Here is a 70159-nt window from a genome sequence, read left to right as displayed (position 1 = left end):
TGACATTCTGCATGTGGTCCAGAAATGTCCCCTTTTGCTGCCCTCACTTCCATGTCTTCAGCCTCCTCTGTCTTTCACCAGCACAAAATTCACTGTGAAATTAAATAAAGCTGGAAGCCACTTGAATTTGTAATGTGTTAATGTAACCCACACACCTCCTGGTGTGGTGTTCTGTCCCATCTAGTGGCACTGAGACCATGTAGAGAGAGCTTAATGAGCCTGCTCTAGAGCCTTCAGGCTTTTAGTTCATGCAGTAGAGGCTCATGCATTTAGCTCCAGAGGTCCCATGTTCAATCCTGCACCCCTCCTCGGCATTAACACTACTCAAAACCTCAGCCTAACCAACGAGTTTGATTTTCTTCCGTTTTCTTTGTCACCTCCTAGAGTTTGGAAGTCAGCATCAGCAAAGCCGCTGAATACTTAGCCCAAAAGTACCAGTCTCTAACCAGACCGTACACTGTGGCTCTTGCATCCTATGCCTTAGCCATGGTGGGGACACTGGACACTGAGAAGACGCTCATGAGAGCTTCGACAGGTAAATGAGTGCGTCTTATCAAGTACTGGAAAGATGTGGCCAAGTCAGGATGGGGTTCAGGGAAGAGAAGCAAAGGAGGTTGAAGAGGGATTAATTTATGAGGAATGAATAATGGGCATAGATTTGTTCCTTTTAGCCAGATTTGAGATTGATCAGACTGGGTATAAATCCAGAGTAACTCTCCTGGGTTGAGTGGAGTTACTCCAGATTTACACCAATGTGTCTGAGATCTGGATGTGGCAGAGATGTATGGTATTACTTGACCTCAGGAGGAATCTGAGAGCTCTGTACGTATATCTAAAAGATGTAAACCCCAAAGAGAAAAAGAGAGAAAACGGTGGCTCAAGAGGATGTAACTGGATGAAACTGAGCAAAGGATATAGAATAATATTACCCGCAAAGAAAATGGAGTTTGCCCCATTGTTTGGGATAGTTAAAACAGGGCAGGACAAAGCTGCTGTCTAGATATAACAATGTTGTGTTGAAAGGTGCCAGGTGGGTCTTTGATCCCCAAACAGTCACAGACCTTGGCCATGTCTACAATGCAGGGACTAGAGCGGCAAAGCTATGGTGCTGCAGCTATCCCGATATCACCCCCTATTGTAGACGCAGACTGCACCGATGGAAGGGGTTTTCCATCTCTGTAGGAACTGCACCACCATGATCAACGGTAGCTAGATCAACTGAAGCATTTTTCCATTGACTTAGCTGTGTCTGCACTAGGCGTTAGTTTGACATAGCTATAGCAAGTGTGTGTGTGTGCAGATGTTTCACATGCCCTGAGTATCACAGCTATCACAATCTAAGTTTTAAGTGTAGACCAGGCCCTTGTTCAAATTAATGGGTGTGCCAGGCACTCTTTCAGACTCAGTGGAAGGAGCAATCAAGACTCTTTCTGTAGTAGACACAGCTAAAAACAATGCAGGGACTGCCCAAGGCACACAGCAGGTCAAGAGCTCAGGCATGTGGGCTGAGGGGTTTCCCTGATGGCAAACACAGAGGCTAGTATGTTGGTTTTGCACCCTGTGCGTTAGAGGCAGAAACCAGCTGAAAGCCTGGAGAAGTGTTATGAAACAAGCAGAGAGACATTGCTTGTTGGGCCTAGAACTCACTTCAGAGGCAGAGTTGGGGATTTCTCAGCAAGGAAGTTGCCTGCTGTTGGTTTCTCTCAAGCTCAGGGAAAACGGGGCTTTCTGTGCATTTTCATAAGCAATCAGGTTTACACCAGAGAACGTACCAGAGGCCTATCACCAATTCCTCATCCTAATTGAAACAATCCTCCCAAGACCCCAAATATTGGGTAGCTGCTCACCCCTAAAAGGGGCAACAATCAGTTCGACTTACTGATCCTCCATGCGGAAAGTTGGGGAAGGAGTCAGGCGATGGTATGGTCCAGTCAGATCTGCTCAGAATGAGTGGATCTCCTTGAGGAGAGTCCTTTAGCTCACCTTCTTTGCTGCTGCCTAGAGGGAAATCGCTGGGAAGAGCCAAATGCCCACACCTTCAACATTGAGGGCACCTCGTACGCCTTGCTGAAAATGAAGAAGTATGAATTGACTGGTCCCATAGTCAGATGGCTGAGAGAGCAGAACTACTATGGAGGAGAATATGGATCTACCCAAGTGAGTATGATCCTTATAGTCCCGGGTATCCTTCCAAGACCGTGTTTTGTGGGCAGGTCTCCCATCGGAAGGAATGGGATCCGATCACTTGAGTCATTGTAGAAAGCCCTGGGGAATGCCCAGTAGAGAACAGTCCTGCATTGCCTGGGAGATGGGCAACGTGACCTATCAGGTCTTTGCCATTGTTAACCTAAGGCAGAGACCAGCACAGGGGCATGACTGAATCGTCTCACTAAAGGCTCCATCCCGCCAAGGTGATGGGTGTGAGCACATGCTTCTCTTTAAGATAATGAATTGTCCTGGGGAGTGAATGAGCCTTCTCTTCCCATGGGCAGAAACACACATGCATCTGGACTCATTCTAGCATTTGTTGTTTTTTGGCCATTGGTCTGGAGAGAGGGTACCAGGTGTGCAGGACCAACGGTCTGAGTCCAAATGACAAAGCCATGGTAGATCATGACTAATCTGAATCAATTGGGCTTTATCCACCTCTAAGTAAAACTGTAAGCTTATGTATTTTAGATTCTTTTTTTAAAACTGTGCTTACATGAAGCACTGGAGAGGATAAAAGCCCTACTGCTAGTGACAGCTAAATAAAGATGGAGTGTCCTCAGATATCCCTCCCTTCCTGGAATACGGGGCCACCAGGAACTATAGGGTCTGTCTGTGTCCAGCAGCCTCAGTAGAGAGGCCCCTTTACATTCCTTGCTACTGAGTCTTGTCTTTTCTCTACCTAAAATGATGCTACAAGCTTGGTTGGGAGTGGTCTGTATTTCTGAGTCACAGGCCATGTGTTCTATCCCTAACATTGTTCTTTGTGTGGCATAGATGTCTCTATATAAGTAACCTACACACCTCCTGGGTATGGTGCTATGTTCCCTGTAGTGGCACCGAGACCACTTAGAGAGAGAGATTAATGTGTCTGCTACAGACTTAGCTAAGGGCCACATGGCTTTTAGCTCATGCAGGAGAGGCTCATGCATTTAGCAAGAGGTCCTGCATTTGAGTCCCAGACAAGCCCCCACTTGTAATACCGATAGACCTCAGTTGTCGGTGGGTGGGATCGAACTCATTAAACTCTCTAAGTGGTCTCAGTGCCACTAGAGGGGACAGAGCACCACACCCTGTGGAGGTGTGTGGGTTACATATACATAGAAGGAGCCACTTGCTGTGCTCTGTCCAGCTGACAATTGGCCCCTGTTAATAGCTAGGCGCGAAGGGAAGCTAATTAACCATGCACAATATATTTATTGACCATGGGCTCTAGTCCTGGCTTGGCCACTGGCTTCCTGGGTGACCCTGGGAAAGTTACTTCCCTGCCCTGTGCCTCCGTTTCCCCATCTGCAACATGGGAATAAAGATCTTGTACTGCTTTGTAAAGTGCTTGGAGATCTACTGATGAAACACATTACAGAGGAACCAGGTAATATTATTATATAACCCTTTGCCTGCGTGACACCCAGTGGACCCTTGGTGTTTTCTTTCATTGTATTTTTGGTTCCTCTTCCTTAAGAGTCAGTTTAAAAGCTGTCAGATGTTCAGTGCAATAGGACAATAAGGTGTAACTCTCTTGTCTTTTTCCTGGTGTTCTAGGCGACCATCATGGTGTTCCAGGCTCTTGCGCAGTACCAGATAGACATCCCCCTACACAAGGAGCTGAATTTGATTGTTTCTATTTTCCTGTCACATCATTCTAGGCCTATAAAGTACAGAATCTCAAATGAGGATGCTCTAGTGGCCAGAACAGCAGAGGTATCGTGCTTCTCTATGTGATTAGTACAGATCACTGATTATAGAGAAAGAAGATTTGACTAGAACCTCCCATCCAAACCGTTTTGGGAAAGGGAGGGGCATTCATATTCCCGGCATCAGATCCAAATGCATCCACACTTTTGACTCAGATTTTTAAGACCAGAAGGGACCATTATGATCATCTCGTCTGACCTTCGGCATGACACAGGCCAGAGAACCTCACCTACTAATTTCGGCATCAAGCCCGTAACTTCTAGCTGACCTGTGAGATGTCTCTTAGGTAGATATCCAGTCTTGACTTAAAGACTTGAAGTGATGGAGAATCCACCACATCCTGTCAGGCCCTAGGCAGTCAGGCCTGGTGGTTGGAGCCGGCTGGAGCGTCGGGACTGGGCCAAGGGCAATGCTGAAATCAGGGTCTGGGGACAGGCCGTGGGTCAGAATCCACAGACAAGCCAAATCAGGATTGAAGTCAGAGTTCGGATGCAGGCCAATGGTCAAAGTCAGGTTGGAATCAGTCCGAGGGCCTGGGGGGGCAGGAGGCGGATGCAGGCTGGAGCGGGACTGGAGCAAGGTCAGAGCAGGGCACAGAGGAAGCTGAAGTGGGCTGGAACAAGGCTCAGGCATGGCTGGGGCAGGAACAGGAACTGGATCAAGGGCAGGCCAGAAGCCTGGGGAGTCTGTAACACTGCAAGGCCGGAGGAAGGTCCCTGGCCGTCTAGTGCTGTTGTGCAGAGTCACTCTCAGCTCTGATGGGGACAGTGAAATACTTGTGCCTGGGGGTCATCTGGCCTGAGCCCTGACCAGGGATAGTCACTGCAGGCTCCGTTGCAGGAGTGAGTCACCGCAGCTGGGTGAGCAGCCCTGGGCTGGGTGGGGTTTGCCTCACACATCCTGAGGTAAATTGTTCCAGGGTCAGTGGCCTGGAGTGTGTGGTTTTGAGCTGAATCCAGAAGTAGGAGGGGTTTGGGTTGCTGTTTAGGTTTGGCTCTGGAGAAGCAATACGTCTGAAGATCAAAGAGCTACTGCCTCGGAAGTAACCTTTTTTCTCCTTCATGCTATTGTCTCTGCAGAGTCCCCCCAGCCCCTCCGGGTGAGTGACTGTCAATCTCACCAGCTTCATTTTCTTCATTAGCTTCATTTGCCCTGTCTTTTAAATTAATAATAATAATAAAAATGAAGTACAAAAGAAAATTAACCCTGGATTAATTTTACAGCTCAAATGGAATGAAGACTTCACTGTGAAGGCAGAAGGAACTGGACAAGCAACAGTACCAGTAACGATAATTTATAACGCAGCGAAAGGAAGATGAATCTCAGTGTAAGAAGTTTGACCTGAGGGTATCGGTTGAAGAAGCCCAGGGTGGTAAGTAACCACCTGTCTTTTCTCTTCTGAAGCTTGCTGTCAATCCTCAGATCATGGACAGCAGTGGATTTACACCAACCAACCACCATCTCTGCAATCACATTCTTAACTTTGGAAAGTATTTTTGTGAAGCTTCTACAAACTCTCCCAGTTCCCAAGTCCTAAAAATTATACCCATAGGGCAGGCACTAAATAATATTTCCAGCTGCTACATGTTCTAAGTTGCAACCAATGCAGGGTCCTTCTAGATGCGGGAGCAGATGCTGCCTTCTCTCATCCTGGCACTTGTTAGCAGCATAGTTGGAGCATCGGATGTGGATGGGAACACAGGCCAGCTACTCTGGGTATTGTCTCCCTCTAAATCAGAGATGAGCCCATGCCAGGAAGTCTGGTTACAGACCCAAACTTCCAGGGCACACATTTCCAGACAGCATGGGTGTGAAATCAGCATGGGACAGAGGTCAGGATCTTCAGCACCCAAAACACAAGCCTCTGTGGCTTGGTCTAAAGGAGCAACTTCCTTTACCTGGGAGTAGCTGATTGTTATAATTGCTAGGGCTCGCCAGTAGCGGGAGATATGCTGGTCTAATGCGTGGTCATATGATAGAGGGATCCAGGATTTTGGCACTGCTTTTACAGAAACAGGAGCCAGCTGTAAATTGTTCTTAACTTTCCCAGCTGCCCAAATTCACACCCACGAGTTCTCATTGTTTCAGTCTCCTCTTTCTGCTAACCCTAGACCGAAGGCAGCACATGAGCTGATATTCAGTGGCACTCACACCACCCACCTCCTGGCCACTGGTCCAGGGGCTCTGCATTTTAATTTAATTTTAATTGAAGCATCTTAAACATTTTAAAAACCTTATTTACTTTACATACAATAGTTTAGTTATATGTTACAGAAAGAGACCTTCTGAAAACGTTAAAATGTATGACTGGCACGCCAAACCTTAAATTAGAGACAATAAATGAATACTTGGCCCACCACTTCTGAAAGGTTGCTAACCCCTGCCCTAGACTGTATTTCATTTGTGCCACTCAGCTGGGAGAGGCTTTTTAGTTTGCGTGCCAGGGATGGGAAGAATTTTTTATGGATTGCTGGAGGGGAGGGGAGGTTTATTGAGGGATTTTTCACATCTACTCTAGGACCTGTTTGATTACTAAGCCATATTAGTACACCTAAAAAACAAAAGAGGGTTTATCTGGCATGAAATTTACACTGAGATATTAATTTCTTTTGTCTTCTGCAATGTTTCCAGTTAAGAAGCCGGATGGAGCGATGCTCAGTCTATATATTAAAATCTGCATCAGGTGAGAACAATGCCCTTTAATGATAGATGATAAATAGATGGACCGATGCAGGGGGTAGCTGGAGAATCCTGGGCTATGATTTTTTTCTATGGAATGGGCAAAAAAGTTATAATTAAGCAACAGGAGCTGGTGGAGCGATCGCAAAAATCAATGTTCAAGTGATGAATTCTGATCAAAAGGGTATTTTCTCTTCTCCTCGTTAGGTTCCTCGGTGTGGTTGATGCCACAATGTCTATCATCGATGTCTCCATGCTCACTGGCTTCTCACCAGACATGGAGGATCTTAAGAGAGTACGTCAGTGTAATCTGAGAACAGGGAACGTAATAAACAATGCAGTGGCTCGACTGGGGCTTTCAGATAAGAAAATCCAATGCAGCAGATGAATAGTCAGACTCCAGAGTTAAACCTGGAGGGAGACCAGACAGCTCTAAGGATTGGTAACAGCTTTAGGAAACCACAACCAGTTGTCTCCAGGTCGGGGATGGCAGTTTTGGGGCATTCATAGAGGAGATTCCAGGGGATGAATAAGCCATGAGCGCAATGTCCAAATTCACAGAAACAAACAGGGCCCTGGGCAAATTTTGCAGGTTGCGCAGGCTACTTTGAAAATCTGGCCATACAAGTTCAGGTCAGTTCAATCCTGCTTTATTGGATAGCAAATTGAGAGGCTGCTGTCATTTGACTGTGCATGCCAGAGCAGACTGCATTTGATACAGTCTCTTGTACAGTGGGGCCACAGTTTAAAAAAAAATGATTTCCCTTTTGATCCTCTGACCTACATAGTGCAGTTATTTGGGCCTGAAGAACTGTGGATACAAAAAAAAAAAGAGGCTGCACAAAAAAAATCCAGGTCCTGAAGGATTCATTGCAGTGAATTGCTGCCCGGGTATAAAATGAAGGTGAAGTTTAGCAAACAAACCCAGGGATGTTTCCAGCATTGGTGCTGGTGAACAGGGGCCGCTAACAGAGGAGTTTTGAGAGGGAGTTTGGAAAGGGAGTGATGTACAGTCGCCATTCTTGTTGGGCAAAAGTCAACATGGTTTCTGTAAAGGGAAATCTTGTTTTACTAATCTATTAGAGTTCTTTGAAGGGTCAACAAACATGTTGACAAGGGAGATCCAGTGGACATAGTGTACTTAGATTTCCACAAAGCCTTTGACAAGGTCCCTCGCCAAAGGCTCTTACATAAATAAGTTGTCATGGGATTAGATGGAAGATCCTTTCATGGATTGAGAACTGGTTAAAAAAACAGGGAACAAAGGGTAGGAATTAATGGTATATTTTCAGAATAGAGAGGAGTAACTGGTGGTGTTCCTCCAGGGTCAGTCCTAGGACCAATCCTATTCAACTTATTCATAAATGATCTGGAGAAAGGGGTAAAAAGTGAAGTGGCAAAGTTTGCAGATGATACTAAACTGCTCAAGATAGTTAAGACCAAAGCAGACTGTGAAGAACTTTAAAAGGATCTCACAAAACTAAGTGATTGGGCAACAAATTGGCAAATGAAATGTAATGTGGATAAATGTAAAGTAACGCACATTGGAAAAAATAACCCCAACTATACATACAATATGATCGGGGCTAATTTAGCTATAACTAATCAGGAAAGATCTTGCAGTCATCATGGATAGTTCTCTGAAGACGTCCACACTGTGCAGCGGCAGTCAAAAAGCAAACAGGATGTTAGGAATCATTAAAAGTGAGATCCAGAATAAGATGGAGAATATCTTATTGCCCTTATATAAATCCATGGTATGCCCACATCTTGAATACTGTGTACAGATGTGGTCTCCTCATCTCAAAAGAAGATATACTGGCATTGAAAAAGGTTCAGAGAAGGGCAACTAAAATGATTAGGGTTTGGAACGGGTCCCCTATGAGGAGAGATTAAAGAGGCTAGGCCTTTTCAGCTTGGAAAAGGGGAGTCTAAGGGGGGGATATGATAGAGGTATAGAAAATCATGAGTGGTGTGGAGAAAGTGAATAAGAAAAAGTTATTTACTTGTTCCCATAATATAAGAACTAGGGGCCACCAAATGAAGTTAATGGACAGCAGGTTTAAAACAAATAAAAGGAAGTTCTTCTTCATGCAGCGCACAGTCAATCTGTGGAACTCCTTGCCTGAGAAGGTTGTGAACGCTAGGACTATAAGAGGGTTTAAAAGAGAACTGAGGCCAAGGGCTCTGGCTGGGGGTGCCAGATCTGGGGTGGGACCACAAATGAACCCTGCAGTGTGCAGGAGGAGGTTCCAGGCTGGGGCATTAGGTTGGGGTGGAGGTAGATGGCTAGGGCTCTGGCTGGGGATGTGGGCTCTAGGGTGGGGCCAGGGATGAGGATTTTGGGGTGCAGGAGGGAGTTCTGGGCTGGGGCTACGGGTTGACATTCAGGAGGGGGTAAGGGGTGCGGGTTCTGTTAGGGAGTTAGGCTGTGTGAGGGGGTTCTGACCTGGGGCAGGAGCTTGGGATGCAGGAGGGGGGTCATGGTGCAGGCTCCAGCCAGGCAGCACTTATCTCAGGTGGCTCCTAGAAGTGGTGACATGTCCCTCCGGCTCCTAGGCAGAGGGAGCAGGGGGCTCTGTGTGCTGCTCACGCCCGCAGGCACGGCCCATGCAGCTCCCATTGGCTGCAGTTCCTGGCCAATGGGAGCTGCGGAGCTGTCACTCGGGGCGGGATCAGTGCGCAGAGCCCCTGTGGCCACTCCTGCGCCTAGGAGTTGGACCTACTGGCCGCTTCCGGGACCTGTGCAGAGCCAGGACAGGCAGGGAGCCTGCCTTAGCTGCGCTGTGCTGCTGACTGGAGTTGTCAGGGTCCCTTTTCAACCAGGTGTTCCGCTCAAAAACCAATCTCCTGGCAACCCTAGGTGTGGAGTAAGTAGCAGGCTAGTAACTTCCATGATACAATCTGCATGGGAGACGTGATCACAAGCATGAGCTGCAGGACTTTCATAGAGACGCTGCCTTACCCACAATGCCTCTTGCTTTTTCTTATTCACATTTAGCTTTCCCAAGGGGTCAACAGATACATTTCCAAGTTTGAAATCAACAAAGCCCCATCCGACAGAAGCAACCTCATAATCTATGTGGACAAGGTAAAGACTCAACAAGCGGCTTCTCTGATCTTGTGTTAATTTCATGGGCTCCTGCTGAGCCAAACTGCACTCCCAGATATACCCTGGCATCCCCACAGACGTCAGCAGGTTGACAAACTGCAACCCACGGCCAAATTTGATTCACTGGTCCAGATTCAGTCTTTCCACTAGGAGTAACTGAATGGGCCAGATCCTCAGCTGGTGTATGTGGATGTAGGTCCATTGACTTTAATGGGAAATGCAATATCTGATATTAAGGTTGAATTTGCTTCTCTGTGCCATTCACTTCTTCTTTCCTTGTTCCTTTCACTTCTCTAGTTCTTCTTTCCCCCACCTGCCTCACTTTTCTTTCCCCAACATCTCCCTTTCTTTTATTCTTTTCATTCTCTCTTCCATCCAGCCACCCTTCAACCTAAGCAATCCTATTATTTCCCCCGCACCCAGGTTTCTCACAGAGAGGAGGAATGCCTGCAGTTTAAAGCTCACCAGTTTTTCGAAGTGGGGCTCATTCAGCCGGCATCCGTCACAGTCTACGACTATTACAGCATAGGTAACAGATCGCAGCTCTCCTCACCATTCAAGGCACCTGGCTTCAAATTCTGCTCTGGGTCACATTGGTATCATTACCTCTTGCAGTCTTTTGCTGCAGTACTTAGGTATTATTGCCCCGTGTAACAGAGGGGATGCACTGGAAATAGAACCCAGGTGTCCTGAATCCCAGTCTTCTGCTCTACACAAGCTCACTCTCCCTTCAACTTTTCCAGATTACTGTGCCCCTTTCAGGAGTCTGATTTGTCGTGCATCCCCCAAGTTTACCTCACTTAAAAACGACTTGCTTACAAAATCAGACATAAAAATACAAAAGTGTCCCAGCCACACTAGTACTGGCAAATTGCCGACTTCCTCATTTTTTAACATGTAAGTATAAAATAAATCAATTAGAATATAAATATTGGACTTATATTTCAGTGCGAGCCATGAGCCTGTTTTCACTCATGAGTCATGTCATTCAGTGGCTGGAGCGGCAGCTGCTGGCCAGGTTCCCAGCTCTCAAGGCAGCACCCCGCCAGCAGCAGGGCAGGAGTTAAGGTGGCATGACCTGCTGCTGGTAGGAGCGCTGCCTTCAGAGCTGGGAGGCCAGAGAGCAGGGGTTGCTGGCTGGGGGGTTCATATTTTTGGCGGCGAATGAGGACTATTTTTTTCAATCCTGCTCCCATCCCGACCCACAATATCTACTCCCACCTGCTCCTGCATTGTTTGTTGAATTTTTATCCCACTATTATAGCAATGGGCCCTGCGGGATCCCAGTCCCACTGCAGGGCTCTAGAATCTTTTGTAAAACTAGGCAAATATCTACATAAGTTAACATAGCCCATGGGTATCCCTAAGGTATGTGTCCCCCTGGTTGAGAACTACTGGATTAGAACACAGGGGGTTTAGACTCAGACTTTAAGGCCAGACGGGACCATCCTGATCATCTAGTCTGGTTTACTGCCCACCTCCCAGTTCCTCCTGTTCCAACATTACTCCATGCTGGAAATATATGGTCACACTCATCACCTTAACACACCCAAGCAAAGGTAGACAAAATAATAAGGGGAACCTCTGACTACAGGCAATAATTATCCTACTTGCCCTCTCCTCCTGTTTTACCTCCAGAGGTGAATTTGCTGCTAGCATGATTAAGAGAGTGTCTCCAACAAGCACCAGCCCGTCATTTCAAGCTGATGGTTTCCTATAGCTAAGAAAGTCGTTCCCACAGACTGCTGCTCCCTTCCCCAGGGTCACCCAGTGGGGCTTCTGCTTGAGTAAGGGCTTCAGGGTTGTCTCCTAGGTGCTGTAAACTGTAGCCGTTGTTCTACGGGAGGGGGAATGATCCATGTCTCTGATCTTTCTCTAGATGACCGGTGCACCAAATTCTACCACCCGTCTAACCAGAGCGGGCTCTTCAATATGATCTGTCACAGGGGCATCTGCCGGTGTGCAGAAGGTAAGGAGAGTCCTGTCTCTGCTTACATCTCGGGTGAAGGCTCCCCTGTCAGCGTTACCAGCAAACATGCAGTCCCAGCCCCAGCCACCAATCAGGGCCTTCTTTCCCTGTGGTGTCTGGGTGATTTTCACGTGCGATACAGGCTCATGGCAGCTGGAGACAGGATGGTCCCTGGGTCTGTCCCCCAGCCTGGAACTCTGACTCTTGGCTGGCTGTGTCCCTGCTACACACCACCACATACAGCAATAGGGGAATGAGGGTTGGGATGAGGGTACCCTCAGTGGGAATATGAGAGGGATGCACCCCCACATGAACTCATGCACGCCTGGGGAGCAGAGGCAAAAGAAGATCCAGAAGGGACTGCAGGGCCTGGGATTGGGCCAGGGAACGGAACCTAGAGGGGCTGGAATGGGCCTTCGAGGAGGTAGTAACCCCCAGAACCCACCCCTCACCCCCACAGAGGTCTCAATATCTTCCTTCACTCCCTCTCCGGTCCCTCCTCCCCTGCAGTCACAGAGGGTTTCCACCCTCCCTGACTACCTGCCCTCACCTGGGTTCCCTCCCTTCTCCAATGGCAACCCCACCCACCAATCACAGGAGAGCTGGCAGCAGGACGTGGAAGCAGAATTTCTCTAACCAGCTGGGTCACCAGGAGGGAGCGGGTATATGTAAGCGGGGGAATGGTCCCGCTATTGTGGGGAACTTTCCTGGCTTCTGTGTACCCCGGTGAAGTGGGCTAGCAAAAGGATCTGAGTCCTTGCTCCCACTTCCTTTACCCAGAGGCCTCCCTGCCCTTGAGGACTCTCCTGTTTGGCAGAGTTCTCGTAGCCCCAACAAGACTGGGCCCAGGATTCCTGGGGGGCTCAACCCCCAACCCTGCTGTGGCCACCTAGGACAGGGGCTAAGGTGTCCCCACTCCGGGGTACCCTCTCTGCACTGGGCACCTCCCTGACCCACTGATTATTCCATACAATTTAAAGCAAATACAAGTTGTTTACTTAACAATCAATTTAAAGAAAAGAATAAGAATAAATGGGAACGGTTACAGGGAAACACATCACCCTGCTCTGTGGCAGGGAACATTACAAACAATGTCTCTGGACATTAAAGCACTTTGCAGTCTGTTCCTTGTAGGCCCCAGGCCTCCTTCTCAGGCCCTGGCTGTGCTGCAGGGATGCTGTGGGTGGGACACTTGAAATGGTGGTGACCACACACCTCCGGGCTTTGGGTGGTGGGATCCTTCTTTCCAGTGCCAGCCCCCCGGCAGGTTAAGGTCCCCCTCCCAACCTGGCCTGCATGGACCCTTGGCTGGAGTGTCTTTCTGCGCTGGGCCCTTTTACCAAGGTTCCCCCCCTTGGCTGGCCCCAGTTGCTCACCACACTCTGGCTCTCTGGCTGCAGCTCTGCTCCCAGCACAGGATCTGCTCTCCCTGGGCTGTGCCTCTGGCTCTCTGGCTGCAGCTCTGCTCCCAGCACAGGATCTGCTCTCTCTGGGCTGTGCCTCTGGCTCTCTGGCTGCAGCTCTGCTCCCAGCACAGGATCTGCTCTCCCTGGGATGTGCCTCTGGCTCTCTGGCTGCAGCTCCGCTCCCAGCACAGGATCTGCTCTCTCTGGGCTGTGCCTCTGTTCTCCAGCTCAGCTTGGGCCCCTGCTTCCTCCTTAGCTCGGCCCCACTCTGTCTGACTCCGGCACATTCCTGCTCACACACGGAGGACGGGACCCACACTGGCCTTCTGTCTCCCTGATTAGCCGGCCTGCCCTGTCAATCAGGCTGACCTGAAGCATTGGCCTCTTGCCATTGTTCCTGGGGACTGTCAGTCTCAGGGTCCTGATTTGCCATCAAACCCTCCCCTTTTAGTGCTGGGAGCTAGCAGCCAAAACACCCCCACTGAATGTTAGTAAGGGGGCAACAGTCCCCTTACATTCCCCCCTGCTAAAATTCTGCCACAGCCACAATAGTTACACCGGTACATCCGGGCCCCATAAAAACAACATATATCCACATCATATTATATTAAAAACCCATTAACAATTACGAAAAGAACATTTAACATAGTTAACACTCCACATCTACTTCTTAATACTATACATAACAATATTCATCAACACACTACATAGAACCAATAACATAAGTATCTCTAAGTCTAACAGGAAGTACACCTTTATTAGCCGCTGGGACCTCCTTAAAACTGGTGGTTCGTTACCCATATTTTCTGTTTCCCTATCCTCAGGTAATACTGGGTCAGTTTGAGGATCTGGCCATTCTCGTTAGGGTTTGGGTTTGCCCCACTCTGTCCCCCTCTGTATTCGGTTTGTGGGACTAGAACCATTTCCCACCTGGTTTCAGCCTCTTCAGAGTGTACTGATCTCGCCTCCTATGGTCCCTGTCTGGACTAAGAGTGCAATGTTTCAACTGGTCCCTGTGTATTACTCTCTCAGGACCTCCTCGTTCAGGCCGGATGGTGTAAACTGGTAGCTCGGGATTGGTGTGAGCAACTACAATGTGGGGCTTTGACTCCCACTTGTCCTGTATTTTATTACGCCCCCGGTGTCTATGGTTACGAACTAGTACACGGTCACCGGGCCTGATGAGAGCCCCACTGGACTTGCGATCATAAGTCCTTTTCCTACTTTGGGCAGTGTCTTTAGTTGTATTGAGAGCAACTTCACAGGCTATCTTCAGCCTGTCATGGTGACCTTTGACCCAGTCATCCAAATTGGTCACCACATCCTCCTCAGGGCCCTCTCTGTCCAGAATATCCAATGGCAACCTGGGATCCCTCCCAAACATGAGATAAAAAGGAGCGTAACCTGTTGACGAATGGACATGGCTGTTATAGGCCAACACCAGCTCAGGAGATGTTCCTGCCAGGCTTGCTTCTTTTCCGGCGGGAGTGTTCTTAGCATATCGTGCAGTGTCCGGTTAAATCTCTCGCACTGAGCGTTTCCTTGCGGGTGATAGGGTGTTGTTCGGCTTTTGGCTATGCCATACAGTTTACACAATTCAGCTATCACTTCTGATTCAAAATTCCTCCTGATCCGAGTGTAACCGTGCGGACAACCATAGTACACAAACCAATGTTTTATGAGGGCATCAGCCGTTGTCCGCGCTGTCTGGTTTCTAGTTGGAACTGCAACAGTGAATCGGGTGAACATGTCCGTGAGAACCAGTATGTTCTCATACCCCTCTGAAGATCTCTCTAGCCGTGTGTAATCCATTGCTAGGACCTCCATTGGGGCAGTCACATTAGTACAGGTCAAAGGGGCTCGGTTGGGAGGAAACACATCTTTGGCTAAGGCACACCGTTTACACTGACGGATCCATGCTTGCGTCGCTACCCATTGTGGGCCAGTAATAGTTTCTCCTCATCACCTCCAGAGTGCTCCTGTCTCCGAAATGTCCCCATGATCATGCCTGGCTTCATAAACTTGACGGGCGGAGCGACACAGGCACCACTAACTGCCACACTTCCTCACCATCTCGGGATGGTATGTTACCCGGAACAGCACTCCACGGTGTAATCTAAGTCGTTCCCACTGTCTGGCTAGCTTCTTAGACTGGGGGTATCTGGCCCAAATCTCCGATCTGGCCTCCTTTGGCTCATGACTGCCACTAAGACAGGTCCAACATCACCTTCGCGTTGCAGAGTCTGAATCTCCTCCCATGAGTACCCCGAGATTATTGCGCTCTCCCCTTTTACCTGATTTTGTACTGCATCCTCTACCGTCACTTCATCCTCGGGCTTTGGATTCTCGAGCCACAAACACGTACGCACAACATCTGCAGGGATGACTAGGAAGTCTTTCTCTAGATCCTCACCCTCTTCTGATTCCTCCTCCAGAGGCAATCTAGACAGGGTGTCAGCATTGATGTTCTGCCTTCCAGGTTTATACTGTACTTCAAAAGTGAACTCAGCGAGTTGGGCCACCCAGCGGTGCTCAATTGCACCTAAATTAGCCGTTGCCAGGTATCGGAGTGGATTGTGGTCTGAGATTACCGTGAATTTAGAGTACACTAAATAATCCTTAAATTTTTCAGTGATAGCCCACTTCAAGGCCAACAGTTCTAGTTTAAAAGCACTGTAGTTTTTGTCATTTCTTTCTGACCTCCTCAGCCCTCGGCTTGCATATGCGATTACACGCTCGGCCCCCTCTTGCTTCTGGCTGAGCACCGCACCTAGGCCGTGCAGGCTTCCATCAGTTGTCACTATAAATGGCAGGCTAAAGTCAGGATATGCAAGTACAGGTGGTGACATAAGCTGATGTCTTAATTTGTCAAAAGCTGTCTGACAGGCATCATCCCACACAAAACATTGGTCCTTTCCCTTCCTTTGGGTGGGTTGGCCCACTAGTCCATATAGCGGTGCAGCAACGTGTGCAAACTTTGGAACGAATCGTCTGTAATAGCTCATGAAACCTAGAGCCTGCCGCACTTGCTTGGCATTCTTGGGGACCGGCCAATTTTCCAGTGCCCTGGTCTTCTCCTCATCTACCTGGATTCCCTCCTTTGAAATCACATGGCCCAAGAATTTGACTTTTTCACGTAGGAGGCAGCACTTGCTTGGCTTCAGCTTTAATCCGTGTTCCTTCAATCGTGTGAAAACCAAGTCCAATTTTTCCATATGACTCTCAAAATCCTTGGAAAACACAATAATATCATCCAGGTATATCAGCAAAGTGTCTAAGATATAGTCTCCCAAAACCCCCTCCATTAGTCTCTGGAACGTAGCAGGTGCATTACACAAGCCGAATGGCATACGTGTCCATTCAAACAGCCCAAAGGGAGTCGTCACTGCTGTCTTTTCCTGGTCTTGTTCTTCCACTGCAACCTGGAAATAACCAGACGTTAAATCGAGGGTTGAAAACACTCTTGCACTCCTTAATGCATCCAGTGACTCTTCCACCCTGGGTAGTGGGTAGGCATCTTTGTGTGTTACCTCATTCAGTTTCCTGTAGTCACAGCAAAATCGCACCCCACCATCCTTTTTTATTACAATCACTGCAGGTGATGCCCACAGACGGTGGCTTTCTTTAAGGACACCTTGAGTCACTAGGTCCAGGATGTGTTTTTTTACCTCCTGGAACACTCGTGGTGAAATCCGCCGGTGTCTCTGTTTTATCGGGACAGCATCTCCAGTGGCTATTTGGTGTGTCACTGTGGTGGTGTAACCGAAGTCCCGCTCGTCCCTGGAAAAGACCTCTTGATGTTTCTCCAGTAGCGCCCGCAAACAGCCAACCTGTGTAGGGGTTAGCTGTTGGAGGTCCACTTGGACTGGGATGGGTAGCTCTCCATCGGGTGCCACTTGCGATGTGATAACCTGTGTGCCTTTTTTTACTTTTGTCACCCGCAGCTCATCCCCATTTTCTTCCAAGGCCACCCCCACTGGGGGCACCACTCCTTCAGGTCGGTGTATCTCTGCCACTCTGGTTCGGGGGCACAACTTTATGGCCTTCTTACTTGAGTTTAACAGCCTGACTGGCACTTTTCCTTTGCTGGCATTAGCCAGTACATTTGCAACCAGGAGCCCATTAGGGAGACTGGCCCCAGGTGTTGGCTCGACAAGCACTCTGTATCCGTCAAAGTCGCTTGGCACCCGGCAGCGTCCATCAATAATCTTCTCACTCCAGGGAGGTATAACCACCTTCTGTCTCCCTGCCACCCTAACATAGCCAATTTGTCCCGTTGGCCCGGGAAACGTTCATGTCTCTCCACTTGGGCTAGTACTCGCTTCAGTGTAGCGTCCTTCCTGGGCTGCCCGTGACGGTTCATCTCCTGGGTTCCTTCTCCTATCAACAGTAATTCTTTCAGCTCTCTTATAATATTCATCCCAAGAATTCCTGGTACTCTGTTCTCCATTAAAGTCTTTTCTGAAGCTGTGTCCTTTAGAATAAAGATGCATTTCCCAGGGATTGTTCGACCCATGTACCCTACATCAGCTTCAAGGCACCCCACCACAGGGATGGCAAGTCCATTAGCTGCCGTTAGCTGTACAAATCGGGTATTATGCATGGTCAGATCTCTCTCTTTTAAGTGGTTTCGGAAATATGATTCAGAAATAGTGGTGACTTCTGAGCCAGTGTCTATCAAACAGCGGGTTCTCACCCCTGCTATGGTTATTTCCACTGTCAAGCAGTCCCTGAAAGCTCGGCCACAGAAGTCGTTGAATATACTAACATCATCAGGGTCCTTTTCCTCACTGCTGCCACGCTGCCCTTTTTCTAGGGACAGCCGTAGAAACCCTTCAGTCCCCACTCGGCCTTCTGACGGTGGGCTGCTTGCTCCCCGTGCCTCTTGAATTTCAGGTGCCTGGGACTCCAGTCTCCTCATTGTACATTCTCGACTAGTATGTCCTGGCCTTTCGCAAGTGTAGCAAACGTATCTGCCCAGCTCGTCCTTCAGTGGAGATCTTCTTCGGGGTCCTGGGGCCCTTGGATGTCTTGGCATATTGGTGGGGTTTTTCCCTTTCATCACCTCAGTCATTACTTTCAGCATCTCCCCCTGTTGGACCGCCAGTTTTTGGACAGCTTCACTTAAGCTTTCCAATGTTAGCTGTGTTTGGGGCAGGGCTTTTTCCCCAGCAGCTGCATTCACTAGGCCCCCACTTCGTGTACAGGGGTTACTCTTGGCTGTCTCTGCCACAGGAACTTCCTCTTCTTCTGACCACATAATGGCAGCCTGCATGAGTTCATAGAACTTCTTACTGGGCTCTTCCTTAAACCTCCTTTTCATTTCACGTCGGAGGAGTCATCACGAAGCCCCAACACCAGCTGCTCTTTCAGAACTGTATCTGGGTCTGGAACTCGTTGAGGGTCTCGCCGCTCCACTTTGCTCATTCTCTCCTGGAGGTCATATGCATATGCCCGGATAGTTTCACCAGGCTCCTGCTTTCTCTCAAAGAACTCCTTTAGTCGGGTTCCAATAGGCACCTTGTCTCCATACACTTCTAGGAGGAGTTCAAATACCTTTTCCACATCTTTCTTGTCTGCCACTGCCATGAACTTTACTGTGGCCTTGGCCTGGCCCTTGAGATGTTCCTCTATGAAGTCTACATGGTCTTCTACAGGTACTCTTAGCACACATGAGCTGCCTTCACAGACTTGACCCACTCTTCTACCGTAATGTCTCCTGGTCTTGTCGGGAAGCCACCAAACTCTGTGACCTTCCGCTCCGTGGGACATAAATAGTAGGGGTTTCTTAGCTTCTGCTGCCTGTTGGTCTATCACTGCCTTAGCCAGTGATAAGGCTCTCTCTGTTCAGTTCTAGCTTGTTGTAATGCCTCCGCTTGGTCTGATAATCTGCGCTGAAGTTCAGCAAACTGGGTCCGTAGTTCTTCAATTCCAGCCATGGTAGAGTGCTCAACCAGGCCTGGACAGTGCTACTAGAACTCAAGCAGTAAACCAATGGGGTGGACCCTGTGGATAGGATCCTGTTCGTGACGCCAATTATGTAAGCGGGGGAATGGTCCCGCTATTGTGGGGAACTTTCCTGGCTTCTGTGTACCCGGTGAAGTGGGCTAGCAAAGGATCTGAGTCCTTGCTCCCACTTCCTTTACCCAGAGGCCTCCTGCCCTTGAGGACTCTCCTGTTTGGCAGAGTTCTCGTAGCCCCAACAAGACTGGGCCCAGGATTCCTGGGGGCTCAACCCCAACCCTGCTGTGGCCACCTAGGACAGGGGCTAAGGTGTCCCCACTCCGTGTACCCTCTCTGCACTGGGCACCTCCCTGACCCACTGATTATTCCATACAATTTAAAGCAAATACAAGTTGTTTACTTAACAATCAATTTAAAGAAAAGAATAAGAATAAATGGGAACGGTTACAGGGAAACACATCACCCTGCTCTGTGGCAGGAACATTACAAACAATGTCTCTGGACATCAAAGCACTTTGCAGTCTGTTCCTTGTAGGCCCCAGGCCTCCTTCTCAGGCCCTGGCTGTGCTGCAGGGATGCTGTGGGTGGGACACTTGAAATGGTGGTGACCACACACCTCCGGGCTTTGGGTGGTGGGATCCTTCTTTCCAGTGCCAGCCCCCCGGCAGGTTAAGGTCCCCCTCCCAACCTGGCCTGCATGGACCCTTGGCTGGAGTGTCTTTCTGCGCTGGGCCCTTTTACCAAGGTTCCCCCCCTTGGCTGGCCCCAGTTGCTCACCACACTCTGGCTCTCTGGCTGCAGCTCTGCTCCCAGCACAGGATCTGCTCTCCCTGGGCTGTGCCTCTGGCTCTCTGGCTGCAGCTCTGCTCCCAGCACAGGATCTGCTCTCTCTGGGCTGTGCCTCTGGCTCTCTGGCTGCAGCTCTGCTCCCAGCACAGGATCTGCTCTCCCTGGGATGTGCCTCTGGCTCTCTGGCTGCAGCTCCGCTCCCAGCACAGGATCTGCTCTCTCTGGGCTGTGCCTCTGTTCTCCAGCTCAGCTTGGGCCCCTGCTTCCTCCTTAGCTCGGCCCCACTCTGTCTGACTCCGGCACATTCCTGCTCACACACGGAGGACGGGACCCACACTGGCCTTCTGTCTCCCTGATTAGCCGGCCTGCCCTGTCAATCAGGCTGACCTGAAGCATTGGCCTCTTGCCATTGTTCCTGGGGACTGTCAGTCTCAGGGTCCTGATTTGCCATCAAACCCTCCCCTTTTAGTGCTGGGAGCTAGCAGCCAAAACACCCCCACTGAATGTTAGTAAGGGGGCAACAGTCCCCTTACATATAGGAAACATCAGTTCCTCCTCTCTGGCCATCAGGGCCTTGGGGGCTGGACCAAGCCAGCTGATCCATGGAGTCCAGTTTGGGGGGGGGGGCATGGTGACACAAAGTCAGGCACTTCTTTACAATATCTGGGTTCTCTCATTCCAGGATGCCCACAGCTGGCACCCCTCAGCCCCCCACTGTCAGTTTCAGCCCAGAGGCCAAATATTGAATGAGCCATGGAGGCTCCACTCCCCGCTGACTCTTAGGAAGGGATCCTCTAGAAGAGGGTAGAGACCCATTGGTGGGGACGTTGTTCAGTGGGGAACTTGCTGTAGCCCTGCTGTCTGCCGGGCATACAGAGAGGCGCTCAGTCTCCGGATCTGTCCTTCCCATCACCTTTGATTCCCCATCTGGAGCTCCACTAAGTCCAGTGACCAGGCTCCTCCTGGCACTGACCCAGGCAGAGATCCATCAGTGCAGAGAGGGAAGTTAGCTGGGATTGCCAGGCCTGTTTATGGTCCTTGGTTATTTCATACACCCAGGCAGAGTTCCTCTGGGCAACATCTACCGATTCCTTTGCAGAGCTGTCTGAGTCTGTCTGCTCAGGATCATTTGGATCCTGCAACCTACCCCTCCATCCCTTGTTTTCTTCTTTTACTGTGTCCCATAACATAGGCGCTGACTTTTATTTTTCCTGGTGGCTGCTCCACCCTGACTCCACCCCTTCCCCTGAGACCCCACCCTCGCTCTGCCACTTCCTGTGCCCGATCTGCCCCCTCCCCCGATGCCCCCACCACCTGCTCTCCGCCAAATGCCTCCTGCCAGCCGCCAAACAGCTGTGGCTGGTAGGTGCTGAGCACCCCCTATTTTTTTCCCCATGGGTGCTTGAGCCCTGGAGCACCCATGGTATCAGCACCTATGTCCTATAATGTGACGGGTGGTTGGCTTCATGGCCACTCCCTTGTCAGAGGAGGTGAGCCTGTCACTGTGCGGGTTAGCGCGGCTCACCCAGGATTCAAATAGGTGGGCACCTATGGGTCACTAATAACCGAGCTGAAACTAGGGTCTCCCTTGGTGATTCTCTACCCATCTTCCTTCCCCATAGAAAGCTGCTTCATGCAGCAGAAGACAGAGGGTCCAATCACCCAGAACAGACGAATGGAGGAAGCCTGCAAACCTGGAGTGGATTATGGTAAATCTGTGATTTGGATCTGCTGAGTCTTTTTCCATGAGGAGAGCACAGAGACAGGGTTCAGAATTCGATTTGGATTGTAAAGTTTGCCTTTGAGGCTGAATCGGGGTAAGGTCTGGATCTGCTGGGACAGAAACCTGATGAGATTTTGGGGCCATAAGTGCCCAGAAATGAACAATATCAGATGACTGTTTAAGATTCAATCTAACCCTAAGAATTTATCTGCCCCCCTGTAACAGTGCACAACTCACCCCTGTGGCACCTCCTGCTGGTTCTCTCAGGGAATTAGTGTTTCCAGCCTCCGGAGCACCCTCTGCAGGCTGGTGTCCCACCTGCTGCTTGGCCCAAGTCCCTCCTAGACCCCAGTGCCCTTTTCAGGCCAGGGTGCTGCCTCCTTGCAATACCCCCACAATCTCAGGGTCTCCCCACCCAGGGGAACCCACAACCCTCTAGCCCCACCTTGCTTCAGTCCTGGGTTACTGCCAGTCACCATCTAGCCCCCACTCACTGGGGCAGACTGCAGTGCAAAAGCCACTCATCATAGGCAAGGGGGGTTTGGACCTGCTGCCCCTACAACCCCAGTACCTAATTCGCCTTCCACTAGGCCACAGCCTGGGGGATTTCCAGGCAGAGCTCCCAGCTCCTTGGCCTTCCCCAGTGCTGCTCCAGTCTAGGTACCTTCTCTCAGCTCTCTACAGCCAGATCCCTCCCTCTCAAAGCTAGAGAGAGTCTGTCTTGGTTTCTGGCCCCCAGCCCTCTTATAAGGGCCAGCTGGGCCCTTATTAAGCCAGCCACAGCTGTGGCTCCTTTCCAATCAGCAGGAGTGGGGTAACTATCCTGCTATGCCCCATTCACGAGTGGCAGGTTTGTAGAAATTTTGGTGGTGTCCACAACCCACCTCCCAAACTCTGCCCCTCACCTGCCTATGGCTATGGGAGAGAGTTTGGGTGGGGAGGAGGTCTGGGGTGCAGGCCCTGGGCTGGGGATTAGGGTGCAAGAGGGGTGCAGGCTCTGGGAGGAGTTTGGGTGCTGGGTGCAGGCTCTGGGCTGGGACAGGGGGTGGGTGTGCAGGAGGGGATGAGGGGTGTAGGCTCTGGGATGGAGTTTGGGTGCAGGGTCTGGACTGGGGTGGGGTGTAGGGTCTGGGAGGGAGTTTGGGGTTGGAGGGGGTGCAGAGGGAGGAGTTTGGGGGCAGGGGAGATGTGCGTGAAGGGGGAGGGGTTCATGCTCTGGGAGGAGTTTGGGGATAGGAGGAGGGAGTTTGGGGTAGGGAGGTGTGTGTGTGAAGGGGAGGGGTGCATGCAGGGGTGAGGGCTGTGGGGCTGAGGATGAAGGTTTGGGGTGTGTGAGGGGCTCAGGGCTAGGGCAGAGGTTGGGGTGTGGGGTGCGGGCTCTGCCTGGGACTGAGAGGTTCATGATGCAGGAGGGCTCAGGGCTGGGGCAGAGGATTGGGGATGAGGGCTGGGGTTGCGGGGTTTGGCGTGTTGATGAGGCTCAGGGCTAGGGCGGAAGGGCAGCCTGCCCTGCCAATAGTGGATGGGGGGCACTCGGACCCTGTGGCAGCAGTTGATGCCAGGAGCCGGCAGAGCAGACTCAGTGAGAGCTGCAGGCTCTGGGGCCCAGGGGAGGTGAGCAGGGGCAGCAAGTGGGGGCCAGGGGAAACCGGGGGAGAGCCCCGGCCCCAAACATTGGTGGAGCCGAGCCCCCGGGCCCTGAATATTGCTGGAGCCCAGGCACCATGAGTGTATATAACTCCCCGCCCCTGCCCCCTTTTCCCTAGTATCTGAGCACTTCACAATCTTTAACACGTTTATTCTCACAACCTCCTGTGAGGCAGGGCAGTGCTATTATCCCCACGGTACAAAAGGGGAAACTGAGACATGGAGTGACTAAGTGACTTGCCCAAGGTCATGCAGCAAGTCTGTGGTGGAGCAGGGAAATGAACCCCGGTCTCCAGTTATTGCCCTCACCACGGCACCAGCTTTCTCACAGCCAGTTTGGGGAGTCAGTTACACAGTGAATTCTCTACAGAAAAATACTGCAGACCTTCAACTGGTGTTTTGTATGTCTTCCTTTTTTTTAAGTGTATAAAACCAGGCTTGTTAGAATTCAACAAGTGGATAGTTCTGACTACTACATCATGGAAATTGTGGAACTCATTAAGGCAGGTAAGAGCTCCCCTTCTACAATCAGGGTGCAATTTCTCTGAATGGCCTTTGGGATAAAGGCCGGCATAAGAGCTATTTCTCTTAGCCAGAGGAAGTGCTAAAGCCCCAAGGCTAATCTAGTCTCATGCTCCAGGGCATTAATTTATCGCCACAAGGGGACAAGAAAGAATTTGCTCAACCCACCTAGGCAGCCATGCCATGAAGAGGCAGACAAAATAACAGGGGGAACCTCTCCCTGTGGTCAGCCTGGCACAATTGGCCAGTCTCATTATGGGCTTTTTCAAGCTTCCTCTGAAGCAGTTGGCATTGGCCACTGGGGGAGTCAAGATCCCAGACTTGGTGGCCCTTTGGCCCAAGCTGCTATAGGGGAGGTGGAGTCTCTCTTCCTCAGTGCTGACTTTTATAAATCAATATAAAGGCAAAGGAAGCAGGGATCTAACTGAGCTCAAAGCGGCTTCACTCACTGGGAGCTGATTTGACTGTTCTAATTATTTGAATTACCTGAGATTAGGGGCCCCTTGTGCTAAGCACTGGACATATCCAGATACAACCCCTGCCTTGACGAGGTTACAATCTAAATCGACACTGGGTGGCTTTATTAGCCCCGTTTCACAGGTGGGGAATTGAGTCCCAGGGAGATCGAGTGACTTGTGCAAGGTCACACCAGGAGTCTGTTGCAGAAACATGAGCTGAGGCCTGAACTCTTCAGGCCCAACCCGGTGCCACAACCACAAGACGGTCCTTCCTGTCTCTAATGACTGCTGGAGCTTCAGTGATTGGTTATCGTTGCAGTCACTCTGGGGCTGAATTTGTACTGAAACCTCAAGAGAACACCTAGGAGTCTCCTCTTCTCTGTTCCTTTCATCTTCATCTGTCTCCACCCCGTACTATCTCCTCCTCACTCTGCTCTTATGTGTGACATCTTTTTTCACCCCCGCCCTAGGGACTGATGAAGATCCACAAGGAAAAACCCGCCCATTCATCAGCCACATAAAATGCAGGGAGTCTCTGAGGCTGGAGCGTAACAAAGACTACTTGATCTGGGGACTCAGCACCGACTTGTGGCCCAGGGAAGCTGAGTAAGTAGCCTCCTGTGGTTACCCTGCGTTAGTCACTTTCAAGAACACACGCCCTTAACTAATTACCCTATCTATTTTAGGTACCTATCAGGCCCCCATTACTGTACTTTCTGAGAGCCTCACAATATCAAATGGTTTTTATTCTCACTACGGGAGGCAGGGCAGCGTTATTACCCTCATTTAACGGATTGGTAAACTGAGGCACAGACAGCCTACGGTCCAGGTCCTCAATGGTATTGAGGCTCCTAACTCCCACTGACTGGCCTTAGGTGACATCTTCAAAGTACCAAAAGGAAGTTTCTGGAGTTGCAGAGAATTGAATCCAGATTCGCCTCGTAGTCTAACCATGGACCACCATTCCTCACAGGGGCCACCCAACTATTTCACCAGCACAAATCACTTTGTCAGTGCAATTTCATGGTCCTGCATCCAGCCACAGTTGTTCCGAAATCACTTCGGTTTCAACTGGGTGGAACTATAATTAATTAGAGTAAAAACAACACCTAAAAATGAGCTTTACCAAAAAGATGCAGCTCACAGAGGCTAAAAGTTCCATCCTCATGCTGTATCTGGAGCATTGCATGCTGGGATCTGTAGTCTCTCTGGACCTATGAGACGGGAGGCAACCCACTGTTTCTCTGCAAGTCAGATGTGGCTCTTAGGCACAGGTGGAGTGTGTGCTGCCTGTTTGGGGAGGCTAGACCCCAGCCCTGCCTGTCTCCCTTTCCCACCAGAGCCCCGAGCCCACCACCGTGGCTGCCAGCTCCCCGGCCCCAGTTCTGGGCTGCTCCAGCTGGCCAACCTGAGCCCCCCCAGCCCTGAAGCATTGGGTGCTGCAGCCCCAGTGCCCTCAGCCCCGGAGCACCAGGTATGTATAGTGTGTACCTTCTAAAAATGAAACCTACATCTATCTCTGAGTTGTGAAGAATATGTATTAAGGTTATAACAACCAACAAGAATACAGTGTTATGTAGAAAACCATGATTAAATTGAGTCTGGCTCCTGGCATGACACTATCCTGCCCAGACTCTGGCAAGTTCAGCCCTTAAAGGCCTGTTTCCCCATACATAGGGTGACCAGACATCCCATTTTTAAAGGGACAGGCCTGTATTTAAGCCCTCCTGCGGGTGTCCTGACTTTTTCTTTAAACTGGGCAAATTGTCACATATTTTGTGGTAATATGGTAAAGTGAAAATATGTGTTTTACAGGTCGAGGGCTGCAAACCAATCCCCCTGTTCCAGTGCTGGAATGATTGTAGCTAACATAACCCTCCTGAATCGTTGAGTTCTGACAAATATGTTCAGTTTCCTGAGATCAAGGATGGGTCTCCATCCTCCAGGTTTCTTCTGCGTTAGAAAATAATGGGAATAGAAACCCTTCCCTCTCTGACATACTGGCTCTACCGCTCCCAGTTGTAGGACATGTTCCACTTCCTGTCTCAGGAAGGGCTCCTGAGAGGGGTCCCTGAAGAGGGATGGGGGGTAGATGGGATGGAGAGAAACTGGATAGTGTAGCCAGTCCTGATGATTTCCAGAACCCATCTGTCAGAACTGATAGTTTGCCAGATTGGATAGAACAGCATCAGGCGGTTGGTGAAGAGATGGTTGGTGGGATCTATTGTTGGCAGCAATAGTTGGGGGAGATTTGACAAGCCCTCGACCAAACCTTCAAATCTGCTGTTTGGATGTTGATCGTTGAGACATGGTGGAATGGGAGTTTGGGCCGCGTCTGGTCAGCGTCTGTCTATGTCGCTGCTTAGCATATTGTCTCAGTTGCTTTGTGTATGGGATTTGTCTGGGTCACTCTGATGTATAATACTTGCCTTATTTGCATTTTGCTGTAGGTGTATAAATGCCAAGAGATCTGAGAGTGGCTCTCAAGTCTTTCAACAAGTGGAGTGACGCATTAGTCTTGTCGGCGAACAGTTTTAGACTCTCGAATGGAAGGTCCTCTACCGTGGCTTGGACTTCCTTGGGGAATCCTGAGAGGTGAAGCCAGGAGGCCTGGTGCATTATTATGGCGGTAGTGATGGTCCTTGCCGCTGTGTCAGCAGAGTCCAAAGATGTCTGGAGGGCTGTCCTAGCCAAGAGGTGACCCTCAGAGATGAGCGATGTAAACTGTTCTCTTTTGTCCTCTGGTATTCAGTCGAAAACGTCAGAAAATTTGGAATAGTTTATGTAGTCGTACTTCGCCATGGGGGCTTCATAACTGGCGATGCAGCAGTGAAGTGTTGCTGATGAGCAGGCCTTGTGGCCAAGTAAGTCTAGTCTTTTCCATTCCTTATCAGAAGAGCTGGTTCTGGATACGTGTTGTTTGCCCTTTTTGTTAACTGCATCAACTACCAGTGAATTTGGCTGAGGGTGTGTGAATAGAAATTCCATCCCTTTTGGAGGGATGTAGCATTTTTTGTCCGCCGCTTTAGATGTGGGCGGAATGGTAGCTCGGGTCAGCCATATGTTCTTGGCAGGTTCCGTGAGTGCTGAGTTAATCGGAAGGACAATCTCGGAGCAGGTGGACATGTGGGGTTTGTCCAAGAGAGAGACTTCCTCCCAGGTGATCTGGAGCATGTCAGCAATTTGTTTGAAGAGATCCTGGAAGTTCCTGAGATCTTCCCCAGCAGTGGGTAGAGGGGGCATAACATTCTTCTCTGGCGAGGAGTTACAGGTAGCAGGAGCTGCCTCCTGATCTAAGATTTCTTCTGCCTCCTCAGAATTCTGTTTGGCAGGGGCGTCTGGTGGCACTGTGCATTTTGGTGGAGATGTGTACCTGTGTACCTGTGCACCTGTGTACCTCCATGGTGCCAGTTCTGGTGTTAGAGCAGAACTGTGTATAAGCTGCCTGTGGGTGCCAGAATGACCGCTGAGGTGGGAAGGGAATAGGTGGGGAGGTGACCAGACCACCCTTGAAATTCAGACCCTAGAGGAGGTGTGGACGCTCCTGATGTGCAGACCAAACACTGCCTTGCATCAGTGAAGAGTGCTGGGAGAAAAAGCCTCCCTTCCTCATCTTCATCCTCCTCATGAGAGGAAGGAGGAGCGGCTGTAGCTGGAGGAGTGAATGGAAGTGAAAGTGCTGAAACAGTGTCCCTACCGAGGAGAGGTGAGCAAGGAACTGTGGATGCTGGGGTGCCAGGAGGAGGTTTTCTGCCCACTCTCCTTAGCACCTGCCTGCTTAGGGTCTGCGGCTTTGGCGTTACCGCCAGTAAGTTGGGAACGTTTCCACTTGGGCGTGGTCTTGGCAGAGGCAGTGTTAGCTCTCCTCTTCCCACGTCCTCTAGGGGACAGGTTCCTTCCCTTCAGGGGCGGGGTGGGGAGGAGGTCTGTAGGAAGCTGCCTGTGGCCACAGGGCAGCAGCAGAAGTTTGCCAGCCCAGGTGTGAAGTGCCACTGAGGGCGTCTCCATGAGGATGAGCTTCAGTTGAGGGGTCTGGGCTTTCCTAGTCCAGGCCTCAAGAGATTTTGGCACATGAGTTTTGCCGCAAGCCCCAACCACTGGCCAAATTGTGCGCGTCCCTCAGAAAGTGGAATGGCCTCGCAGCGTTTAATGCCAGATGCCCCCGGCATTCTGAGGAAAACAAATGAACCAGCAAATACTGAACTGTGCCTGTATTTGCATCTTAAAGGTAGGCACATCTGGGCTGCCTGTCCACACCCCCACCCACTACTTACCACGGCGTGGTGCAGCCACTTACAGGTAGGAGGTGGTGACGGCTGTTTTCCCCTCTCCCTGCCCCGGTTGGGAGGACAAGCTTGCAAGCTCTGAGTCCGGGAAAGAAACTGAGCAGTGCGTCCCACTGGGTAGACAGAAAAATTAACCTAAATAATCTGTTGTCTATTGCCCCAGCCTGTTCCAAACACATTACACAAGGCCAATTTCACTCTCTTCCTGGAAGTTGGCTTTATTAGCAAACCAATAACCAGATACCAGGCTTCCCAGGGCAGTTTCCGTTTCCCAGGGTTGGCTGTTTCTCAGGTTCCCCGGTAGGATCGCTGTGTCCCAGGTCGCGCCAATAATGGGCTCTGTGGATGCTGAGTCCCTGTGAAACTCAGGCCTTCATAGCTCACACTGGGCACCCCCAAAATCAGAGGCATTCAGAATTAAAGGCTGCTTTTGCTATTTTGGTTCTGAGCATCTTGGCTAATGTCACATAGCAAGCCCATGACAGGAAGAGAACCAGGTGTCCTGCCCCCTCCCCTTCTTCTCTAACCATACTCCCCTAGCGAGGAGTAGAATCCAGAGCCCCAACCACTCAATCTACTCTCCAGCAGCTCTGCCTTGCCATTTTCTGAGCTGCGGGACAGAGAGTTCCTGCTGCCCTGACCTCTCGGGGCAGACCGGCCGCAGGAGCACATGCCAGCATGCAGCGGTCACACACAATGAAGCAACGAAGGACAGCACCGCAAAGACACATTAGTGCCCTAGCTGTTCTGCCATCCCACCCGCCTCCACCTGGCCATACCATCAGGTCACTAACGTGAGGAGGATTGAAATTGGAAAGGAGGTGCTGGGAACCACCACCCCATGCACGGGGCTTGGGCCTTCCCCCACGCAGAATCCAGCATGGGCTGGTTGTGCGCCAGGAAATCACCCCCCTGCGCAGTGAGGGGCAGATGCTGGGTCTCCCCCTCTGCTGGAGGGGAATGGTCGGCCTCCACCGCAGCTGCTCTGAGGGAAGTGTGTGCACAAGGCTTGTGTTGTGCAAACCTTGCCCGTGTAAACACACTCAGAGTCAACCTATGATCCTGCTCTTGTAAAATGCAGCCAATTAACACCACAGTGACCATGGGTGTAAAGCTGTGGCCTCCTTTTAAGGGTCTACTATTGCCCAAGATCTAAGTCAAGCTGAGCCAGTGTTCGGGTGATGATGTGCTAATTTCTGAGCTCCTTGATGCCTGCACAGTGTTTGTCATGGCTTCGCCACACATAATGTTGTTCTGTTATTGATCTTAATTTGTTCTGTGGCATTTAATAGTTTATGGTGTTACTTGTCACATGCATGAACACTCTTCCTATCACTGGTCCATCTGTAGTGGACCTATATGTGGATGCCTTGCCCTGATGTTAACAGCTGCAATGAACAAGCGTTATTACAATTACCCGTGCTCCTACACAATGCTGCATTCTTGAAAGGCCGAAGTTTATGGAGCCAGGTGTAGACACTGAGGGGTGCATAACATCTGCACAGAGACAGGCAAATTCTCTGTGCTGACCATGCCCTTAGTGGCCTCCTGTTTATGTACTAAAAATGGAGTAGGCCTCGACTGTGTGCCACTGTATACCTTCCATCTTGTACAAGTCCCCAGTTTACACAATGGTATGGAACAGGGGCTTAGTCACATCAGACCCTGAATCAGGGAGAAAGTTCCCTAAATATGTAGCATTCTATTAGTTACATGCTGGTACCTGGTTCAAAGGGGATTTGTTTGCTTGCTTTATTATCCTCTTGTCTGTTTATTGTGCTGTTACTATGTCTTAATTAATGACAGTTAAGGACTATTTTGTTCTATGTCTGTACAGGTCCTAGCGCAATGGGATCCTGGTCTGTGACTGGGACTATGAGGCAGTGCTGCAATACAAATAATCACATGCCAATCTACAGAAATACTTTTGTACCGTAGCCATTCCCACTGGCTTAAGAGATTAGTCACTGAAAATGGAAGTATGTGAACTTGACATCTGCAGTTTAACTCAGTCCCTTCATCTCCTGCAGTGAGTGTGCTTTCTGCTCAATACACGCTCAATGGTCCACATAATAGGGTTATGAAGATGGGTCTATGGGAGGGTTTGACTTCCTCTACCATGGGCTGCTATTGCAGGAAGGAGGTTTGCTGGGAAGAGATGGGGTCCATCTGACCAAGAAGGAGAAGAACATCTTCATGTGCCGACTCACCAACCTTATGAGAAGAGCTTAAAACTAAGTTCAGAGGGGGCGGGTGAAAAAAGCCACCAGGTAAAAAAAGGTGACCTTAATAGAGGACTAGATGTTTGGGGAAAAGCAGATGTGGAAAATTGTAGTAGCATTATAGGAGTAACAAAAGGGAAATCCATGGGGGTATCTGCTTAACATCTTAGATGTCTATACACAAATGGAAGGAGTAATAATAAAGAGGACTAAACAGTAAAATCTGGGAGTTTTAGTACATAAGTCATAATTGAGCTTAACTGGCATCACAGATACTTGATAGGCTAAATCTCAGGACTAGAATATTGGTATAGAGGGCTATAGCTTGGTCAGGAAGGACAGGCAGGAAAAAAAAAGAGAGGACGTCTTGCATTGTACACTTGTTCTGAGGTCCAGAAGGAGGTGAGAAGCAGACCAGTTGAAAGTCTCTGAGTAAAGATAAAAGAAGGAAAAAACAGGGGGGATGTCCTGGTAGGGTTCTATTACAGACCACCCAATCAGGAAGAGGAGGGAGATGAAGCGTTTCTAGAACAAAAACCAGAAATATTCAAAACACAAATCCTGATGATAATAATGGGGGATTTTACCTACCTAGATAGCTGTTAAAAAAGAAATATGGCAAAAAACAAAATTATCCAGTAAATTCCTGGAATGTACTGGGGACAATGCTTTGTTTCAGAAAATGGAGGTAGTAACCTGAAGGACAACCATTTTAGACTTTATTTTGACCAACAGGGAGGAGCTGGTTGTGAATGTGAAGGTGGAAGGTGATTTGGGTGAAAGTGATTACGAATGATAGATTTCATGATTCTAAGGAAAGGAAGGAGTGAGAATGACAGAAGGAGGATTACAAAAAGCACATTTCAATATACTCAGAGAATTGGTAGGTAGCCACCCATAAGGAAAATATCTAAGGCATAAAGGAGTTCAGGAAAGCTGGCAGTTTCTCATGGAGACAATATTAAAGGCACAACTGCCAATACAAAGGAAAGATAGGAAGAATAGTAAGTTTTTTAATGACCTGAAAATCAAAAAGAAATCCTACAAAATGTGAAACGGAAGAATTACTAAGGAGGAGTACAAAAGAATAGCAGATACGTGTAAGGATAAAATCAGAAAGGGTAAGGCACAAAAACAGTTATACATAGCAAAGGACAAATGTAATTGGAATTATTTTCCATATGGTTTACTGCAAAGAGTGTCATCACTCTGAATGCTTTAAAGGCAACATAACTTCCAAAATCAAGAGTTGGCTCTACATATGACACCACACTGTATCAAACACAATAAAAATTAATGTAGTTGATTTGTCTGGCAGGACATGGAAATTAAGTATAAATTTCAATTCATTGTAAAAGAATATAAAATCAATATTTGTAATACAGTTCAATAAGGTTTCATCAGGCTTTTGATCAACCAAATTAAAAGCAGAGGAAACCAACCAACCACACTCAAGGGTCACTGTGCATTCTCCAAGGCAGTTTCTTCTCTTTCTTTGTTTGGTGCTTTTATTTATATAAATTCAACCAGGAGCAGATTTTCAGGTAAAACCAATACTGGAAAGTGTGGTAAACTGAGAGAGGACCAAACCAAAATTCAAAGTGATGTTGAGAGAATGAGAAATTCTACACTGGAGCAAATGTAGCCATCTATTGAACTGCTTACATGTATGGGTCCAGATATTGAAATGTATTTAGGTTCCTAAAAGCTACTGATTTCAGTGTGAGTTAGGAGCCTAAATACCTTTGAGGATCTTGTCCATGTAATTACAGCACATACCTGGTCAGCAGCAGATTGTGAGGTATGCTACAGTCACACTGATGTCATAATAGTGCTTGCATAATCTGAACTGGCTATCCTGGCCATGACAGACTGAGAGGCCAACTGCCTACCAGGACAGGAGCTCTTTGGAGAAAGGACTGGAGGAAGTGGTGAAAAAAGACTAAAACATGAATAATCTTGTGAGTGAACAGGAGGTAACTGAGAGAGGTAAGGGTCAGCATTGTATTTTCTAGATCCAGTCTATTCACACACACATTCAGAAAGCCTAGGCATACAGATAGATTAGTTGTAATGTTCTCCATTTGTATGACCAGAACCTCAGCTGCTGTAAACCAGTGTTGCTCTGTTGTCTTCCTTGTAGCTGTGTTGATTTACACCAGTTGAGGACTTGGCCTACAGCCTCTGGACCTGGAAACTTTCCTGAGAATCTGAGTTTCTATTGAATGTTATGGGGGAGGTCTGACTAAGCAAAACTCTTAAAGCATGTGCTTAACTTTAGGTCTCTTTGTTGGCTTAGAGTTAAGCATGTGATTAGGATGCTGAATCAGGGTGTAGGTGCCTTAATATGGATTTAGGTGCTTAAGTTTAGGCACCCAGTTTTGAAAATTTGGGCCATAAATTATTATTCTGTATGCTATCAAACCTCATCCATTGATAGTAAAGAGTGAAAGGAAGATTATTTTACATGGGGATCTACTTGAAAGGAGCAAATTTTCTTCATTATGATTTCCTCCCAAACACACTGGGTCCTTCAGCACACAAACCTGGTCATCAGGCGGAAGGAAGAGGATTTACATGATTCCCAGGTCGTCTTCTCCTCACAGTGTTTGGGCACCTGCAGAATCTTTACTGGATAGGAATTAAAGAAGCCAGCACCAATTCTACTATCAGTGGTAACCAGCCAAATCCTTTTATTAAATTTCAGGTGTTTATAATGAGGTTGTTTCCCTCCTGGCACACATGGATGACCAAGATAAGGACAGAATTGCCCTCAGGATTGCCTCTATAGCTAAGACCAAGCTGGCTAGTGTTGTGAGAGTTCTGCTGGAGAAACTGCAACAGGATAAGGTAGGGCAGTTTCATGAAATTAAATCTGCTTTCCATGTGTCCACACCAAATTCTGCCTGACTTCCTGGGGGAATGCATGGGGGTAATTCAGTATAGAACTTGGCCTGGTGCACCAGCAGCATAATCTGTATTCACCCTTCTATCCTCCATCATGCAAAATGCTGTTATTACAGATCAGGCTGATATAATGCTCTATAAAAAGAGCATTGTCCGTTTTCACACAGTGGAGTACATGGGTTGTATATAGTAAAAGTACACTATAGGACCTGCAGTAATCTCTTCCAATAATACTTTGCCCTTCTTTAGCATCTTCATCCAAAAATCTCAAAGCACTTACCTAACACTAGTGAATTAAGACTCACAGCACCCTTGTGAGAATGGTAAGCATGATCCCCATTTACAGATGATTTGTGTCACAGTGAAGTCAGTTACTTGCTCAACACCACTTAGCAAGTTAGTAAAAGAATGTGAATAAAACCCAAGTGAACTGACTCCCTGCTCTTATTCCTAACCAACACTCATGTCATCATAAGAAAGATTATTGAGATTATAGCACTGAAGGGACCTTATCTATATATTTTCCGGGGGGGCGGATTCTGCAACAAAAAAATAAAAATGATGCGCACAGTATTTTAACATTTCTGCAAATATACAATATAATTGCACCAGTTCAAATTATTTATTTCAAAATCCCTGTCAGCAAGTATGTCTGTATTAATAGACAACAAAAAGGATTGAGGAAATCTTTTTTGACAAATAGATTCCTTACTATGCATATTAATACAGAACTCTGAGTAACAATTCACTTCAACTCACTACAGAGCCATATTTCTTGCACCCCTCATGGCTTGGTGGAGTCAGGGGTAATGGAGGAGCTGAGGGAGAGGGAGGTGGTGCTGGGAAGGAGCCTGGGTGTGAACTTGGAGAGTTGCGGGGTATGGATGGGAAAGGTATGGAACAGTTTTTTTGGGAGGGGCGGGGAGGAATTGTTAGGGAGCTCTCCCCATGCAGACCCTGGCTGACTCCTAACCTCTCCCATTCAGTAAGGCATCTGCCCCTGCCTCCATGTGTTCCTGCACCCTCATGGGTCCTTGCACCCCTTGTCCACATGTGTTCCTCCACCCCCACTCAGATACCCACTCCCCCCATCCCAATGTGGCTCTATGCCCCACCCAACCATTCCCTGTCCCTGTGTAGCTCTGCACCTCCTCCCCCATCACTATGTGGTTCTGAACCTCCCTCCCCCCTGTAACACTGGGTCTCCACTCCCATTCAGCCCCTGCCCCAGTCTGTCCTCCCCCACTAGCCCTTATGAGCAGAACCGAACTGCTTGTCTTGGCCTCCTAGTACTTTAATTATTTGAATTACTTGATTAATGATGAATCTCTTTTGGTTTTAAAGAATAAAATTATTGCCTAATCCAGAGCTACTTGTATTACATAGTGCTTATGTATTCATAAATTATCAGTGACAATTTTCAATTAAACAAATCCTCCTGACATTTAAAAATGAATGGAAGGAGCTTCTCCCCAGTGGAGCTGTGTGTTCTGATTGCAGTTTGCAGAAGCCTCCTTTTCAAGCAGCACCAATGGAATGTTTAGCCAATCGAGAGATCTGATTGGCTCTGAACATTCCAAAGGGCTTTATGACCTTGGCATGCAGGTCACCTAGATATAGAGACTCCCAGGAGACAGAGATGGTAAAGATCTATTGGATCATCCAGTCCATGTCCCTGCGAATGCAGAACCATTCCAAATGGCCATTTCCCACTGGTTTGGCCAAACTAATTTTAAAAGCCCCTAATGACTGAACTTCTGCTATTTTCCTAGGAAGACTATGTCATAACCTTATAGACCCGTCTCACAGGTGAGGCATTTTCCTGTTATTAAAGTCTAAATTGTATGTCTTTTTAGTTTAATCCCATTACTCCTACTTTTACCTAAATGCAGTGATGAGCTGCCAAAATATTAACAACCGGTTCCCTCCTCCTCACCTCATGAGGGGGTCGTGCGCCCCCTGGGGTCATGCCCCATCCAACCCCCCATGTTCCTTGACACCCCCCTGGGACCCCTGACCCATCCCTGTCCTCTGACTGCCCCTTGCAGCCCCATCCAATCTCTTCTCTTATTCTTGATGGCCCCCTGGGACCCCTGCCCCATTCAACTACCCCTTCTCTCTGTCCCTGACTGCCCCTGCCACCTCATCCAACCCCTGCTCCTTCCTGACTGCCCCCCGGGCCCCTTGTCCCCATTCAGTCCCCTGTTCTCTGCCCTCGGACCATCCTGACCTCCCCACAACACACCGAACACTGCCTGCCTGCCCCCTTACCACACTGCCTGGGTCCGGGTCCGCTCTGCCGGGACCTCGACCAGTGCCGTAGGGCCCGACTCCCCGGGCCGGAGCCGCTCGGCCGGCACCGGGGCCGGAGCCGCGGGGCCCGACTTGCGGGCCTGGGCGCTCGGCTGGCGGCACGGGGGCGGGCCGCGGGGCCCGACTTGCCCAGGCCGGGCCGGAGCCGCTCAGCCGGCGCCGCTGGGCCCGACTCCCCGGGCCGGCGCCGCGGGGCCGGGGCTGCTCAGCCGGCGCTGCTCGGCCAGCACCGCGGGGCCCGACTCCCCAGCCTGGGCCGGGCTGGAGCCGCTCGGCTGGCACCGGGGCCGGGCCGGAGCCGCTCGGCCGGCGGCGGGGCCGGAGCCACGGGGCCCGACTCCCCGGGCCGGGCCGGAGCCGCTCGGCCGGCGCCGGGCCCGGGGCCGCGGGGCTGGGACAGCTAGGCCGGCGCCGGGGGGCTGCTCGGCGGCGCCTGGGGCCAGCACCGCAGGCTCCCAGCCTGGGCGGGGCGGGCCGCTCGGCGGCACGGGGCGAGGCCCTGGGGCCCGACTCCCGGGCGGGCGGGCGGGCCGCTCGGCGGCGCGGGCGGCGCGCGGGGCCCGACTCCCCGGGCTGGGGCTGCACGGCCGGGGCCGGGGCAGCCGGGGCCGCTCCGGCCGGGGCTGGGGAGGCCGGGGCCGCGGGGCTCGACTTCCCGGGCCGGAGCTGCGGGTCCCCAGCTGGGCCGGGTCCAAGCCGCTCTGCCAGGACCAGCCCCAACCGGTGGTGCTTGGCTGGGGCGCTCGGCCAGGGCCAGGGGGAGCCGGACTGGGCCATGCACACACTGTCCCCCCCCGTGCCCAGCTTACGTGCCTGCTGCATTTTTCAGGCTTCCCGCGAACATTTGATTCGCGGGAAGCAGGGGAAGGGGAGGAGAAGGAGGGTGGAGCATTCAGGGGAGAGGGTGAGGTGAGTTGGGGCCGGGCCGGGTGGACAGCTGCCTAGCCTTTGTTAAATTTAAAGCTTTTAGAACCGTTTGTCCTGGAACAACCGGTTCTAAAAAGGCTTCTAAATTTTACAACCGGTTCTCGGGAACCGGTGCGAACCAGATGGAGCTCATCACTGCCTAAAAAATTCCTCTTCCTCCTTGATGTTCACAGGCTACATATAGTTGTATGGTATTATCATGTCTCCCTCATAGTTCTCCTTTTGCCGCATCTGCCTTTGGCAGTTCTTTCATTCTGTCTTCAGAAGTAGAGGTCTGCTCAGGCCCAGTTTTGAAGCCCAACCTGAACTGGCCCCAAGCCCACTCACCTCACCTTGAGAGGGTTGAATCATTTTCCATCCTGGTCCCAACCCTTCCCCCCAAACCAGATATTGCCACTGCATCCTGCTCATGGAGCTGGCGCAGCGGCAACGATGTGCATCGATGGCTTCATCCTCTGACACTGCCCCCTGTTGTGCTGATCCCATGAGCTAAAGGAGGAGAGCCGACCTGACCTGAGCCCAAGAGCCAGTTGTTTTTTCATCCAACCTGACCCTGATGCCTGTAGTCAGGTCCCATAGGATTTGGGTCAGGTTGCAGGGCTCTATTCAGAAGTCAGTTCTGCCACCCCCCTGCATTCTTTTTGCTCTCCATGAATTACTTCCAGTTTGTTGCTCTCTCTGGGAATGTGGTGCTAGAAAATGCAATAATCCAGATGCAGTCACACCTTAGATGAACAGAGAGGAACTGTCATCTTCCTGCTTTGTGCCATGATCCCTGTGTGAAAAGACCGAACCCACATGGCTCTTTGTGGTAGCCGTCACCCCTTGCATATACATGTTGACTTGGTTTTTCACTGTCACCCCCAGGGCACTTGTTGCTTCCCACTTTTCTCCCTCCCATTATGTCAGTTACATCCTTTCCAGATGTGCTAGTTTGCAGTTTTCTGAAAGGAATCTTGTTCTCTGCTCAGGTTTTTAATTTCTCTGTGTCCCTCTTTATTTTTTTTCTGTCCCAGCTGATACTAAACTCCCCCATATTTAGTATCATCTGTGAATTTCTACACTGAAGGGCCTCATAAAAGACACCTTTAACTGTGCGACTGTCCATGTAGATCTAACTGCTGAGCTAATTTCCGCTAGGAGCTGTTGAGGACTTACTGCGGGAGTTGGGTATTTTGTAATTACACATTTACCAATTCTGTCTGGAGTGGCTAGAGCAAGGGCAAGGGGCTCCTTTTTATTGTTTGTTTTCAATAAATGAAACTCGAGAAGGGGGCAGTGAAGGAGGCTTCTTCTGGCTTTTTTCTCTGCAGGAAGATTAAAATATGTCAATTGTTCGGCTGCTTCTGAAGTGCTGCTAATATGGTGATTATGGAGGGCATGGCATGTTTTACACCAATTAAGTCAATGGAGTAGTTGTGTGAGCATGCTGGCTGAGGAGTCAGTGTGGCCTAGGGGATAGGACTCTGGATAATGACTCAGGAGATATGGATTCTCTTCCTGGCCACGGACCGGCTCTGTTCTGATAAGACTTGGGCTAATCATTTCATGTTTGGATTGGAAGCTCTTTAGGGCAGGGGCTTATTTGTCAAATTACTGTGTGGTCATCAAGAAAAACTTTTCCGAATTTTTTTTTCTCTTTTCTGGTTTGTCCCCAGCAAAACAGAGTAGCCATCTACTATATCCTGGAGGGGGTGTTACAGCAGGACACCGGGGGCCTAGAGATAAGGCTAGTGAAAAACATTGTAAGCCTAGCCTCAGACCAGATGAGAGAGACTCAGGTAAGTTAGTTCTCCTGAGCTACTAATCAAAGGATCCAAAGCTTTAACTAATTAAAACTCTCTTTTGGGGGGGGGTAAACTATATACTGAAATGAAAATGTATTCTTCTGTTAGAGGCCCACACCTTCCTCCAGACCAAAGCCCAGGTCCTAGACAGCACTTGTGCACATGCATAAGATGGGAAAACTCACATGTGAAAGTTACACATGTGCTTAAGTACTTTGTAGGATCAGGACCCGAGACACATGATCTCAGACACAGAGACTTTGGGAAAGCCTGTGGTTTCTTAATGAGCACGTCTTTCCCAAAGTCTACTAGGGATTTCATTTTTGATACTGATGTTATGTGGGAGGCGCTCTGATACTATAGGGATAAGTGGCAGTATAAAGCTCTAAGACAGACAGACAGAATCTGAGCTATCTCCAAAAGCAGCAGCATTGGATTTAGAATCTAGTTTGGCAGCAGGAAAACCCATGGAAAAATCTCTCTCTTCTTCCAAAGGAAGTCAGCCTCCTTTTGGGGGACAGTTTATTCCAGGAAAGCTCTCTGAATATCTTGAAGCTGTCTGTGTCTCACTACCTCCTCAGGGCAGGGCAGGGCAGGGCAGGGCAAAATATCACGTGACTAAGGTGACCAGTCATCCACCCACAAGGAGCTAATAATGAATAGTCTAACTAAGCAGCTTGCAAGCAACTCGAAGGCTGAAAATTGTTTAGCCAAACGACTCAATGAATATTTATGACTAATGACTGTATCCGCAGAAAGTTGGGTGAGTTCATTCGGAACTTATGCACAGAAATAAGATCTTGACTCATATAAACAACTCTGGCTAGTGCAACCGGCTTCAGTTACTTCAGTCTTTCTCTTTTTTTTTGTTTTGTTTTGTTTTTTTTGTAGGAAGCAACAACTGAAGTAAAAGTGGCAGCTAGCAACACGTTAGTGACTCTGGCAAGCTGCTATTTTGATCATGTCATGTATGAGCTACACTGTCATCTGAAACCACCGAAGCTGCCTGAAGAGTTTATTTTAGTTACGCTGGCCAACCTGTCATCAGCCTATGGTATGGTAACTTCCATCTTTTGTTTCAAAGTTATCGTCTTTCATTTAAGGACAGGGGATTACTCTCTCTACCTAAAAATGTTGCAGCTAAACAGAGCTCTGCTTGAGTGTGTGCGTGCGTGTGTGGAGAGACAAAGGATTCACTGCTCTTGCTAGTTCTGGCTTCCAGATCATGAGCTGTCAGACGGCAGTGGAAGCTCTAACTTCTGCCCCCAACTGAAGTTCCTTAAGGATGGGAATGAGTGGAAGATCAGGTCTAGTGGAGCTCTTCTCCACCCCACTTCCCATCCGGCCCCAGTGCTCTCTCTCCTTACGCTGGGAGTGAGTTGAGCATCGGGCACAGCTGTGCACTGGTGCAGGATTCCTCTCTTCAGGGTGAATCCCCCACTGGCTTTCAATGGCTCCTTTAAAGCCAGTCTGCTCTGCTTACGCAGCGCAAAATGACCCAGGAGCCCATAGTATCCTGCCCCTCAGTGTTTCTAAGTGTGTTCTAAGAAGGCAGAGAGCAGCCGATTATCTATCTTCCTTCTCTTCTGCAGCACGTAAGTGTATCCCTTTTGTGAGTGACCCTGAACACCATGTTCTCCATGCTGGAGTTCGTCAAGGACGGCAGGCTGAGACAAGCATTTTGCGGTGGTAAGTGCCAGCAGGTGCCCCAAATGGATATTTAGGGAGTCTTGGTACAGATTGGAGTGACTGACCAAGTTTGCAAACATGCCCTGAACTGTGCTCCCTGCCCTGGATTGCACCAGGTGGTGCGTTCCTTGGCTCCCGCAGCACTCAGTGAAGTTGAGAGTGCTCTGTACTTTGCAGGAGGCACTGAGCATTTGTAAGTTCAAGCCCTTTATGACTCATGGATATAATTTAAAATAAACAGACACAAAGGCTGAAGCTGCCCATCTGCCGGCAGTCTCCTGGGGGAGGAGGTGAAGGGAACAGATTTCAATACTGTACATTTAAAAATCCCATTTCCCACTCCTTCACCCATTCTCTCCTCTTAGTTTCTTTATCATCATCTCCTTTCACCCTCTTTCTCTGTCTTCTCTTCCTCTCCACTTCTCTCTTCCTTTGCTTTTCAGGTGATGCTCAGTAAGGGGTTAATCCTGTGCCTTTGAGGTAAATGGGAATTTTGCCATCGACTTCATAGACAACAGGATTGGGCCTAATTCTTCTTAGCAAGGACACTAGATACACCTACCTTTAGGGCAAAGTGCTCCCCACTACCTTCAAATCCCAGTAAAGCCAATGGCAGTTAGGGGCACTGAACATCTTTCAGACAAACTGTAACTCGAGATAAAATCATCCAGTGTTAGAGTTAAATAAACAATAACTGCAGAGGACACGAGTCGTTCAGAGGAGAGCTTGCTGAAATATTTTGATTTTTAATTATATTTTCCATAATTTTCCCCCAAATTTGATGAAAAACAAATGTGAAAAATGTCAGTGACAAGTCTGATCAGGAAGTGTGCATCCAGTGTTTCTGAGTATCTAAAGAGGTGGCTGGATTTTTTTGATTTTTGAAAAATAGAAATGATTTTTAAACTTTGCAATTTTGAAAGAAAAATCACCATCAGTAAAGATTTTTAATTTAATTTAAACTGTTTTTCAAGCAGCTCTAATTAAGAGGTAACAAGGAAGGAGAAAAAATTGTCTTCAGATGCTGGTAATTGAAAAAAGATTGAGAGATCTGCAAATTAAAAAGCCTTTTGAGAAACAAGACACGGAATGGGGGGAAGAGAAATAGCTCAAAATTGATGTTGGATTTCAGCGTCTAGTCCTGAACAGAGCAGTAGCTGCCATGGAATTGTAGTAAACTTTTGGCCTGGGTGTCTTCATGGATAAAGCAACTTCTCCTCGTTACTAATGTGTCCTTTTCACATTGCCTGTCTTCTCTCCGTCCATGCAGTTCTGGAACAATGGTCAAGGGCAGTACGTCTCTTTTTGGCTAACTGGGAAAAGTGCTCATTCCCCAAAGTGGGCCAATTGCGACTCTGCAATCATTTTCTTCCGTCTACACTCATGTGACCAGCAACTGGCTGACCTGTGAGGAGCCGGAGGTGAGAATTGCTGGTTCTCTAAACCTTTAGCAGAAATTGTAACGTTAAATTCTATGTGTCTGACACTCATTGTGATGATGGCATTTAGTGGTAGGTCCTTTTGGATGGAACAGAGTGTCATGTAAAACATCTAAAACCCAAACATTTATAATGTCACCACATCATGGAAATTCTGTCAGTACGCAGTGTACATGGATTCTAGTTTTATGCACCTAACGTGCAGATAAACATGGGATAGTGGCTTAAATTAATTCCTCCATTCAGCCCCAGTGGAGTTCCAGCAGGGATGAGTTGGCCTAGAACGCATACTAATCTGGGAATATTTTACCTGGTATAGTTGTGAGGTGCATTAGGATATAATCCTGAAACCAACCCTACGAGTCGGTTCTTTACCAGGAAATATTGAGATAGGCCCATTCCTAGAGTGGAACAAGGGAAGTTGCAGGCATTGGAAGTAGAAAAGGTGTGCCCATTGGATGATACTGAATGAATTAGTAGGAACATAAATTCTGTGTCTCATCTATGCAGCTCAAGCAGGCTATCATCAAAGCCCTTGGTCCCATGATGAGCCTCCTGCTACACAAAGAGGAGTATCAAGATCAGATATTTGAACACCTCTCATGGCTCCTTGAGCAATATAATGAAAACACTGATGTTTTTCACGTCACCAAGGTGAGTACCACTCCTTAAGGTAACTGTCTATGTGTGTGCATGTATGAACTGCACAAGGAATTTGCTGCCAGTGGGGTTTCCTGGTTGAGACAGTGACTTGTTAGAAAATAAATATCCACACGAGTTCTGGGTTTATACACATGGTGAGCCAGGCAAGAAGATTTGTAGGTAAATGCCTCTTATGAAAAGCATCCTCTGTTTCCTGGGGAGGATGATAAGGAAATAAAACAAAACACCTGCCCCCCTCCCCAACAAGATCCTCCCTCATGATTTCCCAGTACATCCTGTCAACTCTGCGTCTCTCTTTTAGTTCATAAGCTCCTCAGAGCATGGTCTGCCATATGTTGTCTCTGGTCAGTACCAAGCCAATGGTCAATGGCTGAAAATTAATACTAAGGAGGCTTGAGGGTGATTGCTTTGGATTATGTAACTAGATGGATCTAAAAGCATTGCCTGTCTATTTCACCTCCCGTTCTATGCAGTGTTGTTGTAGCCATGTTGGTCCCAACAGCGCCAAGGTGGGTGAGATAATCTAATTAAAGATATTGTCTCACTCCCCTTCTCTCTCTATTTCATCTACCCTGAGTACCACATGAGCAAGAATTAACGGGCCATATTCTGTCTTCAGTGCGGCTACACTGTTGTAAATGAACTCACGAGACAGCTATAACTTCTTGGTAGTGATATTTACTCACCATCTCTGTTGGTTGAAGCTTTCTGGTACAGTATGTGGTCACTTTTGGGGTTGAAATACCCATGATTTGGAGGGAACCAACGCATGATGGACTTGTTTGATAGCATCAGAGCACTACAGAACTGCTTCAATATAGTAAAATCTGTAGATGGCATCAGAGACATTCTGGAAGCTTGAAGCAGCAAAGGAGAATTCGATTGTCACCTTTTATCAATAACCTGGCAGAGGACATAAAAACATCTCTGATAAAGTTGGGAGATGAGATAAAAATTGGGAAGTGGTAAAAAATGGCGAGGACAGATTCACAGAGATCTAGATCACTTGGTAAACTGGGTGCAAACAAAGGTGCATTTAAATATGGCTGAATGTAAATGTGAGCATCTAGGCACAAAGAATTTAGGCCATACATACATGATGGGGGATGCTGTCCTGGGAAGCAGTGACTCTGAAAAAGATTGTTCATCATGATCACCACAATCAGCTGAACATGAGCTCATGCTGTGGCCAAAAAAGCTGAAAAGCATAATAAGGGGAATCTCTAGGAGGAGTACAGTGGTTATTTTACCTCTAAATCTGGCACTTGTGTGACTACTGTTGGAATACGGTGTCAGTTCTAGTGCCCACAACTCAAAGGGTGTTGATAAATTGGAGAGGAGATTGAGAGAAGAGCCACAGTGATTAATGGATTAGAAAACATGCCTTACAGTGGTAGAATCAAGGAACTCAATCTATTTAGTTTAACAAACAGAAAGTAAAAGGGTGTGTGATTGGGTTTAGCTACCCAACATTGGTTCAACACGGGATAATCATACTTTATGGGTTAAGGAGGCCATGGCCCCTCATCTCTGCTGGGCATGCTTCAGCTGGAACCAGGATATTAAAGAGAGCCACTCAGCTCAGTCTGGGATGGCTGCCGAAGAAACAGAGGTGCATTCAGGAGCAGTGCCAGGGTTTTTGGCACCCTAGGCGCAGGGCCGGCTCTACCCATTTGCCGCCGGTCCCGCGGCTCCGTGGACCTCCGCGGGCGTTCCTGCGGAGGGTCCGTCCACGGCTCGGTGGACCTGCCGCGGGCGTGCCTGCGGATGCTCCACGAGCCGCTGGACCAGCGGACCCTCCACAGGCACATCTGCAGGAGGTCCACGGAACCACCTGCCGCCCTCCAGGCAAAATGCCGCCCCAAATCCTGGCGCCCTAGGCGACTGCCTGGCTCGCCTAAATGGGCGCCGGCCCTGGGTGCATTGGAGGCTCCTGCAGAGACTGCCAGTGCTCCAGGATTCAGAGATCAGCCAGACTGTGGCTGCAACCGACCCCAACCGCCCAATGCCAGAGATGGAGGAGAGACCACAGAATTCCTGAGTGGAAAGTATCCTAGGTAGACTAAGCATTGATCCAGTTGAGGCACTGGGCTTTGACTTGGTGTGTTTTGGAAGGATCCCGCTGATTTGGTGGCAGATACCCTGCGGCAAGACAGGGCCCTGGCCTGGGACCTGTGGAATACGTAGGACCCAGTGGAGAAGGGCTGGCCACTAGGCAACACTTCCCTCCTGCAAAGGTGGTTCTAATGACTCTGGCCACTAGGCCGCATTGCTCTGCTGCCAAGGGTGGTTCCATTGACTTTGGCCACTAGGCGCACTGCTATACCTAGAAGGGAGCCCTACAGACTCAGGCTGTTTGGCCGTGGAACCTCACTGAAGGGCTGCTGCGCTGATCCCAACCATTAGGCTATGCTGCCATAGGAGTCAGGACTGCTGCGGTGGCTAAGGAGACTAGGCCAGCTGGGCCGCCCGAGATCTACTTCATTTCCTCCACAACCTGGTACCACCCTGACGGGGTGGACCTATCCTGTGACAGGTGACTTCATGACAGTCTATAATATCTTACATGAGGGAGTCATGTTTTATAACGGGCTCTTCAGTCTAGCAGAGAAAGGGGTAACTTGATCCAGTGGCTAGAAACTGAAGCAAGACACATTCAGACTGGAAATGTGGTGTCCATTTTTAATGGTGAGATAATTAACCATTACAACCATTTACCAAGGGCCGAGGCAGATTCTCCCTCACTGACAGTTTTTAAATAGAGATTGGGATGTTTTTCTAAAAGCTCTGCTCTGGGAATTATTCTGGGCAAGGTCTGTGGCCTGTGTTATACGGAGGTCAGACTAGATGATGGCAATAATCCGTTTGGCCTTGGAATCCATGAATCCCCTGAATCTGCTTCAGTCACTACATATTGCTCCTGTGTGTGCCACCATCTGACTTTCACCCTCTGTTGCAGAGTCTGAGCCAGCTCTTGGAGGTCTCTGGTGAATATAAGATCCCTCTCCCTGACGGGAAGTTTCAAGCCATCTGCAGTGCTCTGCACAACCAGGTGAGGGGTGGTTTTGCTTGGATCCCTTGAGCTTAGGCACAGCAGATCTGAAGCATATTAACAATCCAAATCTATGAAATGATAGTGCAGAGCCTGGGGACTGCCTCATGCCTTACTGATTTCTGCAGGCTCAAGAGTAAGCAGGTAGTGGTCTCACTTTCTTGGCTAATATCCAGCTCAGTTTGTAAAGCAATTTTACCATAAGCCGTTTATCAGGGGGAGTCAGAGTTGTACAGTAAACACTGTGGCTGTGTCTTGATTCGATGAGCTCTGCCGTTCAAAACATTCTAGCTTCTCTCATCTAATGTATTGGACATTGTGTTTGATTCTTGCTGTGCATTCAGTACCATCCACCTGGGGTTCAGACCTCTAGTTGGACAAGTAGGAAGTGGAAGCTTAGAAATTAATTGAACATTTTCTTTTCAATTGCTTCTGATTAGTTTTTCTTTGACCATTTCCCTTCTTCCCACAGATCTGTTCTCAAGCTAAGCCGCTCAGCATGGAAAATCACACAGAGCTGGTCCATTGTGTAGTTCAACTAGGTAAGGGGAAGAAACTCTGAGTTACACAGTAGTTTCCTTGTAACTTCCTTACCTTTGTAAGGTATGGTAACAATAAGAGTTCTGTCATCAGCGAGGACGTGATTTCTTGCCTTGCAGCCCGTTCTTCTCCTGATGATCTGATAGCCTTTCTGCACTCGCAGCTGGAGATTGAGAATGAGGCTGTTCGTGTGGCATCTCTGAATCTGCTCAGAGCTATTGTTGGTGCTGACTGTAAGTAACACAGGAGCAACTGTGCCAGTTGCCCTCTTGGCCGACATGCTGAGGTTGAGTTGGGGCGTCCAGGGCAGGGCCGGCTTTAGGAAGTGCGGGGCCTGATTTGTGGGGCTTGTACTCACGGGCGGTGCCCTGAGACCGGCTGCACTTGGCGGCGGGTCCTTCACTCGCTCTGAGTCTTGGTGGAACTTCAGCAGCGGGTCCTTCACGTGCTGCCGAAGACCGGGCGAGTGAAGGACCCGCCACTGAAGTGCCGCCGAAGACCCATAGCGCTGCGGGTGAGTAAAAATTTAAAGGTCACTGGGCGTGGGGTCCAGTTATGTGCAGGGCCCTGTCAGGCACGGGGCCCAATTCAGGAGAATCAGGGAATCGGCCTAAAGCCAGCCCTGATCCAGAGCTAAAGCATGAGCTACTATAGATTGAGCTAAAGAACCAAGGCTCTGTAGGCCCAGCAGGGCTGTAACAGTCTCATCACCTCTGCAAATGGGGCACAGAATCTCTATAACACACAGTCACCAGTGGTCTGGATATCCACTAAGGGCAAAATGCTGCCTAAGTTACCCCCTATGGCCACACAGAAATCAACAGGTTCAACTAAGAGCTGAATGTAGCCCAAGGTATTTTCAACTTCAGATACAGAAGTTGACTTGGGGCTAATGCACATTAACGATAATCAAAAATAAAATAATACCCTGACTCGATAATCGTCAGTATTAGACACTGTAGACTAGATTCTGAGTTCTGTTAGACTGTGTTAAACACAGATTGACCTCAGTCTATCTAATTCTTTTATACTATTTCCATCATGGCAGCATGATGGCACTATTTATAGAACTGGAATTACTTTCGATTTACACTAGTGTAACTCAGACCAGAGTCTGGTCCTATGTTTTCCCCATTGATTCTGTGTATGAGAGAAGCTTGGTATTACTCTTAAATAGGGCCTTTTGAAATCCGGGATTCATTCCAATGTGGAAAGTGAGTGTGTGGAACAAAGAAGTACTGTACACCTCTCCTTATCTTTCAGTGCCCGAGACAAGACCGAAAAAGTGTCTGATTGTGAAGGCAGTGAAATCCACTTTCAGTGATCAGAATGCTACGGTAAGATTGTGTGGAGCAGTGAAATATTTCAATTTTTTTTTCAATGATATGGGATGAATGGACATCTGGGTGGAGCTTTCATTCAGATCCAGAGGAGAGACTGCAGACTAGAGAAGGCATGTCATTATCCTGACTGTGTTAAATGGATCCATGTTTATAAGCCAAGGAGATCAAATCAAAAGCATAAGGACTCTCATATCCTATCTCCTATTTCAGTCAGAAGGGATAACAATAACTCATGTGTGTCATCTCTGCCCTTGCAGGTGAGGAAGGCAGTTCTTCATTTCATCCAGAGGCTGCTCAGCTTACAAAGTGTGGAGAACTGTGCAGCTTGGGATATGGTAGCACATGTTTTCACGGAGTTCAGCGTGTCCACCAGCAAACTAGTAAGGAGACTTCTTAACACTTAAGACTCGGTCCTACCATTCTTGCATGCTGACTGCTCCCCTTGCCTTCAGTGGGAGTTTTGACTCAAGGACAACTGGACTGAAGGATTAGAGCCAGAATCTGATCAGTTATATTGGTGTAAAGTCAAGGTAACTCCACTGACTTTAGTGGCGTCACTCTGGATTTATACTAGTGTAACAGATCAGACTCTCACACTGGGTATTTACATCTAACAGAGTCATCTAGGTTCCTCAACCCTCTGATGAGTCATTGAAAATTCTGAAAACACCATTTTTCAGTGAAATGTTCTTGTACAAGAAAGCACATCTCTTTGTTTTCAATAGACTCTCCAGAGAACATAATGGTGCCCAATTCGGTGGCTGTTGAAGCAAACATAAACTATCAGCAAAATACCGAGGTTATGCAGGTTGCATCCCAGACTGTCAAGAGCCTGGAAAAGCTTGCTGCATATTTCCCTCACTACATGCTCTAATCTACATGTACTAGTTTAAAAATGTCTTCAATCCGTATTTCTATCCATGGACACAGCCAGAGGCTCCAGACACTTTGTGCTCCATGATTGGATCCATGATCTGTATTAACATAAACAGTTCAACTTTACAGTAAGTTGTTGAAGATCTTAGCTCTGCCTGGCCCCTTTTCTTCAAAGTTGGAGCTTGTGGCAATACTCTCCAAGGGCCTTTTTTCCACACACACACGCACACACACCCCATCTTAAGGAAGGCTGCTTTTTCTCCTCGAGCCAGTTTTGCTCTCCTTTACACTGAAATCAGTAGAGTCAATCAATATTTAGTCCAGTGTAAGTAAGAGCAGAATTAGGCCGTTGATAGAATCACACTCACTACACCCAGAATGACCAAGCTGGTTGGGGCATCAGAACAAACAGAGTGGATCCCCCTGGTTCTGCATATTGATTTCCACTGGGCAGAGTCTGAATGTTTTCCTCAGAGATAAAAAGATGAAACAGTTTTCAAATTTAAAGAAAATTAACCCTGTTGAAACTCTTGTGTTCAGAGAATCATTCCCTTCACTTTAGGGTTTTCCTAAGCCTGGGATCTGACCCACCAGTTAAGAGTTTCCATTATTCTCTTCCCTTCAGATGTTTGTGCACTTCCAGTGCAATATAAAAGCAGGCATAGGTCAATGTTCATGATGGCTTTGTAAGAGAAGGACACTGATTCTCTAGCCAGTGTCTTGCTACTAGCTAATAAGTTCTATAGAGCTGTCTCACAGCAGGGTACAACACTTCTCACCCAGGCTATTCCGGAAGAAAACACGATCCAAACCCTGTGCACTGACATCCTGCAATGTCTGGACACCTCGGTCACTGGAATGACCCAAGTAAGTGACCTGTTGCTACTGCTTCTTGAAATAGGGACGTTCTTCCTTATCTTCCTTGTACCTCCCCACAAGGAAGCTTTTTGCACAGTCAGCATAATGGAGGAACAGCATGTCAGATTCATGTCAGGGATGTGACCCCTTCATCATGGAGTAAGTGGTTCACATTAGAGAAAAGATAGAAAGCAACTGAACTGGAAGGAATCATGTTGCAGAGATCTTCTCTTCATTCTTTCCACTGTCTGAGTGCAACTGCCCCTTAGGTCCCCCAGGGGGCTAAGCTACAAGCTACATGAGAGGGAGGGATTCCGACAGCAGGATATTGGAGGTGGGGGGATGGAAATAGCTGCGTACTGAACAGTCTCGCTCTTCTCTGCAGGTGTTATGGCCAAGGCTTCTCGAATATGTGGTGCCAGTTCAGTACACTGGTACTTTGAAGACTCTCTGCAGATGCCTTAGGGAGCTGGCTGAGAAAAAGCAGCAGGAAGGAGAAGAAGCTGCTTGCCTTGACTACGGTGGACCAGGTTTATAACAGAAACTCTTTCATTTATTCTCTCCAGGCACACTACGCAATGAACAGGTTCAGTCTGCTCCAGTTCTCTCATCTGCAATGAGAAGGCTAAAATGAGGGATGGTCTTGTGATTACAACATGGCCATGGGATGGAGCTAGGAAATGTGGGTTCTGTTCCCAGCTTGCCACCAAAATTCTGATGTGACCTTGGGGAAATCACCTGATCTTTCTCTCTCAGCTTCCCCACTTGTGAAATGAAGGAGTAATTAATGGCAATCTCCTAGAGGTGCTGTGAGATGGAATTCATTCATGGCTGTAAAGCATTTTGAGAAGCTCAGACTGAAAGCACTATGGAAATGCAAATTATGATCAGCTGCATTCAACATTGGTGGGCACGTTGGAAATGGCTAGGTGAATAACATCAGCAGGACTCTCTGAAAGTCTGGCAGAATTCATGATATTCTCTTTCTTTCCCTAGTGAAACTCCCTACACCCCAGGGGCTGCTGGCACGACTCCTGGTGAGTAGACCATGAGAATAGGTTTTCTGTGGAATGTGAAGTGGGACAGTTAACTATAAAAATGGGTTTTCTAGCTAGATGCTTGTAGACAGGCTGAGGAATGTGTATGATTTGGATCTCTCTGTCTCTGCCCTCTCCTGAGGCGCACTGTTCTGCATCCTCGTACTAGCTAGAATGCTTTCTTCTTCAGGAAGGCACTGCAGTAGAATCAACAACTCTGTTGTATGGTCTCCACAATGAGAGAGTCTGAACTATTCCCTCCTTCAGGACCACACTGGTATTGTGCTGACCAAACTTAGCCTGTTCTTCTCTCTCGCTGACAGGTAGTAGCCTCGTCCTTATGCAGGAGAAGGACACGGATGTGCTGCCTTGCAGTTACTACAGGCCCTGCACCAAAATATCCATGTAGCAGTGGGTGAGATGTGGGAGTAAAGATCCATCTCTGCTGCAGTACATTGAAGGTAAAGTGCTAGTTAGGAGGAGTGCGGTCCATGGAGCATAGAAGGGAAGCCAGAAAATGCAGCCGTATCGACACGTGTGTGCCATTCCTGTTGCAGTATGTGGGAACAGTGGGAATTGAAATTGGGCTTCTAGGCCCTCACTTTTCCTTCATCTGGATAACTGTGAACCACTGGGCTAAATCTAGAGTTAAACCACTGAAGCCAATTCAATCCGGGCAGAATCAGGCCAGGAAGGTTTCAGCTGAATGGAAATTTTACAGCAGTTCCCCCCACACCTTTGCTAGGTTAATGTTTGGGAAGGTGAATTACACATGAAGTTGGAGGTTAGTGAAATATTTTGGGGTTCCATATATAGTCTGATTTTGCAAACTGAATGTTTCTGAAAATTAAACCCCATGTTTACTTTCAAGGGTGATTCAATTAAAAACCCAGAGTTTTTCTTTCTGTAAGGAAGCCTGAGCCATAAAAGCTAGGTTGGCCAAGTGGGTGCCCATGTAGACTCTAGGTATTATGGGCCTAATAATGTCTTTCAGCAATTTTACAGTGGTATGAATCTATTGACCTCCTCAGTCAGTGTAGCTGCATCTACACTATGGGGTTATGCCAGCAGAACTCCAATGACGTGGTTGTGCCAGTGTAGTCTCTGTGGAGTATGACAGACCCTACGTGGAGCACAAACCCGATATGTTTCTGATGAAGGTCAGACCCCACAATGTTCAAGTGGGTTTGATAGTCAAAAAAAGATTTTAAAAATGAGCTGTATCTTCCCTAGTTGTTGCTGTACAGAGTCCCCAGTACTGCCTTGTGCCGACATTAAAGAAGGGTAGGTTAGAGCTGGACATTCAGAAACGGGGCCAGATTCTCAGCTGATGTAAATCAGTATAATTCCATTGACTTCAATGAAGCTACACCGATTTACATCAAGTTAGGATCAAGTCCAGAATCTTTTATTATGCAGGAAAAGTTTGTATTCACATTAAACCCAGTCTTCTGATGTGCTGAACAGTTTTCTGAGATGCTAAGTACCCTCAGCTCCCATTAAAGTCAAAAGGAATTGGGAGTGCTCAGCATCTCACTCCTGGTGGGTTGACTGACCCTGAATAGAAATGCCAGCAGGGTACATAACATGATACTTTCTGTGGGTCCAACAAAGAACGTTGGCGTAGGTCCCATTTAGCCTTGAAAGCGCAGGCATGTTACAGCTTGGCAGAGCAGGGGTTTTCGAAGGACTGATTGCAAAGGAGATTCCTGGGACGACTCTTCTTGCTAACCTAGCTGACATTATTGTTTTGCCTCCTGCTTCATAGGAAACACAGAGAATTCCCTGGACCACGTGCAGTGGGAGCACATGCTGCTTCAGGTACAAGATGGCTTTCAGCTGTATTGTCACAGCCCTCCCTCCCCCCTCCAAATGTATCAGCTGGGGAAAATATTAATGATAAACTATTCGTTCTAAGCAGAGCTGGTCAAACCATTTCATTTGCAACTTTTGTTCAGTGAAAACTGGCCTTTTTTATTTTCATGGGACACTTTCAAAAATTTTTTTTTAACACAAAACAAAACAAAACCCAACCCAACTGGAAAATGTTCAGTTTTTTTTTTAACTGAAGTTGATTTTTTGGGGTTTTTTTTCATTTGCTTTCCTGGTTGTCTCCTTCCCCCTGCCTCCCCTCCCCCCCCGGCTTTTCAGTCACAAAGTGGAAGAGGGGAGGAAAGGCCTGAGGACGAGGATAAAGGGAAGGAAAGGGGAAAACAAAGAACTGAATAATGGTCATTTTTTATTTTGAAAAGCAAAATATTTTTGTTTCTTTCACTTTTCATGTGTGTGTTGAAAAATCAAGAAAACAAAAAACTCCCACTTGCTTTGTGAAATGGACTTACCATTGTTCAACCAGCGCTAGTTATAAATAACTCTGCGTTACCACTGGGAACAACACACAACATAACCAGAAAACCAGCATGCTCATGGTGCTAATGCACCACTGGGGGACATTGAAAGGATTCTTTTTTTCTCTTTGCCACTCAAAAGAAAATTTGCTGTGAGAAACCCCAAAAGGAAAAGAGACAAGACAGGGTTTGGTGACTGTATCTCAGGGAGAAGCCTTTCTGCTCAGAAAGAGCTCTTTGCAGCCTCATGTAAATCCAGACAAGGAACACTTTGATGGCGAGTGCTGAAAATGAAAGGAAGGGACCTAGTGACAAATACGCCCCAGAAGGTTTGCAGTTCCATTTGGGGTTGGATTACACTCTGGAGTTCCCCATTCCAGATCCAGCCTCCTTTGAAATTCTTTGGGCTAAAAAATCAACTAAGATTAGGTTTTCTTGTGAGGTTTCTGAGATTTCCTGGCTGCTGTTCAAAATTAGGGCCTGAAACAGCAAAGTGCTGAAAGTTACTAACCTCTGGCTGACTTCAATGGGAGATGAGGGTGTGACTCCTGGTCCTTTGGGTGTCCACTGACTTAGGCTACAGGATCGGGGAAGGATAGCTCAGTGGTTTGAGCATGGCCTGCTAAACACAGGGTTGTGAGTTCAATCCTTGAGGGGGCCACTTAGGGGTCTGGGGCAAAAATTGGTCCTGCTAGTGAAGGCAGGGGGCTGGACTCAATGACCTTTCCAGGTCCCTTCCAGTTCTAGGAGATTGGTACATCTCCAATTATTACCTTGGATTCCCTGGATCTGATCTCTATATAATCAAAGGGTGTCATGTAAAGCCTTTACTGGATACCTGTGTCACACGGCTCATCATAAGCATTGCACAGTGATTGGATGGATAATATATAAGGTGCTATGGTTCTATACTGAAATTGATGCTTTTAAGGTCTGTGAGTTGGGGCTGCTCACCAGAAAGTGATAAACAAGTTTCTTTCAGGCAGGAGACGCTTATCTGCCTGTGAGTAATTATTCACAGTGGATGCTAATCAACAGAGGAAAATTCTAATCAAGTGATTGTGAAGTCTCCAGAGGAGATTTGATACAAGAAAAACAAGCAAACAATAGGGGGTACCCTGTTTTCAAATGAAGACAATGGATGCGTGGAACTATATCTGGAGGTCCAGAGGTATCTGGCCCCAGGTATCCTTCATCTATTGGACGAACTGACAGCTCCTTGTCTTATGAATGGAGGATGATCTTTGGTCTGGGTGTTTCATGCTGGGAGAGAGATTTGGGGGAGCTATCCTTTGTGAGACCGGGAATATTTGGTTATCTAAGTTCAAGCTCTAGAAGTGTGTTAGGATTTTATTTTTACGTAACCATTTGTTTACATTAATTTTACTTGCTGCTTCCCAACTCTCTGATCTTTGTCAATTGAACTCTGCTTGTTTTCACTATAAATGTATCTAAGTCCATGGAGCGGTGATGCTGAGGTGAAACTGGTAAGGTGATGTGTAGCAAACCTATGAATTCTGTGAGTGTCCAGTGGAACAGGGGCTGGACGTTGTGGGGCTGCAGAGAGGGCTCGGCGGTTGGACTGTACCGATTGCTTATCTGTAGAAGGAGAGTGGAACCTGGATGGGGTGAGAAGGGCGTGCTTGTGTTTCCTGTGGCTGGCTGAGTCAGGAGCTGACACCTGGCAGGCACAGAGAAGGTTTTCTCATGCTAAGGGCAGGGGTAGTGAGGTACCTCACAGCCTGGGGACCCTCAGGAGGTGGCAGAATGGGTTCATAGCACTTCAGAGAAGGTGCCTGGTCCTTCGTAGTCCAGGGCCCTTTGCTCAAAGTTTACTAGACCCATCCTCCATCCACTATAAAATCACTCCTCAATGGTCAGATTTCTTGGCTCCATCTCATTCTCCAATTCACTGTCCATCTGGATTTGAGGACTGAGAGGAATCATCACACAAAGGTTAAAGAACGACAGCAGAGGAAATCTGGGTTGTCGATGTTTATAGTTCTCAATAGGGAAATAACCTTCCCATGACACCTGAATATTGGAAAGTTTACAAGAGAGAACAAGGAAGAAAAAAAAACACCAAACAAATAAACAAACAAACCCCACAACAACCCCCAAATTCTTGCAATTAACCATCTGCTTTAACTCTCTTCTTTTACACTCAGTTCCTAAGAACATCTCTGGGGATGATAGACGACAGTGCCTGGAGCAGCCAGATAAGCCTTGAGTTGAACCAGCAGATGGCCAGCTATACCAGCCCCTCCCGTGAAAAGGTTTGTTCTCTGTTAAGGCTTAGTTTCTAGTTAATTTCCCTTGAAATTCTGATTGGGGGGCTGCATAAGGCTTCTCTCAAGGCTTCATTACTTTATATTTTATTCTGCATATAAAATTTGTTTTTACTTGTTCCCTGCTCTCTTGCCCCCCTGCCCTTCCAATATTTGCTTGGACAGGCTGCTTGTCTGTGCTGCATTGTTGGTTCTCTGGCTGGGCTAGATGATGGGATGTTTCTGCAGTATGGGTGCTTGGACTTGGCTATCTTGTTCTTTCCTGAGTGTTGCTGAGCTGGCTCTGTACTGACTGGCACGTTCTGTTACTGGTATGTCAGTGCGGTCTCTTTCTTTCAGAGTTTCCTGTATAAGGCGCTAGGCGTCCTTAGCAGTTTGTCAGGACCTGGGCCACGTTAAATCCCAGCTTCATCAATTTTTGAAAGCAACAGATTATATGGAAGCCCCTGAGAGACAGGTGAGGACTCTGTCCCTCTCCCCACTTTACCAAGTAACCCCTGAATGCTTCCTGTGGGGCTCAGCTCTGAGCTGGCCTGGGACAGATGCCATTTCGCTTCATATCCTCTTCATTGCTGTTTCACTCAGCCCCGCTGCCCATGTGTCTGACGCCTGACTGGCGCTTTACACCACTTCAGCTGAAAGGAAGGGACTCGTGGGTTAGATCCTAACCAGTATTTTCTTGGGTGACAGAGTCATTTCCATCCTTGCACTCTCTGCTGAGAGCCACTTGGACCTCACCCTCAACGCACTTCAGGAGTTTGGGGCTGCAATGAGCAAGGTTACGATTCCTGGGTTCATCAGCCGCCTGAAGGTAAAGGAGCCAGGGGCTTCTCTCCAACTTCCTCTCCCTCTAAACCAGGGGCAGCAGCCCCGGGGTAGTGTCTGCTCTGCTCAGCTCGCATTGTCCCCCAGTGTGTGCGTTCTCGTGGCGCCTGCAGTTAAGCAGAGAGGAGCACACTCTGGAGCTGGGGTTCTCTCAAATGATTTTTATCATCTGATGTCTCATGGCTTAGCGCCCCTCCCATGTACAATGTGTGGGAACTACCTCAGTCGCTTGCATGGAAAAGCTTTAGGGATTTTTAGCATTTTTTTTAATCCCAGTTAGTGGCTGGAAATGAGGAGGTGTGGCAAGCAACATGTGGCCAACCAGCCTGCTTTAGGTAGACCACCAGTGGGCTACGGATGACAATTATGGAACCTGTGATTTAGAGCAGTGGTTCTCAACTTGTCCAGATTAGTGTACCCCTTTCAGGAGTCTGATTTGTCTTGTGTACCCCAAATTTCACCTCCCTTAAAAACTACTTGCTTACAAAATCAGGCATAAAATTATTAAAAAGTGTCATAGCACATTATTACTGAAAAATGCTTATTTTCTCATTTTTACCATATAATTATAAAATAAATCAACTGGAATATAAATATTGTACTTGCATTCTTAGTAGTCTGCTGTAAAACTAGGCAAATAGCTAGATGAGTTGATAAACCCCCTGGAAGACCTCTGCAGACCCTTAGGGGTACACAAGTAGCTCTGGTTGAAAACCACTGATCTAAAGGCTAGAGCAGGAGACTAGGCCTCTGGGCTTCCACTGCTGGCTCTGCCATTTACTCACTGTGCAGCCTTAGGCAAGACATTTAGCGCCTGATCTTGTACCCACCAGTGTCAATGACTAAGCTTCGTTTACATCACTGGGGTAGGTTACGCATTTTAGGCTCTCTGTGTCAGAGTTACCTAGTGGGAATGATGGAGATACTAATATCTCCACGCCTCACAGTTATTATATTGCTTAAATACTTTTTGCAAGTGGTTTGAGATCTTTGGCTGAAAAGAGCTTTGCAAGCGCAAGCTGCTATTGCTGCTGTGAGGAATTCCTCGGTCAGCAGCAGATCAAATTCCAAAGCAAAGGAATCAGAAGAACTTTCTGATTGTCTAGGACTACCACCATGGGAGAAGAGGCAAGACTCGCAGCACCCTGATGCTGGCCTACAGCAGCGTGGCTGTCCATGCTCCAAAAGACCAGCTTCTCTCCCGAGTAGAGGCAGACATCACAGGGAACATCCTTCTCCATTACAGAGCCAGTGGTCAGGTAAGAGCTTTGCGTGATAAGTGTCACATAACTCAAATTTAAAACAGAAATGGATGGAGTGTGAGCTGTCACAAGTTGTATCATGATTGTTGCTCTTCTTTGTATTTTCTCTAGGTTTTTCTATAGTCTTCTGAAATTCTGTAGACCCCAGCTACACAGTAATTCAGATGCAGTGACACTCAGGCTATTCAGAATAACACTCTAACTCCCCTCATATGGATGTGTATCTAGCTCTATCTTTTGCTACCCAAGAGAGACTAGTGCTAGCCTGTATGTAGTTGATTTGCTGTCACGCTGTTTCTTGGACTCACTACTTCCCTTACCTCTTATCTGTCGTCTTGTTTGTCTGTGTGCTCCGTTATTTCTGTTCCCCAGGTGCCTGACTGCTGGTCCTGACTCTCATCTCAGTGCAACCTCTCCACATCACTTTGCCATTCAGTTCTGCCTTGTCTAACTGAGACTCTCACTTAGGCATTGCCAAAAACAGTTGAACCAAACTGAGATCTTCCAGTAGTTCACAAATGCAAATACTACAGAGGATGGCCCCTGATAATGACCTCTGCAAAACACCCCCTCTGGATACCTTTCCTGCCTTTTGGAAGATTTAACAATAGTGATTTCTCTCTGCTCCATATTCACCAGCCAGGACATTTTGAGGATGTGTGTTATGTGGGACTATCAACATTGCTAATAGCTGTTTTGCATTTCGTTTTTCAGGTGCTGGGCATCACTGTTGCGAACAAGGTACATTCTAAATAATCTGCCCTCAGCTCTTGCATTTTCTGTACACAAGTTGCTTGTTTAAATTGCACAGAGTTTGGTTTCCTTGCTACATCAAGCAGGAGTCCTGGCTGCTCTGGTGTAAGTAGGCCTGGATTTATTTGATGAACCTGGGTTTTCTCTTCTTCTGAGGTGGGTGCAGAGCCAGGGTCCTCTACCTTCTGGGGTCTGGGGACACCTCTCTCCTCTCCCGAGGCTAGATTTAATTCCTGATCTTTATCTTCTGGACTCTGGTTCTTCTCTCAGTTTCTCATCCACATCCTCTTGTTTCTCCTTCTCGATTATGTAGGACATGAACCTAAAATTAACCCTCATCCAGAATGTCATGGAGATTAGCTGTGCCATCTTGGAGACCAGAGACTCCCAAGAGTTCAAATTCTCATACAAACTGGAGCTCCTTGGCTACATGTTGGTGAGTGATTAGGAGCTTTGAGGACTGAAGTACAAGAGAGTTTGTTGTAATGTAATGAGACTGGTTTTCTGGGGAGATGATATTTTATCCATTGGCTGTGACTGTACTACTGCAGTCTCATGAGCTACCTGCATGGCACCCAGAATGCTGGGTCCACTCTGAGCATTGGATGCTAACATATATTGTGGGCTGTAACTGGAAGGAATGGCTTGTGTCTTGTGAGTTCTCTTTCTGTCCTCTGTATAGCCTGCAGATGGCCCTACAGCCCATTTCTGAGGCAGAGAGCCTGCTGGGCACGGTGTCTGTTTATTCCAGGTCTGGCATATAGCCCTGTTTCAGGGTGTGAGAGGAAGGCCTCTCTGCCTTTCAAATCCATTTCCCATTTTTGATGTCCCCATTCATGCATTTCAGGACTTCATTAAACAGTAACCACTGGATTCCCTGGCATCTCAGTTCGCTACCAGGCAGTTCTTGCCATTGGACATCTGAGGTAGGCTATTTTCTGCCATATTTCTTGGCACTGTGATGCCTTCTTATTTGTTAATTCATGAGTGTCAGGTTGGGAGCAGTCTAAAGCCTGCAGGGTTTGGCTCACCAGGGCCGCCCGGGGGGAGCAAATGGGGCAATTTTCAGGGCCCCTGGGTGGGGTCCTTCACTCCGGGGCCCTGGAAAACTCTCACGGGGCCCAGGTCTTCAGCAGCAATTCGGCGCGGGGAACTTCCGCCCGGGACCCACCGCCAAAGTGCTGGGCCTTGGCGGCAATTCCCCATCGCCAAAGACCCCAGACCCCCTGAATCCTCTGGGTGGCCCTGTGGCTCACATGCTGCTCACCAGCAGGACTTTAGTTCTTAAGGATTTGAATGTGTCCATTTGGGGGTTTGTGCTCGAAAGACACAAGATTGGAGGTTGTGGGGCATGCAGTACAATGGAGCAGAGTTCAGATGGGGAGGAGGTGTCTGGCTAGCTGGCAGGGGGGAGGAAGCTTGTGGGTTTCTCTAAAAGGAGATTTGAAGTTTTAGCTTTACTTCTAGAGGAGCCAATACTTAAGAGAGGTGCAAAGTGAAGGGTTGTTTGCACTTGGGGTTCTAGATTGGGACAATCTCTAGTCATTGGACCCATTTCTTTTACTTGGAGGTGGTACTGAGTCTAATGCATGACTTTTCTCTCTATCTTTCTTCTGCCAGCAAGCTCAAACCATCTCTGACCCTGGAGGAAAACCGTGAGCTCCTTGGTCAGTGCTTCAAAAGTTTATTTCCCCTTCCTCCCTTGGAGAAGATGAAAGAGGAAGACGGGACAGCAAAGGATGCTCAGCATATACAAGTACGTGACAACAATTCTCCTCGGCACCATCCACTGTATTTCTGCCCAGCAGGCACTGGGTGATGGCAGTCCCACATGGCCCCCCTGCAAGGTTATAGTTAGCTTTCCCCAGCCCACACACACAAATGATCTGTGCTGAGCCTCACTCCTTCTTTTCTGGTTTCAGTCACTCTATGTGAGATCCTTGGAAGCCCTTGGCAAGCTAGTGGAGACTTTGCTGGAGGAAGAACCAACCGCAGACTGGTTCCAGGAAATGTTTGATGTGAGTAGTCCATTGAACCGTGGTGGAGATTGTTTCTTGTGTTACATCAGGGAAGAGTCAGAGATTTAGGGGGTCAAGCTTCAGTTGTGGAGGAATTTTCCACAATGGAGTGAATTTTAGGGAGAAAGCACCCAATTCTTCCTGGGATAAGCGGGCATGTGCCCCACTGAAATCCACAGAAGCTATGCCATTTTATGCCAGGGCTGGATTGGGACCAAGTTCTTACAGTGTCATTGACACTACTTGGAAGCGACAAGAAAATCACCACTGCAGTAGCCAAATCCAAGAGAACCAGTTGAAACTGATCACTTCTTCTAAGAGGAATTCATGAATATTGAGTTAAGCCCTGTGTATGGAAACTCATTCAGAGGAAACTTCCTGTTCCTCAGACATGAACAGAATATTGTGAAGGGCTGAGGGTGGGAGTTTGATGCACGTTCAGTATAAAAATGAAGTTATAAAAGGAGCTGGGCTGGGGACTTCTCTGCTCTTATTCAAATTAATAAAAGAAATGCTTCTCTCTGTCATTTTGCCAATCAATGTGGGAGAAGTTGCCCAGGAAATAGAACACAGCAGCAGACATCAAACAGCATGCAATGTGCTAGACAGCTCCCATCAGACAGTCTACAGCAGACATCACATACACGGGCCCAGATTCATCTCTCATGTAACTCCTTTGGCTTCAATCACCAGAGGTGAATCTGGTCCCTGGGACTGGTATATCTAAGGGCTCTTCCATTAGACATGTAATTCCTTTGCTACATGGAGGTCAGATGCTTTGGAGAGGATTTTAGTGACAATTAAACCTGTTTAAGAGGAACTTTTGGGAGGATTTTCTGGTACTAACTCTGTCCATTCCCCTGCTCTACCAACAGCTCCTAAGGACATGGTTCAGTTCAGGAAGGAGTGGGAGAGAGAGGGCCTTGCAGGCCAGCACCCAGCTGCTGACTGCCTATCGAGAGACAGTTCATAGCACAGTGAGTATAGCCTTACTCTTCCTTGAGCTGACTTCCCTGCTTACATCAGATCTGACACTCAACGCAAATGCATGAAAAACTCTTCCAGGACAGCAGTTGGGATCTCAAGGTGACTAACATCCCTCTGCTTCCGTGAGAGAGAGGTTTACACAACAATGCAGTGACCACACTGCAGGCAGACTGCAAGAAGTAGAGGGAGACAACCGCCAAACTGATGGCTTATTCTATCATTAGATTCACCAAGTCAACAACAAAGAGCTTCCACCTAGTTAACAAGATGCCAAACGCGGTCCCCTTTTGGCATTCCAGACTTTGGCTCCCATCTAAACATCCCTGTCTTGGAAGAGAGGGGAGGGATAGCTCAGTGGTTTGAGCACTGGTCTGCTAAACCCCAGGTTGTGAGTTCAATACTTGAGGGTACCATTTAGGGAACTGGGGTAAAAATCTGTCTGGGGATTGGTCCTGCTTTGAGCCAGGGGTTGGACTAGATGACCTCCTGAGGTCCTTTCCAACCCTGATATTCTATGTCTAATATAGTGAGGGGTTACTGGAAACCTGATTCACCATATGTGGGGTTCACTGATCATAAAGTCCCAGATGCTTATCCCCAGGTCAATGTGAATCTCAGGGCTTCCCCAAATATCACGCTGTCAGCCAATCCTTAACTAAATCTAAGATTTATTGTTAAAAGAAAGAAGAGTTACAAATGGTTAAAAGATCAATATCCAGACAAGTGACTTTCCATGTTCATAGTTCAGGATCACAACAGTGATGGAATAAACTGCTGGTTTGTAAAAGTCTCTCTGGAATCATCCCAACAGATCAGAATCCAAAGGCAGCTTAGATGTAATGTCTGTTAGTTTTCCAGGCATTTTCCAGGTTCTTCCAAATGATTATTTGGAAGATCTCTGTTCTATGGCTTACACTGTCCCTGTTCAACATTTAAACGGTCTAGAGATGATAGGATCAGGCCCAAGCCTTCTCTTTTATAGCTATTCTACCAGGCTGACAAGCCTACCTCACAGAAATTGTCACAGAAGGACCTTCCCCCAATGCAGATGGCCTGTTGTACTTTGCTTTGAAGATAATCTTCTATTTCCTGTGCATACACAGTAAACTAGTTACATTCATTCACATAAGGTAATTAGCCGTTCTTCCATTATAACACAGATAGTTAAGCTGAAGATAATGTAGAAATGATTGGTTTCCTGAAGTGTCTTACATCTTTGATTTTAAGGCTAACTGAACACCTTGCACACATAATTAAGGCAAATAAGCCATGAAAGGGAATTAGCATCTACAAGCTAATTTATTTACATTGTGAAACTTCTAACCCGGTATAGATAACCACAGACAAATACACTTAGCATCTATTGTTCATTTTTGAATGAGTTGATGATTGCTAGTCTAATCGTCTCTTTGAAATTCACATGCACGTGAACTGTCTTGATACAGTAGAAGTGTCTCTTGTTAAGTTATTATGGGTCATACACAGGTTGACTGGTCTGCCAGTGTCACAAATGCATTCTTGGTTCTTATGCTCCCAGGATGCTAAAGCTGAATTTCTATGTAATCCGCTAAGAACATAAAACATAAGAGTGGCTATCCTGGATCCCCCAGAAGAATGGTTCATCTACCCAGTATCCTGTCTTCTGACAGTGGTGGGTGCCAGATGCATCAGAGGGAATGAACAGAACAAGGCAATTGTCAAGTGAACCATCCCCTGTTGGACAGTCCCAGCCCCAGCGTCTGGCAGTCAGAGGTTTAGATACATCCAGATCATAGGGTTGCATCCCTGACCGTGTTAGCTAATAGCCAGAGATGGACCTATCCTCCATGAACTCATCTCATTCTTTTTGAACCCAGTTATACTTTTGGCCTTCACAACATCTCCCTGGCGATGAGTTCCACAGGTTGACTGCATTGTGTGAAGAAATGCTTCCTTTTTTTGTTTTAAACCTGCTGCCTATTAATTTCATTGGGTGACCCCTTGTTCCTGTGATATGTGAAGGGCTAAATAACACTTCCTTATTGACTTTCTCTACACCAGTCATGAGTCTATAGATCTCTATCATAGTCCCTCTTAGTCGTCTCTTTTCCTAGCTGAAAAGTCCCTGTCTTTTAATCTCTCCTTATATGAGAAGTTGTCCCATCGCCCAATAATTTTTGTTACTCTTCTCTGTATTTCTTCCAGTTCTAACATATCTTTTTGAGGTGAGATGAGCAAAACTGCACGCAGTATTCAAGGTGTGGGGTACTGTAGATTTCTATAGCGGCATAATGATATTTACTGCCTTATTATCAATCCGCTTCCTAATGGTTCCTAACATGTTGTTAGCGTTTTTGACTGCATGTGGAGCAGATGCTTTCAGAGAACTGTACACAATGACTCTGAGGTCTCTTCTTTGAGTGATAACAGCTAATTTAGACCCCATCCGTTTGTATGTACAATTGGGATTATATTTTCCAATGTGCGTTACCCAGTTCAGTACAGGAATCAGAGGCACAATGTTACCAGATGTGCCCATTACTTTGGGGAGGCTCATTAATTAGGGTTACTCTTCTGTGGGGGAAGGGAGGGGTGGGGCGGTTCTGTAATTCTATTACTGTGTTGCTTATGTCACTTGTGTGTTCTACTCCTTCCTTCTACAAGTCCCCTCCCAATGGAGCTCTCCTGCAGGACTAGGTTCCCCAGGGCTAATAAGTAGAACTAGGCAGACATGCGTACACACACTAGCAGAGCAAGTCAATCAGCACTCCCCAGCTGATCCCCTCATATGTCCCTGCATTCAGTGGGCTGGGCTGAGCAGCACTTTCAAGCTGGTACCCTCATGTGTCCCTGGTCTCAACAGGCTGGGTTCAGCAGCACTTTCCACTGCTCCCCCCACCCACTTATGTGCCCCAAGTTTAACACATTCCTATCACACTTTCACATTACAATTGTACTGGTAGTAACCCACTTGATGAACAAACCCCACTGTATTTTGGGGTACTACAGGGATCTTTAGCTTAGGTACAAGAAGCGTCGCTGCAGAGTAAATGGGGGAAGCTAAAAACACAAAGAGTAAAATTCAGAGAGAGAGAAGCAACCAGCTGACCCATAACAGTTATTGATTGAATCATAGTGATAACCACACCAGGAGGGCTAAACAAACATAACAGCTACATTTTAAAGGTTAATACCTGAGGTAGGAAGAAAACAGAGAGAGAGAGATGGATCCCACCCACTCCATGAGGCTTGAACTGGTCAGGGTTCCCAGGTGATGGTGGTCGCTCAGGGTCCTGAGTGCTGGAGACAGGCAGAGCCCCATCACGATCAGTCAGGAGATGGAATCCCAGTGGAACTGATGCAGAGTTTGGGCCTATACATCAGAACCCTTACCTGGGCATAGGTAGGGGTTTTGTTGAGAAAATACAATGGTTCAAGGGAGAACACTAGATTTGTTTATGGGTAAACTGATGGCTCAAGGGTTTTCTTTAGGCTAGTCAATAGGAGCTGATCATTCTTGGCTATGGGTGTTGTTTTCTTCCGGGGAGCTCACAAGGCAACTAGGCTGCTTCAGTATTTTGGGATATGAGTCAAAGATTTATTACTAGAATTGGTCTGATAATTGCTGAGCTGAGTGTGTGCAGGCGTAGGTTCATTAGCATCTGGAGCAGGGATTCCCATGATTCAATGCGTCCCTGCTTTTCTGGTCCCAGAGTTCAGTGCGGTTCTCTGTTCTTCATTCTTTATGCTAATCCCTATTCCATCTTTCATGCAGTTGAGGCTAGAGAGTTGTCTCTGTTCTTCATTCTGTATGCAAATGGAGATGTCTTAATCTTGTCACCCTTGTCAGGAGGCATCTAGGTGTGTCTCCCCAAATCCTTCATTGTTCTCTGCAAGCCTTTTCTCTGATCGGTTTTGGTTCAAACAGAGATGGGAATTGGGGGTGTCCTTCAGGAGTCACACAAGCTAGATACTGTGCCCTGGTTCCCCAAAAACACAGAGCTGACTGGTATCAACAATAAAGATGGCAAGTGAAGTCTAGTACAGCTGGAGAACGTTCATTCTTCATTCTTTTAATTAGACTCAGGAAACTTTTCATCAGTTTGGATCTCTGATTGGAGCAATAGCACCATACAGCTGTGATTCACTGGCCACATCTCGTCAGTGGGTGGTTGACTGTATCAGCTGCCTTCTCTGTATACAAGGTGAGAGAGACCATTAGCAGGTATAAGTAATTCTTCAGCTTCTTTCACTGTTGTAATGTCCATTTTCTGCCTGTCTAGTTCTTTCTGTCCTGTCTGTTGGCACTTAGATAACAGAGTGGTGGGCATCTTGTAAATAGCTCATTAGAAGAGACGATTATGATGTGTAAAGAGTGTGGCACACTTCTGGGAACTGTACAAATAATAAATGGTCTGCACCAGGTAGATAACTGCTCAGTTCCTTAGGGCTTCTCTACACAGGGACACTAAGGAGAGTTAATCCAAATGAACTAAAGGTGTAAATTTTAAAGTGTCATTAAACACGTGTGGATGCTCTGATTCTGAATGAAAATGGCCCTTCTTAATTTAAGTGAATTACATGAATTAAACTAACCTGAAAAAAGTAAACTTTAAATCTAAATAAGTGTGTCCCCAGAGGTGTTTAATGAAGTTTAACTAATGCAGTTTGAAAATGAATTTGATTAGCTTTCTTGACTTCTCCATGTAAACAAGCCCTTGGTACTAAACATTTTCATTCTCTTTACCCTGCCACTGGCTGTATTGGAGGGGTTTCCTGGAATAATTCTTTAAACAAAAAGTTCTTGCAGCAGCCCTCTGTCATGAGCATTCAAAGCTATTGGAGTAAGTGTAGGCCATTTTCCCCTTTGTGAAAGAGTGGGACAGGGGTAGGCAATCTATGGCACGGGTGCCGAAGGCGGCACTCAAGCTGATTTTCAGTGGCACTCACACTGCCCAGGTTCTGGCCACCAGTCCGGGGGGCTCCGCATTTTAATTTAATTTTAAATGAAGCTTCTGAAACATTTTAAAAGCCTTATTTACTTTACATACAACCACAATTTAGTTATATATTATAGACTTATAGAAAGAGACCTTCTCAAAACGTTAAAATGTCTTACTGGCATGCGAAACCTTAAATTTGAGTGAATAAATGAAGACTCGGCACAGCACTTCTGAAAGGTTGCCGACCCCTGGAGTAGGATGTTCTTTTCACCTAATGGGATAGATCTTGGTTATTATTTAAGGCCATTTCCAATTAGGGTGACCAGACAGCAAATGTGAAACTCATGCAGGACGGGGGTGTGGGATAATATGAGTCTATATAAGAAAAGACCCCAAAATTGGGACTGTCCTATAAAATTGGGACATCTGGTGACCCTATTTCTAATTATTATTAATCAGTCCTAAAAACAGTGTTGGTGATTCACAAACAGAATAAGGGATTCCAGTCTTTGAGTGTACAACATAGAAATCCCAGCATTGTTTAGAAGTGACGGATGAGCATGGGTTTCCTGCCGAAGGTTTGTCAGCCCCATCTTGAGAGTTTGGTGGAGGATTCACCTCTACATTGGAACCTCACATCTACCTGCATGAGTTGTACTTGAATGTGAGAGTAGATGTAAATAGTGAGAGCAGAGACACTACTGAAACCAGACACCCCCAGAAAGCTGCTCCAAGCTGAATCGATGCTTGTTCAATCCTGTATCAGTCACAATAACATACCACTACTGTTAACTTTCAGACATTTAGGGTGTAATCCCGACTCCATTATAGTCAACAGGAGTTTTGCCATTGACTTTGATGGGGCCAAGATTTTACACTATGCTGATAACAGCCTAGCACATGGATCCTCCTGTATGAATATCCATGCAGTAGAGTTCAGTTTCATTAGTCGTTACAGTACTTTTTTTCCTTTTCTCCACTCCAGGCCAGCCCATGAACCTGGGGTCAGCGGAGGAGGAGCTGAGATGTCTCCGTGACGAACTAACAGCAGCTCCGGACCCCGAGGCTCTGTTTCAGGCATCTTCCAAAATGGCCAGGGTAACTGACTCAAAAAACTTGTGCGGATGTTCTAGTGACCAGGCACCCTTCATTTTACATTTACACTTTCATGATGCCTTTCTGTACTTGGAGCGAGCTGTGGGTGCGGGGCATTCGTTGCTAGTAACCAGCAAGATGCTTTTCATAGATGTGTGCTATGAATGCCATGTAAAATCCAGATTCCACAGAATGTTGCACGCCCATGAAAATGCACACGCAGATGCACACACATGTACCTATCCAGCTATCCATGAGAAAAAACTGTATTAGTGGAACATCAAGCTGAGAACCCATCCAGTCTTCATTCTGTCACCTTGTGGGTTTGCCTTTGCCTATATTTGTGAGCATGCCTCTCTTGACTTCATTGTATATGTTGTAAAAAGATGCAGTGTATCTAAGAGAATACAAACTGGAAACTTACCTCCTGCATAGCCGGTACAATGTTGTGCTAACTGTGCAACAGAAGCTTTGCCTCGAACCTGATCTCATTAGTGTAGAATACAAAAATGTAGTATATAGACTATGGAGAGAATTTTAATCCCAAATGGCTAGCTGGACATGAGGCTAATTAACAAATTGTTAATTAATCAGAGGGGTAGCTGTGTTAGTCTGGATCTGTAAAAGCAGCAAAGAGTCCTATGGCACCTTATAGACTAACAGACGTATTGGAGCATGAGCTTTCGTGGGTGAATACCCACTTCGTCAGATGCAATTTGCTGATGCATAGATCTTTTTCCATAGAGAAATTATGCCTCCAATTTTACAAGTGCTGGAGCAAAACATCATTGCAGTCTCTCCTGTTTTGATTTATTCCCAGGTTGTTAGTGAGTACTTTCCCCCAGAACAGGCCACAGCCTTTATTGAGGCCACAGTGGAAAGTGTGCTGTCTGCCAGCCCCACCTGTGCCACGGCAGCTGGACTGTGGATGAAGGTTATACTGAAGGAGTGTGGAGATGCCATGCTCGATAAGGTAAAACGGGAAACTGGAGAGGTTTTCTGCCTAAACTCGAGGCTTTTAGATCTTTGCCCTCATGTGTAATGAACAAAAATCTTGCTGTTTCTCCCCCTCGGACGTAGAGTCGATTCCATCTCTGTTCTCACCCTAAACTAGGCAGCGGCAGAATCAATAGCAATAGACAGAGAGAATCCAAGGCAAAAGGAAGAAGTTTGGTAATTTATTTGTATGGCTTGTTGCCACAGTATTCAGCCAAGAAAGGCTTGAAAAAACAGACTCTGGGTAAAATACAAGAAGACAGAATGACTGGCACTTGGAGGCATCCAGTTCTTAGGAGGCCTATGGCTAAGGGCTACCTGGATAAAAATAGTCCTGTAGTCATTCCCAGTGAGTCTGGAGCCTGAGCTCTTGCCAGGTTTCAGAGCCTGGGCTGCAGCCCGAGCAGGAACAGCTACACTTTTAGCCACATAGTGCAAGCCCCTCAGGCCCAGGTTGACCTGAGCTCTGAAACTCACTGCTGTGGGATTTTTTTAGTGTGTAGACGTACCCTTTAAGAATAGAAGGAGGAGGAAAACTATAGTGTCTTTGGGATCCACTATTTATATGCCTTATTCTGGAGCCCAGTGCGTTAGGGCTAGATGAAAGGAGCACTCCACAAATCTTCTATCAAGGCTGGTGAAAGGCCTCAGGACAGGGAACCCTCGCAGCAGAACTGCCACGTTTGCACAGTGTTTCGAAGATGTGAAGGGCTAGGAATGAATGAGAGGTCGTCACCTGTTCATAGTCCCAGGCATTTGCACACTGTGTTTAAAGCACTTGCATATTTTGTGCTTGTGGTTGTTTATGAACTGCCATCCTTCAGGCAAATGGTTGCATTTGGCTGCTTAAATCACACCTGCAAAATCTGGGCAAGCAAAGCCTTCTTTTGTGCACGCCAGCTGGTTTTATTTAATGCATAGCTGGGCACCACCACATTAAATTACCTGGTATGTACAGGGAAACCCCGCTCAGGGGCGGCTCCAGGCCCCAGCACGCAAAGCGCGTGCTTGGGGCGGCGCCTTGTGAGGTGCTCTGCGATCGCCTGCGGGAGGTCCACCAGAGCCACAGGTGCCCGTGCTTGGGATGGCGAAATGGCTAGAGCGCCCCTGACCTGCCTGCTATTGCGCTCAATAATGCAGTTAAACTATAACCACGATTTGATGCAAAGTGGCTCCGGCAGCCCAGACCAAAAAAAAAAAAAAGCGGCTGGGCGCTGCGAAGCGCATGCAGCTGGAGAGAAAAAAAAGCGGGCGAAGAGAAAGAGAAGAGAGAGAGAGGCTTTGTGAAGGGAGAGGGCTGGGAGTGCCTGAGGAAAAAAAGCAAAAAATGGAATGTGCCTTCCTGCCTCTTCCCACCTGCCCACTTACCCTTTTGGTGAGAAGAGCCCTCTCTCCCCAGCTGCTCCTCTCTCTTCCTCTGCTGTGTACACATCTCCCTGCTCTACCCCAAGTGTTTCCCTCTCTCTGCATGGCTGAGAGGCTCCCGCTGCTGGGCTCCACCCTTTGCCAGTTACTCGCGGTGGGCAGTTAACCTGAAATGCTAGTAGTTTTCTGCCCAACAGAAATCTGGACTGACAGGCAGTCTGGCTGGCTTGATGGTAACCTGACCCCAGACTAGCAGGCGATCCATTTGATCAGTGGACCCTGATCATACGTGTTATAGCGGGGTTTGCTTTCTGTGTGTGTGTGTCGGTGTTAATTTTACAGCCAGAATGTGGAGGTGTTGTGGTTAGTTACAGACATGTTGAACGTTTGTTTGTGAGGAATTTAAGTAGCAAATGTCTAAATAAGGTTTTGATTCTGTAGAATGAATGAAGAAAAAGGACATTTCTTTCTGGTTTGTTCATTCCAGGTGCCAGCTATTGTGGATATAATATATAGCACATGGCTACTATCAGGAGAGACAGCTTGAGGCAATTCCTGCTGGAGGCAATGTCTGTTTTAGCTCACCATCACCTGGGGCCCAGTGATCTCCAGCCTATTCAGCAACCATCTGCCAATGGACAGGTATATACCCTTCTTGCATTCATCTTGGTAAAACATGGATCCCACAGCTTTGCTGGGAGATGTAAAGACTTTATTTAAACAGCAGATATTTGGATAATTCTGATAGTTATGGACACAGGTCTTTCTCAGGAAAGGTCAAACAGTAAGGTAGAATTAATGGAGAGAAAGTAAAGTATCATTCTCATTTCCATTAATTACATAACTGCTTTGACATCCCTAAGACCTAACTTTACTGGTATAACTGGAGTGTATTGGCCAAAAACATCTACTTCTGAGGGCTGGCTCAGGGCTTTTGCTGCCCCAAGCAGCAAGCTAGAATAAAGCTGCGATGTGATATTTTAGCTCTACTCCTTTGCTCTGAGAAGGGTAGGGGACCAGCACGCCGAATTGCCACCGAAGACCCAGATGTGCTGCCCCTCACCATTGCCTGCCCCAAGCAGCTGCTTGCTGGGCTGGTGCCTGGAGAAACTGGCCTGGCTCTCTAGACACCTGAATTGACCTCACTTTGAAAATTAGCAAATTGCTGTTGATTTGTGCATTTGGCTGC

At 47.7% G+C, this 70159-nt stretch overlaps 3 protein-coding genes and 1 long non-coding RNA gene across 4 annotated transcripts; all 4 read left to right on the top strand.

Annotated features, from left to right (window-relative positions):
- The first annotated feature begins 32537 nt into the window (after positions 1-32537).
- Positions 32538-48424, top strand: LOC120393083 (maestro heat-like repeat-containing protein family member 2A). The gene is made up of 13 exons (XM_039517695.1): positions 32538-32669; positions 33388-33530; positions 38486-38608; positions 39506-39668; positions 40207-40209; positions 41574-41724; positions 42253-42396; positions 45365-45457; positions 45930-45999; positions 46117-46230; positions 47261-47334; positions 47598-47720; positions 48066-48424. Exons 7-13 carry the CDS (start codon positions 42286-42288, stop codon positions 48081-48083), a joined length of 603 nt encoding a protein of 200 aa, XP_039373629.1. The 5' UTR covers positions 32538-32669; positions 33388-33530; positions 38486-38608; positions 39506-39668; positions 40207-40209; positions 41574-41724; positions 42253-42285; the 3' UTR covers positions 48084-48424.
- A 1037-nt stretch (positions 48425-49461) lies between these two features.
- LOC120393086 lies at positions 49462-50448 on the top strand. The gene is made up of 3 exons (XR_005591899.1): positions 49462-49604; positions 50071-50111; positions 50435-50448. It is a non-coding gene; the product is annotated as an uncharacterized LOC120393086 (long non-coding RNA).
- Positions 50449-55442: 4994 nt separating this feature from the next.
- Positions 55443-58143, top strand: LOC120393084 (maestro heat-like repeat-containing protein family member 2B). The gene is made up of 4 exons (XM_039517696.1): positions 55443-55558; positions 56679-56831; positions 57549-57575; positions 57901-58143. The coding sequence occupies exons 1-4, from the start codon at positions 55517-55519 to the stop codon at positions 58033-58035; spliced, it is 357 nt and encodes a 118-aa protein (XP_039373630.1). The 5' UTR covers positions 55443-55516; the 3' UTR covers positions 58036-58143.
- Positions 58144-64721: 6578 nt separating this feature from the next.
- On the top strand, positions 64722-69517 carry LOC120393082 (maestro heat-like repeat-containing protein family member 2B). Its single transcript, XM_039517694.1, has 4 exons — positions 64722-64776; positions 66500-66612; positions 67430-67582; positions 69458-69517. Exons 2-4 carry the CDS (start codon positions 66508-66510, stop codon positions 69515-69517), a joined length of 318 nt encoding a protein of 105 aa, XP_039373628.1. The 5' UTR covers positions 64722-64776; positions 66500-66507.
- Positions 69518-70159: the final 642 nt, after the last annotated feature.

This window comes from Mauremys reevesii, unplaced genomic scaffold (assembly GCF_016161935.1).
Source record: "Mauremys reevesii isolate NIE-2019 unplaced genomic scaffold, ASM1616193v1 Contig144, whole genome shotgun sequence".
Taxonomy (NCBI): Eukaryota; Metazoa; Chordata; order Testudines; family Geoemydidae; genus Mauremys; species Mauremys reevesii.
This window is presented reverse-complemented; position numbering and strand designations above follow the sequence as displayed.

Coding starts and splice junctions, on each gene's coding strand:
- LOC120393083 (XM_039517695.1), top strand. CDS start 42,286: ATGATGAGCCTCCTGCTACACAAAGAGGAGTATCAAGATCAGATATTT. Junction 42,397..45,364: donor ATGTTTTTCACGTCACCAAG/GTGAGTACCACT, acceptor CCTCTGTTGCAG/AGTCTGAGCCAGCTCTTGGA. Junction 47,335..47,597: donor TCAGTGATCAGAATGCTACG/GTAAGATTGTGT, acceptor CTGCCCTTGCAG/GTGAGGAAGGCAGTTCTTCA.
- LOC120393084 (XM_039517696.1), top strand. CDS start 55,517: ATGAGCAAGGTTACGATTCCTGGGTTCATCAGCCGCCTGAAG. Junction 55,559..56,678: donor GGTTCATCAGCCGCCTGAAG/GTAAAGGAGCCA, acceptor CTGATTGTCTAG/GACTACCACCATGGGAGAAG. Junction 56,832..57,548: donor ATTACAGAGCCAGTGGTCAG/GTAAGAGCTTTG, acceptor TTCGTTTTTCAG/GTGCTGGGCATCACTGTTGC.
- LOC120393082 (XM_039517694.1), top strand. CDS start 66,508: ATGAACCTGGGGTCAGCGGAGGAGGAGCTGAGATGTCTCCGTGACGAA. Junction 66,613..67,429: donor CATCTTCCAAAATGGCCAGG/GTAACTGACTCA, acceptor ATTTATTCCCAG/GTTGTTAGTGAGTACTTTCC. Junction 67,583..69,457: donor GAGATGCCATGCTCGATAAG/GTAAAACGGGAA, acceptor TGTTCATTCCAG/GTGCCAGCTATTGTGGATAT.